The sequence below is a fragment of the Passer montanus genome, unplaced genomic scaffold (genome assembly GCF_014805655.1).
Source record: "Passer montanus isolate IOZ18808 unplaced genomic scaffold, ASM1480565v1 scaffold59, whole genome shotgun sequence".
NCBI lineage: Eukaryota > Metazoa > Chordata > Aves > Passeriformes > Passeridae > Passer > Passer montanus.
The window spans coordinates 1307016-1358264 of NW_024370926.1; the positions used below are offsets into that span (position 1 = coordinate 1307016).

Consider the following 51249-nt stretch of genomic DNA (forward strand, 5'->3'; position numbering starts at 1 on the left):
TTAATGATTCCTTAGGGACAGGAAAATGCTCCCTGAAAATTCCACTGTGAATTCCAGCCCGGTGTTGGAGTTTAACATTGCCAGAGGTCGATGTTCTCCAGCTCCACAAAATAAATGGAAAACCAGGGGGATGCTGGAGAGGAAACCCAGTCCTGAATAAATGATGAGGTTTTTGCTGTTCCATCCATGCAATCCCCTTTGGGATGGTTAAACAATCCCTTTGTCCCACACTTTTCTGCTTGGGGCAGGAATTTTTAATCAGGCAGAGCTGGCACAGAGTTAATGAGTAAAGCAGGGAAAATTAACTTCCAGAGGCTGGGATGCAGCAGGGACACAGCAGGGACAGGGTTCCCAGCCTGGCTTACCTGATCTCAATCCCAGGGTCAGGATTTGATGAAACATGAAGGAATATTGAAGGAGAAAAATCAGGAATAAACCGTGCCTAAAACACTCCTTGGTTGTTCTGCGTCTGGAAGCGGAACTGGGAGTTTGGAGAAGAGATTTTTCCATCTCTTGGTCTCCTCTGCCTGATACAGGCAGGGAAATGTACAGATTTCTCAGGAGTCTGAGGCAAAGACAAAAATCAGGATATGAAAGGAGTTGGTGATCCGAGTGGACCCCAGGATCATGGAATGGTTTGGGTAGGATGGAACCTTAAGGATGATCCAGTGCCACCCCCTGGATGAGCAGGGACACCTCCCAGTATTCCAGATTTCTCCAAGCTCCATCCACCCTGGTCCTGGACCCTTCCAGGGATACAGGGGCAGCCTCAGCTTCTCTGGGCACCCTTTTAAAAATTGTATTTAAACCCTTTATAAAACAGATTTAACATTTTCTTTTTTTTTATTTCATTTCTTCCCTCCTTTATTACAAGATGGTAAAAAAAGGACAATACATTTTAAATACACCCAACTTCACACCAAAATATTTTTTTTTTACTTCCATATATTTAAAAATCTGAAAGAAACAAATTTCTTATTAATTTAAGTGTTTTAATTTGTCCCAGCAAGACACTTTAAAGGATGGAATTGCAAAAGAATCATGGAATGGTTTGAGTTGGAAAAGATCCTAAAGCCCATGCAGTGCCACCCATGCCATGGGCAGGGACACCTCCCACTGTCCCAGGGTGATCCACCCTGGCCTTGGACCCTTCCAGAGATCCAGGGGCAGCCACAGCTGCTCTGGGAATTCCATCCCAGCCCCTCCCAGGGAGGAATTCCTCCCCAGTATCGCATCTAAACTTCCTCTCTGTCAGCCCGAGCCCATCCCTCTGTCCTGTCCCTCCAGCTCCTGAGGAAAATTCCCTCTCCAGTTTCCCTGGAGCCCCTTCAAACAGTGGAAGTTGCTCTGAGCTCTCCCTGGATCCTCCTCCTCTCCAGGATGAGCATTCCCTGCTCTCCCAGCTCCACAGGGAAGATACTCCAGTCCCTTTATCAACTCCGTGGCCTCCTCTGGACTCGCTCCAACATTCCCATGTCCTTCTCAAACTGGGATCCTTTACTGGGAGGCAGCTGCACACCAGCCCCTCCCAGCAGAGAGGGAATGGGGAACAGCTGGGAATGGCGCTGGATTCCCATTGGATCCAAACACAGCTGTGCCTGAAATCCCTTTGGGAAGCACTGCTGGGATCACCTGAACTCAGTTCTTATGGTGAGACTTCATTGTGTCAAACTCGGGTGCTGTGAGCCAGGTTTAGTTAGTCTGAGCTTAATTACACCCTGCTTCAGAATCATTTCAATCCACTGCTCCATAAACATCTTGGAATTCCCATCTGGGCCTTGATCAGCTCCATGGAGCAGGATGGATAAATTTATAATCAAAGCTCACAGGGTTCCTGAGAGCAGATGTGCAAATCTGGGACACTGAGATGTTTTTTGGGATCACTAGGGTGGCTTTGGGCTGCAACAAGGGATTTCAAATTGGATTTAGTGTGGGAAAAGCAGGATAAAGTGTGGATAACAGGGGTACAAGAGGAAAAAGAAAGTCCATATGTCTCCATTTCCTGTCAGGAATCCTCTCCAACCTGGATCCAGCAGTTGGATGTGGCAGGAGGTGTGGAAAAGGTCAGAACAATTGGGATACCTTGGAATAAATTTCCAACCTCACCATTTGCTCCTCAGGACATCCAAAATTCCCTGGATTTTCTCCTTCCCCACTTAATCTTCGATGACAAAACCAATCCCAAATATTACTAAAGAAAAGTTCTAATAAAACCATGGATTTTTTCCTTGGAGGAGGGAGGAGAAACCAGGATTGCATTTGGGTTTTCCACACCCAGGAGGGTGAGACTCCTCTTATCATCCTAGAGCAGCAGTGATTTGAGGGAAAATCCTGCAGGATGGGATTTTTCTGGATGTTTCTGCATCCTATAGGATCTGATCCTGATTTTTACAGATCATTCATGGATGAACTCCCTGACCTGGATTTGGGAATGGAACAGGCACAGCCACAGGCAAGTGGGAAGTGGAAGCTCAGGGATGAATCCTAAATTTCCAATCTTTTTCCTGCCAGGTCCGATCCTCCCCAGGTTCCTGAGCAACAGTTCCTGAGCCAGGGGGAAGAGCAGGAGGAGAATGAGGATATGGAATAGCAGTCCTGGTAAATCCAGGTTTGGGAATATGAACCATCACGTACTTCCAAGGGATTTTCCACCAGCAGGAGCAGGGATGAGATCAGAGCCTGCCTGGAGGCTGAGACAAGTGGGAATAGCAGGAGGTTTTTAGGGAATAACGAAAATATTTTGGGATTGGGTGATTGGGAAGGAGGAAGGGGTATCCAGCAGAAATGGAGAGGGAAGATCCCGAAGGAAGCTGGAGTGAAATCCGGAATCACACAAGGTGGCAGTGCAGATTGTCAGCAGGGCTTGGGGGCATTGGGAAAAGGCTAAAAATATCCCATGGGATCAGATGCAACAGGAGAATCCAGGCATTGGCTGCTGGAGGAATTCCAGACAGGAATTCTGCTTGGGCAACTCTGCTGCGTTCAAAGCCCACAGGACAGCACCCAGGTTAATTCCTAATTGTTCCCATGGATTAATGGACACCATTTCCTGATCCAGTTGGGTTCTACCTGGAATTTATCCGACTTTTCCATCGTCACTATTTGGACACCATCACTTGAACGGGGCTGAGGGCAGTTGGGACCTCAAGGAACACAGACAAATTCCAAAATCTCGGATCCTCACTTGGATCTGATAGCCAGGGACATATGGAATGAGCTCCATGCAGGAGAGGAACATCCAGGCGATTCCTGATAAATCTGGATACCATGGAATCCCAGAATCCCAGAATGGTTTGGGTTGGAAGGGATCATCTCCTTCCAGCTCCTGGATATTCCGATTGTGTTAGGTTGTGAGGAGTTTGGAGCTCAGCTGGGAATGTTCATCCTGGAGAAAAGGAACTCCAAGGGGACCTTCTGGGACAAAAGGGGGCAGCCAGAGGAAATTTGGATCTGCTCCCAGGGAATAGGAACAAGAGGGAATTGGCGTCTGCTGCCAGGGAATAGGAACAGGAGAAGAGGGAACGGCCTGAGGTTGTTCCAGGGAAGGGTTAAATTGGATATTTGGGATCATTTCTCCATGGAAAGCGTGGTGAGGCATTGAAACTGCACAGAAGGGTTTGGAGTCCCCACCCCTGGAGATGTCCAAGGAACTCCTGGATGTGGCACTCAGGGCTTTGGTGGGATCAGGCACAGTGGACTCGATGATCCCAGAGTTCTTTCCCAGCCTCAATGGTTTTGGATTCGCTGGATGCAAAAGCTGCTTTTCCCAGCTCCATTCCTCCTCCACACCCTCCAGCCCCTCCCTCAGCCCTGCCAAAACTCTCCAGATGAATTTAGGAACTCCAGAAGAGGATTTTCCAGGAGTTTAATCCCAAACTCCTCAGGATTTTTGGGAAGCAATTAACTCTCAGTTCCAGCATCTGAGGGTGGAGCAACTTCTGTAGGAACAAGGAGGAAGGAATTGTGGGCAGCTGGGAAAGGATTGGTGGGAATGACCTTGCAGGGACATGAAGAGATGCCCAAGCAGGAGATGTGTGAAAATCCAGCGGAAAACACTTGGAAAGCCAGACCCAGGAGAAGTTTCCAAGATCTTGGTAATTTTAATATTTATAATTTTAAGGCTCAGTTCCTACAGAGGGACCTAAAGGAAGATTTCTCCCTGAATGATCTTCCCATCTAATTCTCCAAAATTTTGGAATGCTGAACAAGGGAAGGATGATGGAAAAACAATGGTTGCAGAAGAAAATATAATAAATGGGAATGATGCCTTTCAGGCATGTGTCACTGATGCCATCACGGTGTCATGCTATGGGAATGGGATGCAGGAGAGCAGGGAAAAGTTTCTCCTTTTGGAATTAACAGCAGAACCTTCCGTGCTTCATACACAGCTCCAGAAATCCAGGAAAGACTTCAAAGAGGGAATAGAAACAAGAAAGAAAATCCAGAAAAAACACCTTTATTTCTTCCCAATTTTTTATTTTTTCTCAGCTTTGTCCCAGCTTTGGAATTCAACCCCCAGGAATTATTTCAGGGCTGTTTTCCTCCCATTCCCATTCCTGGCTCAGGATAAATCCCTAATTTGTTGAAATCTGGATGGACAAATTGGAGCAGCAGCAGCAGCAGCAGCAGCAGGCGCAAGTCAAGAGTTTTTGGGAGGAGCTTGGGAAAGCTCCAGCAACCCTGAGAGATTCCAATGTTTCTGCTCCACTTCTGGAAGTGGAACTTCACTTTTGGTTGCTCGCTCTGGATTTCGCTGCCAAAAAGCCACAAGGAAAATAATAAAGAAGCAAAACAACTCCGTGGGCTCGGATTTCTGGGTGGTGACGAGGCCAATTTGCGTAAAACGTTTTGATCCCGCGTCGTTCCTTGGGTTTGGGCCACGGTTTGTGCTCGGAGAGAGCTCCAAGCTCTGCTCCAGAAGCGTTCCCTCAAGGGCTGAGGTGGAGACAGCCCGGCACACAAAGGAAAGGGAATTTACAGGGAGAGCCGGCTGCTGGAAAGGAGGGAAAGAGCGTTTCAGGGAATTCTGAGGTGTTGCCAGAAAAAAGGGAGGTGGACATTAGCAAAACCAGGCTTAGGAGCTTTTTTACTGGCTGATACTGGACTAGAATAGGAAAAAAAATGGGATTAATTGGAATGAAATCAGAATTATTGAGCTTTTATCAGGGAATCAGCTCCAAGTGCTAAAATAGAATCGGGGTTTGTGGAGGAAGCTGCTCCTTCCAGTGGGATGTAGCACTGGGAAGTTGGAGGGAGGGAGGGATGGACAGAGGGATGGATGTATGGATATATGGATGTATGGATGGATGGATGGATGGATGGATGGATGGATGGATGAATCCATGGATGGATGATGGATGGATGGATGGATGGATGGATGGATGGATGGATGGATGGATGGATGAATCCATGGATGGATGGATGGATGAATCCATGGATGGATGGATGGATGAATCCATGGATGGATGGATGGATGAATCCATGGATGGATGGATGGATGAATCCATGGATGGATGGATGGATGAATCCATGGATGGATGGATGGATGAATCCATGGATGGATGATGGATGGATGGATGGATGGATGGATGGATGGATGGATGGATGGATGGATGGATGATGGATGGATGGATGGATGGATGGATGGATGGATGGATGGATGGATGAATCCATGGATGGATGGATGCATGGATGGATGCATGGATGGATGATGGATGGATGAATCCATGGATGGATGAATCCATGGATGGAGCAGGAGGGGTTTCTTTAAACCCGGAGTGGGAGATTTTCCCAGTGGCGTCTGAGCTGTCACATCCCAGGGCTGGGGATTTGCCAGGATCTGTAGGATACACTCTGGATGAAACCTCCTTGTGGTCAGGACACCTCCCACTATTTCAGGGGGATTCAGCCTGGCCTTGGACACTTCCAGGGATCCAGAGGCAGCCACAGATTTTCTGGGAATTCTATCCCAGACCCTCCCCACTCTCCCAGAGAAGGATTTTTCCTGATACAAAATTTCCTTGGTTAAGTCTTATTTTGCTGAATTTTCTCTCTTTGTCCTTTTTCTTTTTTTTCCCCTGTCACTTTTTTTTTTGTTCCACAGCTGTCCAAAAAGGAATCCCGTCACCTTGGGACTGGAGAGCCCCACAAACAGATTTATATCCAAAATGCCCAAACATCCGAGTTCTTCCATTTCCTTAAATGAAAAAAGAGTTGCAAGCAGCTCAAAGGATGTTCTGGGAGTTTTATAGGATTATCCTGTTCTCTCCAGGCAGGAGGAACATTCCCTTCTGCTGGCTTCATGTCCATTTTCCAATTTAATATTTAATTGCTGGGGAGCTCAGATAAGATCAGGTGAAACTGGGAGGGCTTGATTTTATGGGACTTTCCAATCCAGGACTCTTCTACTTCCAGGTTTGGAAGATAATGGATATTTCTGGACATTTCATTCTAATCCCTGGCGTTGCATGTACCTGGACAGGAGCACGTGGATTGGGAGATACCCTGCACACACTCAAAGGATTTCTCTGAGCATGGGAAAATGAAGGAATATTTTCCTCTGGCATCACTTTGGAGGAGACATTCCCAGAGCTGGGTCCCAGCTCGCCAGTACCCCATCCAGTCTCTTTTTTCCTGGTTTAGTCCTTTTCCCATGGATCCCATTGGTGGATGGGATTCTGGCAGTTTAGTTGTGATTTGGGAACAAAATATTTGGACAGCAAAGCTTACAAAAAGCAAAATTCCCTGTGCTCTTCATCATTCCCTGCTGCCATCCCAGGCTGAATTTCCCCATTCCTGAATTCTGACAAGGGCAAAGAACTTTCCAAGCATTTGGAATTTGAAAATTCTGACCATTATCCTCAAAGTAATTTATGGAAAGTTAATTAATTTATTTATTATTGATTTATAGAATATATAAAAATAATACAATATAATATAGTATATAATTATAATTAATTATAATATATTTTAATATAGATGTATGATTTTATGTTATTATTAATATAGATTTTGTTTGTTTGTAGAAATATTTAATATTTCCAAGGAATTATCCCTTTGGTTCATATCCATTTCCTACTTTTGACAAAAGAAAAACATTAATTCTGGAATGAACTGGAATCACTGAGGGGAATGGGGATGAGGGCAAAAGATTGGGGATCCAATCCCTCAATTCCAAAAACTGGCTAAAAAGTGCCTTTGAATTCCCTAAAAGTGGCCCTAGAGGAATATGAGGTTTTTCACTGATTATTAACAACTCAAACACTTGAGGATGAAAAATGAGGCTAGAAATCCATGGAAAACTCCCTGTTTCCAACTACATGTGGAAAACCATTCCAACTCCAGCTTTTTGTTGTCCCAAAAAGGGAATATTGCACTTTTCCACCTCATTCTGTGCAGGATTTTGGGAATGCTCAGTGGAACCATGCAGACACCTTCAAAAGTGATCCCAGAGTAACAATCAACTCCTCCTAATGGGATCTGCAGGAAGATGGGAAGGAAAAACCAGGGAAGGGCCAAACTCAGGTATTTTTCCCTTTCCCCCCCCCTCTTTTCCTTTTCTCCCTGTTTTTCTTTCTCCTCAGCATCAACGGTTGGTGCTGCTGAAGGGAAAACACTGAATTTAGGGAAATTTGATCCTGTTCTTCTCCAAGACCCAAAGCTCCATCCCTAGTCCAAGGTATCTCAAGGATTATTTGGAACAGTTACCCAGAGATCTTTGTGGATCAATCCCTAGAAATGTCCAAGGCCAGGCTGGACAGGGTTTGGAGCAACCTGGGATGGAGGGAGGTGTCCCTGCCCATGGGACTGGAATCTTTTAAGTCCCTTCCAACCCAAAATATTCTGGAATTCTCTGCTTTTCTGTATGTTCTTTAAAGGCTTTGTTGGAGAGTTTTCCCATATTCTTCGTGCTGATGGATCTGTCGTTGCTTCCAAACCCAAGGCAGAGTCTGCTGGAATGGTCTGCATCTCACAAATGGGATGGGACTCTGGTTGCAGACTCAGGATTTATTATCTGTCTGTATCATACAAGCAAAAAGCAAGAGACACAGGAAAATAACAACATCCATGCAAATCCAGATCAACGACAAGATGGCAGCTTATGCAAAGCCTTTTCCTACATATTCTTTGAACCAATAACATAAAAGTTGTAAAGTCATTATACTCGAACCCATAAGAAAAGGACCCACGTGGGCTTAACATTAACAAAAGGACTTCTATGAACCTCAAACAACACACAATAATTCATTGTTTAAGATTGAAACTTTTTCTGCCTTTGCAAAGCATATATCTGGAACTTCTCACATCTTGAACTATGTTCTTGTTCGTTCTTGTTCCTTATGATAAATATAAATGTATTCACTTGGTTTTTAACTTCCTAGCTTCCCATGAGAAGCCTTTTGCACTTTCTAAAATATTTTACCTTTTTATATTCCTACAGCAGAATCCTGGGACTCCCAAGTCTCAAGGAATTTTCCTTTGGCCAGGAGCTGCAGCGGGATGAAGCCAGTCAGGCTCTGTCCCTCCCATTCCAATCCCCCCTGCATAACCTGGGAAAAATCACTCTTTGGAAGTGTGAGATGGAGTTTGGAAGGTCACCTCTAGATTTCCGCACTTGTGGAGTCACAAGAAGGGACAAAACCCCTGTGTTAGACACCACAAATCTGTGGAAAAAGGAATTATCACCCTCAGGATCCTGCACATGCCATGGATAATTTCCCAGGTAAATTTCCAGTGCTTTCCATTTGCTGCTCCCTAATGGAATTTGGGCAGTTTCTTGCCTGCAAGCTCCTTAAGTGGATTCCCTCAATAGATTCAATGACAAAATATGCCATTAAAAAAGATAATTCCAAACATCCCTGTATTTATTCCCTGTATGTCCACACATTTTTTCTTTTACCTGCCCTGTAGCTCCATGGTGCCACTTGTCACCTGGGAGTCCTGCAGCCTCAGGATTTGTGGCTGGAAAAAAACAGGATCCAAACCAGGATTTAGGCAGGGAGGGAGAGAAAACAACTATTTAAGGAAATCTGGGATCTTGCAGAAGGAAAGGGAACTTCAGGATGTGTGGGCAGAGGAGAGGAGATACAGGAGGAAGGAAAAGAGAAGGAAAACTTATTCCAAGCCCAGGTAAAATATTTTCCCCCCTGGAACTCCTTGGAAGGAACAATGCTGGGCTGACTCCAGTTCCAAACCAGAAATAAAGGGATCAGTTAGGGATAAAAATAGAGGAATGTCGTCTGGAAAAGTCCGATGTGGCATTTCCCTGTGGATGCTCCAGGCTGACCAGGGCCAGGCTGGGTCCTGCAGGAGATGGATGCAGGGTGACAGCCCCACGTCCCTGCCAGCCACGCACACAGGGACACTCTGTGAATTCCTGGCAGCCCTGGAATGCCCTTGGGAATTGGTCTGGCCACTCCACTCTATTTAAATCCAGGCAATGGCCTGGTTTTCCGTACCCTCGTTGTTCCTGGTGTTTTCTTTCCATGCCTGGGCTGTTTACCAGGTTTGAGGGCTCGACCAGCACAGGGGGTGTTGGGCCAAGCAGGAGTTATTTTGGAGATCCACCCCGCTGGCTTCAGGAATCCAGAGGGAAATTCCATGATCTGGTTTTAACTCATCCCCAGGGATGGCTCCATTTGCAAAGGTGGGACATGGGATTTTGGGGAGCTCAGGGGGAAAACAGGGATCACCCACCCTGGGAGCACTGAGAGGCAGCAGCAGGGTCTGGGAATGTGCCTGATTCCTGGTTTTTATAAGGATTGGTATATTCCTTGTCCCTGTGGATCATGGAGGGGCAGTTAATGGGAGTGATCTCCTCAGGATCAGTGGGATCTCCTCAAGGATTGGGAGAGCAGGAACATCTCCAAACTTTGGTGTGATCCAGGCAAGATGGCTTTGGAGAGATCCATCATTTTTTTTCTCCACAACTTCTCACTCCTCTGAGGAGGAACAAGCCCTGCTGTACTTGGAAAGAAATTCCTCAGGATTCTGTAGGACGCAGGGACAGCTAAATCCATGCAGCCCCTGAACCCTGAGAGCTGGGAGATAAAAGATAAGAAAAGACATTGAAGATAGGAGTGGTTTGTGTGGCTTTGGATGAGCACAGATTTATGGAGTGTGGGGAAAAATTCCTGAAATCCCCTCTCCATTGGGACATTTTTATCTGGATTTGGACGGGGATGTTTTTATCTGGATTTGGATTGGGACATTTCCATTTAGATTTGGACAGGGACATTTTTATCTGGATTTGGATGGGGACATTTCAGTTTGGATTTGGATGGGGACGTTTCCATTTGGATTTGGATGAGGACACTTCTATTTGGATTGGGATCAGGACACTTCTACGTGGATTTGGATCAGGACATTTTTATCTGGATTTGGATGGGGACATTTCAGTTTGGATTTGGATGGGGACATTTCTATTTGGAGCTTGGGCCAGCCCAGGTAAAAATCCTTTTAATTCCCCTTTGTGTGATGGAATTTTTGAGACTCCCTGGCTGGGAAAAAAGAGAGGAGAGAGTTTACCCAAGGTGGAATGAGGAGGGAAGGCCCCAGGCTGGCTCCAAAGTCAGGTTCTGTTTCTTTCCCACTGCTGTTTCTGGAATGCCTTGGAAGAATCCTGGCTTGGGCCAAAATAATGTGTGAGCCTCAACTCCCCTGAGGCTGGGAGAAGGATTTGGGGGGGCCTGGAGAAAGGCAAGAAAATCCAACATAATCATCCTTGAAAAAAATAATCTTGAGTAGATTTGTGCATAATAAAGACATTTAAATATAACAAATAAAAATATTGGAAATATAGCATGAGAAGCCAATTAAAAAATAAATATAAATTTAGAATATAAATAATAAAAATTTAAATAATAGAGAATTCAAATTACAAAATACAAATACAAATACAAATGCAATTACAAATACAAAGACAAATTCAAATTCAAATACAAATAATTTAAAAAATTATAAATCTTGTAAAGGGGTTTTTTAGATGTCACTCCAAAGAATGTCCCTGCTTTATTTATGGCTGTCCAGCTGCCGGGACACAGAGCAGAGGATTTATCTGCTCTAAATTTAGCCCCACAAATGTTGGCCGGCCAGAATCCCAGCTATTCCAGGGATTAGCCTGGATAAATTGTGTTTGATATATGCTTGAGATAAGCAAAATATTCCCAGAGATAATTCCTCATCATAATGGAGGATCTGGAGGCTCAGACTTGACTTCAGAAGAGCAAAGGGAGGAAATAAATCCCTGTGGCAGAGAGTTCCTTAGCCCTGGATTCCTATCCAAGGGTCTGGGAAAGGAGTTTGTTCCATGCCTGGGTTCATTTCCCACCAACATTCCCAGACAGGCAACCAAAAAATGTCCTGGTTTTTCACTCCAAAAAGGGAGAAAACTTCCTGCTCTTTCCACCCAGGAGCAGAACAGGAAAGAAATCCTTGGATCAAAATTCAAAGCCTGAGGAACTGAAGTTGTGCAACCTTTGGTTGACATCTGTTGGAAAGGGTCTGGAAAATCCAGCTCCAACTGGGAATGTTGTCTGGTTAAACTGGGATGTGGCCACTGGTGATGGCAGGGAATTAACAGGGATCTGTTTTCTTTTCCAAGGGTCTCCACCCACATTGGGACAATCCCTGGAATCAGCATAACCAGAGGATGAAGGGATTGGGAAAAACCTCTGGAGATGGGCTGGGAGTGCTGGTGGGGGAGGGATGAACACACCCTGGCCTTGTGCTCCAGCAGCCCCGAAATCTGGAGGTGTCCTGGGCTGATCCCACAGTTTGGGAAGCAGGAAAAGGGAATTCTACTCCTCTGCCCCCTCAGGTGAGACCCCACCTGCAGAGCTGCTCCAGCCCTGGATCCCTGTGGATCACAAGGACCTGGAGCTGCTGGAGAGACCCAGAGGAGGTCCCGGAACTGCTCCAGGCTGGGAGAGCTGGGAATGTTCCCCTGGAGAGGAGAAGGCTCCAGGGAGAGCTCAGAGCCCCTGGCAGGGCCTGAAGGGGCTCCAGGAGAGCTGGAGAGGGACTGGGGACAAGGATGGAGGGACAGGACACAGGGAATGGCTCCCACTGCCAGAGGGCAGGGATGGATGGGAAATTGGGAATTGGGAATTCCTGGCTGGAAGGGGCTGGGGAGGGTCTGGGATGGAATTCCCAGAGCAGCTGTGGCTGCCCCTGGATCCTTGGAAGCATCCAAGGCCAGGTTGGATCACTCTGGGACAGTGGAAGGATCCCTAGGGAAGCATGGGAGATTCAATCCTGCTTTATGGACAGCACCTGGAATTTCACTTTTCCCATCTGGCTCTTGTTGTATCCATACCATGGAGGCCCCCCTTTAAGTTTTTTTATTTTCTTCCCTCTAGGAAAGCCCCAATTTCAAGAATTCTCTTTTCTTCTATGGAAGAATAGTCAATGAACAAAACTTTCCCACTTCCTCCCCATTTTCGTGGAGCTTGGATTCTTATTCCAACATTATCCATGCTCTCTCATCCTGATAATGCAAAAAAATTCCCAACTTTTAATTAAAATTGCTTAATTAAAGTCACCTCTTCTCCACAGATAGGAAAATGAGATGCTTTGGTCTTTATTAATGTATTATATTCCCAGGAAATGCGGAGGGAGGGAATCCTTCACCTTCCCACAAAGAATCCTGGATGGACTTAAGGAAAATATCTCCCATCCCATCATTCCCTTACAGACTGTGCAGGAAACTTGGAAATTCATGGGAATTCTCCGAGATTTTTTGGAAATCCAAATGGATTTCCCTGCATCCCCAGGTGTTTCCATCTTCATCCCTGTCCTCCACCCCACTGATTCCTTTTAGGGCTTCCTGGTTTGCATCACAAACAACGATCCATCCTTGCTTTTCCCAAAGTTTCTGTGAGGTTTGAGGGATCCCAAAGAAGGGAAGACAGGGGGGATCCAGGGATGGGAAGACGAGGAATTCAAGCATGGGAAGATGGGGGGAATTCAGGGAAAGGAAGATATAGGAGGGATCCAGGGAAGAGAATGTGGGAGAAATTCAGGGAAGGGAAAACAGGGGGGATTCAAGGATGGGAAGATGGAGGGAATTCAGGGAAAGGAAGATATAGGAGGGATCCAGGGAAGGGGATGTGGTGGAAATTCAGGGAAGGGAAGACAGGGGGGATTCAAGGATGGAAAGATGAGGGGAAATCAGGGAAGGGAAGATGGGGGGATCCAGGAAAGGGAAGATGGGGGAATTCAGGGAAGTGAATATGGAGGGAATTCAGGCCAGGGAATATGAGGGGAATTTAGGGGAGATTAGGGGCTGATCCCTCTGTTTCACACTTCCATTTCCCATTCCCAGGGCTTTATCCCGAGTTCGTTGATTATCAGGAGCCCATCCCAGGGAACATCCATCGGCTTCTCCCCTTGAGGCGAGGCACGGCTGAGCTTTGCTCCTTGACAGCTCAGCCTGGATTAAGGAGCCGTTAATCCTGAGGGGGGGATTTGTGAGCGGAGCCCCAGGATGTGATCCCTTGTAAACAGCTCATTAAGGACTTTACATCTCCCAGGTTTTTTTTCCCCTCTGGCTTTTCTCTCCCACACTCCCAGCCCGGGTAATTCCCTGCATCCCAGGCGTTGTAAGAGGATCCCGAGGGCATGCCCAGGATATTTTTAAGCCTCCACAGCTGCCAGCCCATTTTAAAGTCCCATTTTAAAGCGGGTTCATCCTTGGCCTTCATAACTTTGCATAACCCGTGGCTGGAATTCTCTGCTGTTCCCTCTGGGATATGAGAGAACTGATCCAAAGGCTGGAGCTTTTCTGCTCTGGAGCCAGGCTGGGAGAGCTGGGAATGTTCCCCTGGAGAGGAGAAGGCTCCAGGGAGAGCTCAGAGCCCCTGGCAGGGCCTGAAGGGGCTCCAGGAGAGCTGGAGAGGGACTGGGGACAAGGATGGAGGGACAGGACACAGGGAATGGCTCCCACTGCCAGAGGGCAGGGATGGATGGGATATTCCTGTCTGGGAGGGTTGGGAGGGGCTGGGATGGAGTTCTCAGGGAAGCTGTGGCTGCTCCTGGATCCCTGGAAGCATCCAAGGCCAGGCTGGATCACCCTGGGATAATGGGAGGTGTCCCTGTTTTTCTGATCCATGGTTGGAACCAGTTGACTTTTAACCTTCCAAGCCAAACCATTCCCTCATTCCACAATAAAATTCCACAATAAAATGGAAAATCCAGCAATTTTCACTCATTCCTGTATCACTCTGGTGTCACATCAGGGCTGGGAATTTTGTCCTTGCCCTGCTGGAGCTGCCTGGACTTTTCCATCCCTGGATTTTCCTCTCTCGGAAGGAGCTGCTGAGCTTTTCTAGGCACAACCAGGCTGCCTGCGGTGGGAATAACGTGTTTTATGGAAGTTAACTGCCTTAAATAAACACTCCCTGGGATCCAGGAGCTCCCAGCAGAGCCTCATTCCCAAAATCAGCTAAAACAACACTGAGGCAAAAAGAGAGCAGGAAACACTCTGGAAAAATGGGATAAACACTGTGAAAGTTGATTTTCCTCCTGTTTAATTGAGGGAATAAGTGGGGATATTGCCCAGCTCAAACTGCTTCCCATCCCTCCCCTCCATTTTTCTATGGCTGGGATTTCCTTCCACTGGATTCTGGGGAATTCCTGCTATGCTAAGTGCTCTCCTGGCAGGGAAAAGAGGAATTCCGGGGGGATTTTTGTTTGCAAACATCCCCTGGCTGTTGGAATAATGTTACAGTAATGGATTTCTGCCAGGTGGGAAAAATGCCTGTCACAGCTGGAATTCCATGTGGAACTCCACGTGTTTCTCCATGCTTTCGACTATTCCAGCAGAAGATGAAAGGATTATTTTTTTAATTTTTTTTTTTTTTCCCCCAGGAATGTCCTATGGAATAACAATCCAGGCTTTTCCCAGGAAATGTAACAGCTTTGCCTGGAGTAAGGAATGCCAATGTTATCCCTGCATCCAGGATGCAGGGATATGAACTTCAAACTGGGAGTAGAAACAGCTGGCTGCACTTTTATCCAGAGGAACAAGGCTGGGAAAGAATTCCAGTTCCACTGACAGCCAAACTCTCCCAGGACATGGTGAGTCTCCAGGGCTTCTTCTGGGTGGAACCCTGGCTACTGAGAATTTCAAACTTTCTGTGCTAAGAGACACTGACCCCAGGAAAACACTGCATTTAACTGAAAGCCGTAAAAAACCCTTCCAAAATTAAATAATAGAACTGATATTGTAAGTGCATAGTTTAAATAAAAGTATATAATATCGCATAGCAGAAAATGTAAAATTTAAAGATTTAGAATACAGTAATATATATAAAACAAGATAGAAGTTTTAAAACAGAAGCTAATCCTTCTTCTTCACCTTCTCCTTCACAAGTTTAAATAGTATTTTATCATTAAATTAAAAAGTCCACATTATGAACCACGACTAGTTATTTATTAAGTTAAAAGTAAAAATAATTGAAGTATCATTTCTTAATTAGATAATTTGTCTTTAAAAAAATTTATAAAGGAAAAGGTACAACTCAATTTTTTTAATTAGTTAAAGTACTATAGAACTTACAATTTGTAAAACTATAACATAAATAAAAACTAATAAAGTGTCTAAGTCCAAACAAAAAATACCAAAACCAGAACCAAAACACACATACTCTAAAAAAGCGGACCCAAAGAGAGGCCATGCAAAATAGTTCCTAAAATATGTAAACTAACCCGTAGAAAAATATGAATATACATAAGTCTATGAATATGCAACAAGATAATGTAATAAAAAAAGTATTTAAAGAGCATCTCCAAAGATAACAGCGTGCTCCTGACTGAATGCCAAGTACTCAGCCATTTTAACCCTTTCCTTTATTTCTGTCTCCTACTGTCTTTTCATTAAACTTAAATTTTACCAAGAAAATAAACCTCGTTTTTCACATTTGTATAATGTGAACAAAGCATCATGCAGGTCAATACCACTCCAAGACAGACACAAACGGGAAGCTCCTGTTGAGGAACTTCCCAAAAAGCACCGCAACACTGCCGCGTGAGGACACGAGCAGCGGCGGTAACTCAACCTCCCGAAATCTCTCCGAAGACAAAACACTCCAAGAAATTCAATCAGATCCCCTCACCCGAGCCCAGCTCGGTTTCAGGATCACCAGAACCTTAGGATCAGATGGCAGGAGTTGCTCCCACTGCATCCCAAACTCTGCCTCTCATCGGAGAAAAATGTCTGGAACTCTCCGTCCTTGTGCTCCACAGGGATGGGATTCCGCTGCAGGCATCCAATAAACCCGGACGTGTCACAGTCAAATTTTCTGGAAAAATCCCTTTGCCCAGGATTTTTCTCTTGGGAAGCTGAGAAGTCTCAGAGAAAAAAACCAATAATTATCTCATTGTTTCTCCTGTGTTTTGCTGCTTTGGAATGTGGTTGGAGATTGTTTACCCACAGGTGATTGTTTCATTGGTTTCATGTGAGTTATTTTGACTCAATGGCCAGCCAGTGCCAAGCTGTGTCGAGGCTCTGGAGAGAGTCACGAGTTTTCATTATTATCTTTTTAGCCTTCTGTCTGTATCCTTTCTGTACTCTTTAGTACAGTTTAGTTTAGTATTCTTTAATATAATATAGTATCATAAAATAATAAATTAGCCTTCTGAGAACATGGGGTCAAATTCATCATTCCTTCCTTCGCCTGGGAACCCCACAAATACAATATGGACGAATTTTGGCAGCTCCGCGGCCACTGCCAGAAATCTCTGCTCCAATTGCTTTTGGGATGGCTGCCTTGGGACAATCCTAATTAAACCCAGCTGGCCCTGACTACATTTAGGGGTATTTACTTGGAATTTGATGCTTTTTGGGTTTTTGTCCCTTCTGTTTCATCCATATGGTTGTGAGGAATTTCCAACAAAGAAGCAACAGGTGTGTTTGGTTCAGGTAATGGGAACAAGGGCTGGAAAAAGGGATAGAAAATCAATGGAAGGGGCTGAAATCCCAAAAAACTGACCAGGGCAATGTTGGGATTTATTTGTTGTAGGGCTGTGACTGGAAAGGAAAGCCCCAAATTTTCACAGCTGTGGGAATGTGAGGTGGGATTAGTTCTGATTCCTAGTGGGAATTTTAACATCCTGAGTGACCATCCAATCCCAAGGCAGGAATAACGACATCCCTGCTTTTCCTGACAGAAGTTTATGTAAACTCAGCTTAAAGCTTTCCAGCAGGCCCAAGTTTTCCATCAGACAGATTCCAGCAGCCGGGATTCATCCGAACACGGAGCTTTCCCAAACATTTCAGCAGGAAGATGAAGTGCAGGTTAAGCTCTTCTCACAACCACTGGGAACAGAGTTTTGTGTGCTTTGAGCCACAGAGAGGGAATTTTTATAAGGATAGGCAGTGATGAGATAGGTGGGAATGGCTGAGAGTGGGTTTGGATGGGTATTGGGAAGGAATTCCTTACTCTGAGGGTGGTGAGGCTCTGGCACAGTTTTCCAGAGAAGCTCTGATGCTCTCTCCCAGCCATCCACACTGTGCCAAATGATGGCATTTCAGTTTCCTCGGCAAAGCCAGAGGGGCAGGACTGGTGGATCAATTGGAAAAGAGCCCCAGGGATCATTGATTCCAGGTAAATCAGCAAACTCCATCCATCTGGGAATAAAAATGATGATTGTGGGGATGGGACAAGAGTCCTGGAATGTGTTTTCCAGGTGAGGGGTATCCATGCTGTCCTTGGGCCAAAGGAAAAGATTTAAATGATCCCAGGAGAGGGCAGTGATCCTCACTGGCTTCCCTGGGGAAAAGTGCGCATTAAGAATGGACTTAGAGAATTCCAGGATGGTTTGGGTTGGAAAAGAACTTAAGGATTATCCAATTCCATCCCCTACTATGGGCAGAGACACCTCCCACTATCCCAGACTGCTCCAAGCCCCATCCAACCTGGCCTTGGACACTTCCAGGGTGCATCCACAGCTGCTCTGGGAATTCCATCCCAGCCAGGAATTCCTTTCCAATAACCTGTTCATCCCTGCCTTCTGGCAGTGGGAGCCATTCCCTGTGTCCTGTCCCTCCACCCCTTGTCCCCAGTCCCTCTCCAGCTCTCCTGGAGCCCCTTCAGGCCCTGCCAGGGGCTCTGAGCTCTCCCTGGAGCCTTCTCCTCTCCAGGTGAACATTCCCAATTTTCCCAGCCTTTCCTCATGGGAAAGCTGCTCCATCCCTGGGATCCCCTGGTCAGACAGAACTGGCTCATGACAAGCAGCTTTCCAGCACCCATAAATCTCTGCCCTTCTTTTCCCAAATGAAATTCCATGGATGTTAAAGGTGGATCAGCTGAGCCCACAGGTGCCTCATGCGCTCCTCAGTCCTTGGATATGTATCCAAACCTTGTTCCACCTCCTGGACTGTGGAAGTGGGAAATTTCTCCTAGAAGAAAGAGGAAAGAGAGGGGAAAATCTGTTTAAAAAGGGGGAAAGGATGGATTATGAAGGACAGCAAAATTTTAATTGGATGTCGAGAATAAAATGCTGGGTTTGGTGAATGCCTTATTAAAAAAGGTCCCAAAATCTTTCAGAAATGAGGGAAAGAAAAGGAATAAGAGGATAAGGTGAGAATTGAGGTGGAGAAATAAAAAGTAACTTGAAGTCCAGCCTCGGACAAATTCTGGGTGTGAATTCCCAACCATGGGATCTTGTTCCCTGTTCATGGGCTGAACTGTGTCTGTCCCAGACAGATCCAGGAGCACCTTGGGATGTTCCCTTTGACCCCTAATCCTGTTCCAGAGCTCAGCTCTCTCACGCCTCCCAGGCTTCTCCAGCCCAGCCGGGTGGAGCATTCTGGGATTTCAGGAGTGCAGCTCTCAATCCTTGATCCCAGGACATTCCTGGCGTTCCTACGTGTCCATTGTTCCCAAGCTGGTGGCTCAGATTGGGTTACAGCCCCACAGGGAAGCGGGGGGGGGGGGGGGGGGGGGGGGAGCGGCAGAACCAGAGCCCAAATTCCACCCCATGAAAAAGGCAGGAGGGTATTTTGGGAAGTGACATCGATGTTCCACCTGTGGCATCCCAAAAAAAGGCTCCGTGTTCCCTTTGGATCTCCCCTCTCCTTGTTAAAGCACGGAAGAGCATCGACACAAGGGAATTAAGGAAATTCGCTTTTAAAACATTTCTGTGGAAGTTTTTCCCATCCCCTTTCCCTCCTCTTCCTACTTATATTTAGGCTTCATTTTGATGCTTTATTACTTTTTTCCCCCATAATTTGAAAATTCCCTTCCCCCCTGCCCCTCCCTGTGTCTAATTGTGATAAACGCTGGAATTGTTGTTCCTGCTGAAACCTGAAGGGAATCCTAGGATTCAAATCACAACTAAAAATGATGGCAAGGTGCAAATTCCTTGGATCACCACTTTGAAGAGATCCATGTTTATGGATACGGCTGGAATTTTAAATATCTCTGAGAAAAAACAGTAGGAGAACTGCGATAATTTTCCAAAGGGAACAAAAGTCTGTAATTAACAGAAATAGACTATTATGAAGTCTGCAGAAGTAATTGTTAATTAATCCTTTTAATGATTTAATTAATCCTTTTTTTCTTTCCCAAAACCCCTGAAGCATCCTGCTGATTTTTTTCCCAGGCTTTTGGAATTTTTTTACTGGCTTTGCAGCAATGGAATGCCAAAAACCAGATCCCTTCTGCTCCTTGTCCTGTGGTGCCTCCAAGGATCCATCAGAAACTCATTTTCCATTAAATCCCGCATGGCTTCGTGAGGAAGAGCACATTTTCCCTTGGATTTTGCTGTTTGGTATCTTTAACGTTCCATTTTCTACAGAACAGATACTTTTGATTCTAATTTTTGATCCTTCTTTTCTTGTCCCAGGGAGGAGCCAACATGTGTTGTCCTGATCCTACAAGTTGGGAAGGAATGGATCCTGCTCCATATCCACAGCTGGAATAAATCAGCATTTTTCCCTTGAAGTTTTGGAAGTGCCTGATTTAGAGCAGCTGAAGAGTTGGGCCAAAAGTGGGAGTTGGCTTTTTTTTGGGAGCTGGAATTCCTATAAGAAACTGGGACAATGCTGGGCAAGCACCCCATGGAATTCAGGAGCAGGAATTTTCATCCAGGTGGAAATTCCCATTTTTCCCTTTATTTCTGTGCCTCCCAGCAGCTTCTCAGGAGGCCAACCCCCTCTTATGGTCCCACCTAATCCCTTTTTCCACGTGGATCCAACACCTTCCCTTCTCCCTTCCCTTCCTGCTTTATCCACTCTGGTGTTGATGGAAAAACTGGGAAGACCTGGCAAAAAATCGGGAGACAAATTGAGATGTCCTCTAAATTCTCCATCTGGTTTTCTTTTTTGCTTTATTTTATTTTTTTATAGTTTTCCTTTTATTTTTAAACTGTTTTGTATTTTTCTTCCATAATTATCTTGGAAATGCCAAAGCCTTTTGGAGAGATTGGAATTTCTGTTTTTAATGGGTTCGCTAAAGGGTGAGGAGCAGATGTGGTTTGGAGCTGGTTTTCTTCATCCAACATCTGTCAAGAACATCTGGGCCTGAGAAGCCCCAAAAAACCCCTCATTTTTGGGTCGCAAATCTTCTAAAAATGTTTTTTTTATGCCCTCGGGGGAAGACCTCAAGCTGTGGCTATCTCCCAATTCCAAGGGCAGAATTCCTTAGTGGGAAAAGTTGCACAACAATTTTTGGTTGGAATGGGAACATCTTTGACGTGTCAAGCTCTCATTTAAAGATGTCTGGAGACCTTCCAGGGATGTTTTGGAAGTGAGAATTGGAGTTTAAAATCCCAAATTAATTTGATTTTTATTTTGAACAGAAATCCCAAAATGTTCCAGAGGGGGACAAATCAAACATCTGGAAACTGATAATTTTTTTTCCCCCCAAATAATTGAATTTTAATAGCCCACAACAATATTACATGGGAATTGGTCACTTCTCTCAGGTTTTTGTTTTCCTTTGAAAAAAGGTGTTCACATTCCCTCTCCAGTGTCCTTTACCTGAGGGGGAATGTGGCCAAATGCAGGAAAAGAAGGGAAATTGGGAGATAATTTCATCCAGGTCCCTTTTCCATGAAATGTGACTCCAGATGTTTTGAGGTCCCTTCAACCTGATTCCAGCAGACATTCCAGCATTCCATTCCCTAGGACAGCCAGACTTATCAAGGATCATGAGGCACTGTGGCAGCATTCCCAAATTTCAGTGATCCAGATTTTGGCTGGAATGTTTTGTTTTCACTTCAATCCTAATTTTCCAGTCCTTAAATCCAGTTGGTTTTGGGTTTTGTGGGAAATGTCTGGCTGAGTCCTGGAGAAACTTACCCTACCCTGAGGATCCAGGGAATTTTAGACAGTTCCCATCTATCCCAGGTTCTCTTGTGGGATTCTGGAATAACTTCTTGGCACAGAAAAGTTGAGGAGGAATCTCCACCCTCTGCCCCAAATCCATTCACAGGAAAAGGGATTTTTGGGCAGGTTTGGGGTTTTTTGGGAGCTGCCTGGATTCCAGGGATCTTCCTGGAAGAGATGGATGAGGGATTTAGGAAAAGATTGGGCTGTTGGCAGAAGGACTTGCCGGGCATTGGAATATCTTGAATCCATGGAGTTGGTCCAAACAGAGGTTTGGTGCCTGCAGGGATTAAAAATCCATCAGGTGCTTCCTTGCTTTGGGTGAATTTTGGATAGTTAAGTAAAAATGAACTTAAGAAATCTTGGAATCCTGGAATGGTTTGGCTTGGAAAAGGCTATTGGACCATCCTCTTTCAATCCATGGGCTCCAAGCCTTGTCCAGCATGGCCTTGGACACTTCCAGGGATCCAGGGACAGCCACAGCTTCTCTGGGAATTCCATCCCAGCCCCTCTCCATGCTCCCAGGGAAGGATTTATTCCTAAATCCCATCTATCCCTGCCTTCTGACTGTTTCCTGTTAAGTCCACCTGATCTGCTCAGGGATTTGGCCGTCCACAGATCATCACCAATGAACTCCCCAAAAATCCATGGATTTACCCTGGGTTTAGAGGAGGAACAGACAGGAGGAAACAGAATCAAATCCCAAAGGATTTAAGTGGGATTTTAATCCAGAATTTTCCAATCCAAGCAGAAGTGACTTCCCATAAAATGTCAGGAAATGAGAACTTTTTGATGTTCACAGAAGTGCAAAGGATCATTCCTGAATATTCTTCATCATAAATATATAAAAATATTATGGAGAAAATCTCGGATAATCCAGAATTTTTCCTGAAAATCCAATTGAGGTCATCTTCAGCCCTTTTTCCTGACCATTTTTCCTATTATTTATTTTCAGTAGGAAGAAAGCTGAGGTCAAAAAATAAAATAAAAAAATCCCAAAAAATCAGCACACGTCCCAAGTGTGGCAGATTTGTGGGATTTGGGAGAGAAGGGAAATCTGATTTGTGGGATTTGGTAGAGAAGGCAAATCCGTCTTTCCTGTTTTTTCTGGGCTCTTCTTATCTGGCAGAGGTGGAGGTGACGATCCCAAGCTGCTGCTGAGATCCTGCTGGCATCTTAATGGCCTGATATTTTCCAGGGCTGTTTTCCATTTGGGAATGCAGCCTGGTGGTTTTTTAAATGTGTAATACCTGTCCCTGTGGCTGTAGCTGATCCCAGATCCCAAATTGAGATTTTTCACTGGAATTTTGCTGCTCTAAGTCAGCAGGATCCAAATTTCCCTGGATTGGTGCTGATCCCAGAAATGTGGATTGAGGAATTTATAGTGAACATGGTGAAATAAATCCTTGGGATTTCTTGGGATCTGTGAAAGCTCCCCCAGTTGTCCAGCCACAACTCATTCCAATGCAGGAATTAAAGAGGGAAAAACTTTTCCAGGACATGAAAACAAGGAATGACTCCTGTTATTTCTGTTATTTTTCCCAATCTCTGGGACTTTCCAGGCCAGGCTGGAATACCCTGGTCTAATGGAAGGTGTCCATTAGATAAATGGGATAAATGGGATAAATGATCTTCCAGGTCCTTCCAACCCAAACCATTCCATGGATTCAGTGATCCCATGGTTCTGTTTCTTCCCAGGGATATCTCCAGCGTGCAGAGTTTGCAGGGATCCCTTCTGATCCCAGAAACCTTCCTGTCCTAATTCCTGTTGGGACAGAAAATGGGAAATTTGGGAAAGAAAAACCTGCAGGAAAACTTTTCCAGTGGGGCTTTGCCATCTGAAGGAAATCTGGGAAGAGGGGGGGATCCAGGAAAAGCAGATGGAAGGATTGTGTTTGGATTGTGGATATCCAGGATGACATCAACAGGAACTCCAAGAGATTTATGATTCAACTGATATTTATTGGAATTCCAGCCTGGATCCCCTCACAAGTACACTGTGATTTGGTGGGTGGCTGCTTTGTCCCAGGTTTTTGGGAAAATACAAATAATCCAAGGAATGTGCAAGTGCCCCCATGTCAAAGGATCCTCCTGGTAAAGAAAAATGACCTGGAAATGGAAAACATCCTGGAAAAATGACATAAATCTGGGAATGATTCCCTGCATTTTGCTTCGAGGGGAGGGGTTATCCAATCCAAGTGAGTCTGGGATGAGGAAAGCTCCAAATGGACGCTCTTATCTCAGTCCTTGGGACAGGAATTTGGCACTCGAGTCCCTAAAAAGGCCTGGAAAATCTCAGCCCTGAGGGTGCACTTCCAGCGCCGTCCCTTCCCTGTGGGGCTGTGTTCTCCCTGCTCCTGGATGCATTTTCCTCAAAGCCATCCTGGTTTCTGGGCCCCTTCCCAGGAAAAGGGCAGCGTGTGATCCGAGACGGGAATTCTCCCTGTGCCAGCTGACACCGCGTGGATGCTTGAGCTTCCCTAAAGCCGCATCCTCAGCTCTAAATATAAACCTGGGCTTATCTTTGCGTGACAAAGGCCAGGGGGGCCATCCAGCCTGGAAAAGTGAGCTGGGAATGTCACTCAGGAGCTGGGAATGTCACTTGGGATGGCCCTGGCAAGGACCAAAGCCATCAGGGCACCTGGATCGTAACCCAGCCTCCCCCTTGTCCCTGCACAGCAAAAATGTTTGAGCCGGCGCCAGGCTCGGCCTAAACCCCCCAAAATCTCTTTTCCATGGAAGTGTTAATTGGGAACAATGCCGGATCCAAGGGCAGGATCCAAAATAGCCGGGGCCAGTCTTGTCCTTTTATAGATGTGGCCCCATTGTGAGCGGTGGCATGTGACAGGTCTGGGAGGGACAATGTGGCACTTCCAGAGGGGATAAAGACCCACTCCAGCCCGGGATTTTTCCTGCAGCAGCTCCTCTTTCCTGCCTTTCCGACCCTCTCCGTCTCCTTCCCAAATCAGCCATGGCTCCCAAGAAGCCCGAGCCTAAGAAGGCCGAGCCTAAGAAGGAAGAGCCCAAACCAGCGCCAAAACCAGCGGAACCAGAGCCCAAAAAAGAAGTGGAATTTAACCCAGCTTCAGTCAAAGTAGGTGGATTGATCCTTTGGTGGAGTTGGAGCTGATGGAGGAGTTGGATACTGGGAATTGATATCCTCAAAAATTAGCTGGGAATTGGGTTTGTGCTGAAATGTGAATGTCCCACGAGGGACAAACACTGCAAGGCACAGGAGGATTTCTTTGTGAGGGCACAAAGACATTTGTGAATGTGCTTTGGGGATTGTCCTTTGGGGAAAAGGATTGACCTTTGGGAAAGGGCATTGCCTTTGGGAATTGTCCTTTGGGGGAAAGGATTGTCCTAAGGGAATGGTCTTTTGGGAAAGGACATTGCCTTTGGAAAAAGAAGAGGAGCTTTGCAGGATCTCTTTTAGTGGGGATTTGGAGCAGACAATCACAGAATCAGGGAATCCCAAAATCCTGGAATGGTTTGGATTAGGACAGACCTTCAATCCCATCCCATTACATAGGCAGGGACCTTCCACTCCTCCAGGTTGCTCCAAGCACCAATGTCCAGCCTGGTCTGGGACACTTCCAGGGATCCAGGGGCAGCCACAGCTGCTCTGGAATTCCATCCCAGCCAGGAATTCCCAATTCCCAATCTCCCATCCATCCCTGCCCTCTGGCAGTGGGAGCCATTCCCTGTGTCCTGTCCCTCCATCCTTGTCCCCAGTCCCTCTCCAGCTCTCCTGGAGCCCCTTCAGGCCCTGCCAAGGCTCTGAGCTCTCCCTGGAGCCTTCTCCTCTCCAGGGGAACATTCCCAACCCATAAATATCCCTGTATCCTCAAAAAGCAGTTTCCCCTCAGGAAAACCTGGGAATTATGTGAGAAAGATAATAAGTTGCTTTGTCTCCTCATTGATTAAATCCTTCTCCTCTTCCACATGGGACCAAGTCGCGCAGCTCAGGATTTGGGACCAGTCCTGGAAGGGATTTGTTTTCCTGCCTTGAATCCCAAATTCCCTGTAAATCTTTATATATTGGTGAAAAAAAGCAGTGATTTGTAACATATCAAGGAATCAAGTCCCAAGGAATTCACTTTGGGGGAAGTTTTGAAGGGAATAACTCCAGAGTTGGTGCCATGTCCCAGAACAATTCCATGACCTTGGGAAAGAGGTTTGTGATGGGATCCAGCTCTCTCCAACAGCTCCGTGCTCAACATTCCAGCGCTGCAAAAAGGACAGGGACAAAGGGAATTATTTACCTTGGAGGTACAGGGAACTCCAGCCAGGACACCGTGACTTTGTGGGAATATCCACTGGGATTCTGGGACATTGTGAGATCAAGGGCAGCAGGGATGAGTTGTCATTAAAAAAACCCCAAACCCAAATTGGCATCGCTCAAAAAAAAATTTCTTTATTTTTTAATCAAAACAATTCCGTGCTCCACACATTTATTTTTATATTGGAAAAAAAATAATTCCTGCATTTTTAAAAATTACTCTGCACAAGTGTTTGGGAAAATTCTTCTTTTTCATGGAAATGTTTATTTTTCACTTTGGCACAATTTGGAATTTTGAAGGTTACATATATTACAAATATTATATAAATTATAGAGTTCTTTTCCCACTTTGAAGGTGCTAAAAGTTTGTCTGGAATTCCCAAATAATAAACAAATCCCAATCCCTGTAGGGAATATCCCATTCCCAAATACCGGCTCAGGGAATTTGGGAAATACAGAGTTGGAGTCTGGGGCATTTTTTTCCCAACCTCATAGAAAAGGGAAGGGATATTTCCTAGAGAAGTTTTCCTGGGAATTCTTTAATTTGATCAGGAATGCCCTTGTCTGTTTGTGCAAATTCCTGCTCCATAAATCCAGCTCTGCTAGAGCCCAGAATCCCTTCCCAATGTTTGGAAAAATGCTTTAATGGAGGTTGGAATTCTCCAAATATCCCAATTTCTGCACTGCAGGATGAAATCCATTCTCATTTCCACAAACTGTGGATAAAAAAAGTTGGAAAAACAACCTTGTGTCCAAACAAAATGTTCAAAATTAATCCTTTTATGGGAATGTCTCAAATTATTTCTATTTATTTTTTCCTAGATTTTACTGGTTGTGTTTGGAATTTTGAGACTTTTTTTTTTTTAATCACTAAAAAGTCTCAAAATCAGAATATTCCTGTAGTAGGGAAAGGCCTTCCTTGTTGGAATTTTCCCACCTCTCCCAGTCCTGATAATGATCCCAGGATTTTATTTGGCACCTGGAATTATATCAGATTTTTCCCTTTTTTTCCTTTTACCTTTGGATGCTCCTGGTCTGATGGTTTTTTTTTTTGTGTGTGTTGGGATGCCAGTTTCAGGGGTCTAAATTTGGGATCTATCCCTTACCTAAAGACATCACCTTTGGATGCTCCTGGTCTGATGGGTTTTTTTTGTGTGTGTTGGGATGCCAGTTTCAGGGGTCTAAATTTGGGATCTATCCCTTACCTAAAGACATTATCCCAATTTTTTGGAGTTTCTCTCATGCACATTCCCACTGTATTTGAGGCAATGCTCCAAAATTTTCAATGTTCCAAATATTTCCCAAATTTCCAAGAGTGGGTGCAATTGGATGCTGTTTGCAGCTCATCCAAAAGAGGTTCTGGGGGATTTATTTTCCAGAAGAGTTAAGCTCATTCCCTGGAAAATATTTTTTAAGGAAGTATTTTTCTAGGATGATCTCTGTACTTTTTATTTTGAGGAATAAATTGTCCTTAAAAAGATTTGGTAGCAAACAAATTGTCTTTTCCTTACATTTAATTCATTCCCACCTGGAAGCTTTTTAATAGGGAGGTGCATTTTCCAGGAATATAATTTTCTTCCATGAAAAATAATCTAAAAATGGGATTACTAAATGATTTTTGAGGACACAGAAAGTGGGAATGGCTCCTAGAGCTTTAACCATGGGAAAATGAATTATTGGATTTAAATCCCCAATAATGAACAGGGAGAAAATCTCTGGAAGTTCATCCCTTGGGATGGTGCCCAATTCCTATATCTGGGTGGGCTGAGTCACCCTTGGGAGACGCTGAGCTGGGATAAAGGGGGATGAGATGGGAATTTGGGAATTTGGGTGCCGGCATTTCAGTGGCTAAAGTTGGATGAGGTGACGTTGCTCCAGGTCGGGTGACTGGGATCAAAATCCACGTGGAGACAGCTGGGATACGTGAGGACCTGGAAGGGACACAGTTTTCCATAGAGAGTTTTCCATGTTTTCCACGTTTTCCACATTTTCCTGGGGAAAAAGCAGCCAGGAATTATTTTTGGTGGGTACTGGGATCTCAAGGCTCTGTGGAATCTGTTGTCCCTGCAAAGCCCTGCTGGGATACTGGAATGGAAAAGCTTCTTCCCTTTTTCTGCATGGAAAGATGGAAAAGCATCCAAGGTAGGATCAGCCACCCACGGAAAACAGGGATGGTGCAGGACCAGGAATGGTGAATCCTGCTGGATTTGCCTGTTTGGCTCCAGAGCTTGGAGCATTCCACAGGCAGAAGGGCTGCACGTGAGGCTGGGAAAAGGGAAGCTTCTCTTGGGATGAAGGGGTTGATTTTGGGAGAGATGGATTGAACTGTTCAGTTTAATCCCTCCCCAGGGAAGGGAAAATTCCAACTGCTAGTTAAGTGCTCTCCATCCTTGGGCACTTCCAGCTCCTTAAAAATCCACCTCCAAGAGCTGGATGTCTTCAAAATGTCCCTGGAACTGTTCTGAAAAATAAACAGGAATGAGTTGCCCAAGAGGCACCAGGATAATGGGATAATAGGATAATGTGGTGACAGGAGAGCTCTGCTTTTGTTTCCAACTCTGGCAGGCATGGCATTCCCAAAATAATCTCTCACTAACCCAGCCCCACTTCCAAAGGGGCCAAAAACTTCCCTGAGGAAAATGTTAGAATCCCAGAAGTTTTGGGTTGGAAGGCACCTTAGGGATCATCCCATTCCACCCCTGCCATGGCAGGGACACCTCCCACTGCCCCAGGCTGCTCCAATCCCCATCCAGCCTGGCCTTGGGCACTGCCAGGGATCCAGAGGCAACCACAGCAGCTCTGGGAAATCCTTTCCAGTCCCTCCCCACCCTTCCAGCCAGAAATTCCTTCCAAATCTCCCATCTATCCCTGCCCTTTGGAATTCTAAGAGCAGACAGAAAATGAGGAATAATTTTGTGGGGTTTTTATGCAGCAGCAACCTCTGCATGACCTTGACAAAGATTCTGCTTCATATTCCTATTCCTGAAGTATTTTGCTTTGGAATTAAAGCTGGAATTAAGGGTTGATTTCTGGTTTTACTTCCCTTTCCTTTGGAAGGCTGGAGCTGTTTGGAGACTGGATCAATGCTCATCCCAGGGCACTGGAGGAGTTTATATCCATCATAATTACAGTGGAAAGTGATGGGAGAGAGGATGATGGGAATGTTGTGTATTAACAGGATTAAAAAGGTTTTAGTGGAAGAAAAAGCCCCACATGATGGTGAAATCCAAATGTAACCTCAACCCCAGGATCCTGATCCTGATGGTTTTCCTGGCCTCTTTCCAGCTCCTGCATTTCTGCCTCCTGAAGCAGTGTCCCAAGGGAACAGTAAAAAAAAACCCCAAAACAACAACAACAAAAATCCCAAACAAACAACTACCCGTCAAAAAATGCCACAAAAAAGCCCAACCCCCTAAAAACCCAACAAAATAAAAGAAAAAAAACCCCTAAAATCCAACCTCCTCTTCCTCCCAAACTATCCCTGCCGTGGCCGAGTGAAAATCCTGCCATTCATCCCCAGATTCCTCGGTGTCCTATGAAAAACCAGGAATGTTGTTTCTCTCTTGGAAGGGCTCCATTGTCTAAATGCTTCCCCCGGCTCAGCTCCTGACTGCTGGGTGACAACAGATTTATTCATAGGACTGATGTCAGGCTTAGCTATTGGGATTGATAAAAATTCCAAGAGATTGGAAGCTGTGAATGACGTCAGCAGGGCCAAGGGTGGAGTTAATCCCTCCTGGAGCCTCCAGGACAAAACCAGGGAAAGAATCCAGCGGCATCAGGATCCAGCTGATGCCATCAGGTGATGAATCCCTAAAGCCAGATTGCTGGAGATGAGGAAAGCTGGAATCACGCTGGTGGAGAGGTTTGGATTTGGAGGTTTGATATCCTCACAGAATGTGTAGCCTTGTCTATAGGTCAGGGCAGGACAAAAATGGGATTTTCTCTGTCTGCCATATGGATTTGGACCAAATCTCAGCACTGGGAGCCTTGGGGAGAGGGAGGCTTGGATAGGAATGTCCTGGCTTTAAAAACCTCCATTGCCAATGAAAAAAATACCAGGGAAAACTCAGTTCTGAAGAAGAAGATCCCTTTTGCCAGGACAATTCCCACAAGCAAAATCCCAAGGGAAACCATCCTGTGTCCTTCCAAGGAAAAGGGGAATGAGTCACGGACTCATTTAGGGTGGAAAAGTCCTCAAAGATCATCAGATCCAACAATTAATCCGGCACTGCCAAGGCCATTATTGTGCCCAAGTGCCACATCCACATGGATCTTAAATCCCTCCAGGAATGGGGCCTCCAGCTCTGTCTTGGGCAGCTGTGCCACGCCTGGACAGCCTTTTCTGGGAAGATTTTTTTTCTCAATATCCAACCTCAACCTCCCCTGTGACCAAGTGTCCAAGGCCAGGCTTGGAGCAACCTGGGGTAATGGGAGGTGAATCCTCCCAACCCCCGGGATCATAAAGCTGAGACTAAACCAATTTCTTCTTATCTGAGTAATTTTTCCCCTTCTTATCAGTTTTCTTATCTTGTTTTTGTCTCGTCCAGGTGGAATTCAGCCCTGACCAGATCGAAGGTGAGGAAGATTTTTCTCTTCTGGGCTCAGTAAATCCATCCCTGGGAAGTGCTGGGATGAGCAGGGCTGGGATATTGGAACAACTTTGGGAAGGCTGAGCTTTAATTCCTGGTTTTTCTTCCTTTCCTCCTCTAAATCCTTCCCTCCAAAAGGAAAGCAGGGAATTAATGTTCCATTTCCAGGAGTTACACCCCCAAAACAGCCCAAATACAGGTTTTTCTTTAGGAAAAAACACCAGTATCAATATTTTCAAAGGAAAACCCTCAACTCTGCCTCAGAGAATTTTTCCTGCCTTCCATCAGAACTTAATGTGTTCCAGCTCTCTCGGATCCAGCAAATAACACCAGGCATGGAATTTCTTTATCCTTTCAAAGCCAAACATCAGCATCAATTTCCAAACCCTTTGTCCCAGCTCAAGAAACTGATCCCAAAACCTCCTGCCTGAAGTCCTGGGAATGCTGGGACTTCAGCTGTCCCCTTTCTCCTCAAAAATCAGCCTGGGTTTTATGGGATAATTGATGGATGGAATCAAACATCTGGCAGGATTTGCCTTTGGTCTTTAAACCCTTGGGAGAGCCCCTAAAAGATGGGATCAGGGAAGGGGTTAATTAGAGCAGGGGAAAAAATCAATCAGAGAGATGTTTAATTATCACCTCCCTTTGTCATTCCCTGCTGACCCAGGAGGATCCAGGGGTCTCAGGAAGATTGCATGTTTCCCAATTTGCCAGCTGATCCCAAAGCTGACAAATTCCTTTGGAATTCCCAAAGGAATTCCATCCTCTGGGTTGGATATCCCTGGTCTATCACCATCGATTTGGGTTCTGGTAGCTGACTCCAAACTGAGGTGGTGGAGGAGAAACAGAAGCTGCAGCACCTCAAGTGCTTTTAAAACTCCCCAAATTCCTTCTTTTTGCTAAGGAAAAGGTTGTGTGGAACAAAGGATTCCCTGAAAGGATTAATGGGCGCTTTGGTCCCCAAAATGTAGAGAAGAATTGATGGTGTGGGGTGAAGCTTTGTGGAAAAATCCCATTTTTGGGGGTGTCCTGCTCCTCAGCCACGAGTGAAAACCATCCCTGGTGGCAATGTCTGCTTTGAACCCTGGGTTTGGGCCTCTTCAGCTCCCAGAATTGATGGAAAAGGGGGAGAAGGAGCTGTTCCACATGGGCAGAGAGGCAGTAATTAGAAATCTGAAAATACCCAGAGGGTTCCTGGCCAGAGGGAGGGCAAAGGACATCGAGGTGGTTTTGGTGCTTGGATGGGAATTTCATTGAGTCAGCAAATGCAACTGAAAAGATTAAAATAGTAAGGGAGGAAAAAAACCACCCCAAACCAACAAAAAACAGCAGCACAAAGCCTTGGAAATCTGAACTGTCAGGAATTTTGCTGGATTGGGAATCTTCAGGAGGTGGTGCTCAGCATTTGGTCCCAGGGAGTCGGAGAGTGGTGATGAATGAGGAGCTGAGGGAGGTGGGAATCGCCCCCATTTTTCTTCACCCACCTCGGATGTGAGACCCCCGGGAAAGGAGCTGGGAAGGGGTCTCTGCCCCCATTCCACTGTCAGCAAGGAGCCCAGGAAAATCCACGATTGCCCTCTGCTGGAATGAGGGGCTGGAAAGGGATCGGGGCTCTGCCCGGGGACAGGAGGGAAAATCAGGAGAGAGGCAGGGAGAGGAGGAAGGAGAGGAAAGTGGAAAGAGGGAAACAAGGGAATGTTAATTAGTCCCAAATGGGAAAGTTCAGTGTTGTTCAGAAGTGTTGTTTGGAAGAAGGAATTGAAGAAAATTGGAGTGGAATGATCAAAATGGAAAAGGAGGGATAAAGGAGAAGAGGAAAATCCAGCAAAAGTCAAAGAAGGACAGAAAGAAAGAAACAAAGGAAAAGAAAGAAAAAAGGGGGAGATGGAATGAAGAGAAGGAATTGGGGAGGATGGAGAAAATCTGGGGTGCAGAGTGTGTGGCTGAATGGTTGAATGGATCAGGATTTAGGGAAAAGAGGATAATTTTCTGGAGTTTGGAAACGTGGGAGGGAAATAAAGGTGGAAAAGTAACAGCAGCACGAGGGCCAGATCCAGGGATTTAAAGCCAAAGGGATTTTTGGGATCAGTTGTGGATGGTGCACTGGGAAGTCAAGGATAACAGTGAAGTTAAAGGATTAAGGATAAAGTTAAAGGATAAAGGATGACGTTAAAGGATAAAGGAAAAACTTAAAGGATAAAGGATGAAGTTAAAGGATAAAGGATGAAGTTAAAGGATAACAGTAAAGGATAACAGCTTGTTTCTGCTGCTCCCTGGGATCCTCCTCTGACCCTGCAATTCCAGCAGGGAAAGGAGTGCCTGAGGAACTGGAGTGTCTGGGGCAGTGTGTGCTGGATCCTGCATGAGAATCATGGAATAATTCCATTTGGAAAAGACCCTTAAAACCATTGATCCCAACCTTGACCCCAACACTGCCAATGCCCTCAAGTACCACATCCACATGAAATCATGGAAAGGGGAACCTCTCCCATGGGAATGCTCTTACCAGGATCCTGCTCTTCACAGTAGTGAGGGATTCCATTTAGGGAGAAAGGAAACCTCTCAACCTTGCAGGAGATCCATCGTGTTACTGGTTTCTGAGGGAATAGCAAACCCTGTTCCCTAGATCCTCTCCTGGGGGCACCTCTGGGGTGCTGTGTCCAGCTCTGGATCCTCAGCACAGCAGGGACAGGAGCTCCTGGAGCTGAGCAAGGGCCTGGAGCATCTCAGTGCCCAGGAGAGGCTGAGGGAGCTGGGGCTGCTCAGCCCTGGGTGTCCCTGGGTGTCCTTTTGTGTCTCTGGGTATCTCTGGGTGTTTCTGACTGTGCCTTTGTGTCCCTGAGTGTCCCTGGGTGTCCCTGTGTGCAGGGAGGTCAGAGCAGTCCCAGGATCTGGCTCCGGGGACCCAGCGATGGCACAGAGGAATGGGCAGGGACTGATCCCAGGAATTCCCCCGGTGCAGGAGGCAGAACTTCTGCCCTGGGCATTGCCCAGCCCTGAGCAGAGCCCAGAGAGGCTGTGGGATCTCCCTCACTGGGGATATTCCAGAACCGTCAGGATGTAATCCTGCGTCCTGTGCTCTGGGATGGCCCTGCTGGAGCAGGGAGGTGCCACCAACTGTCCCACTCTGGTCTCTTCCAACCCAACCCATTCTGGAATTCTGGTATAAGGTTTCCCATACGCCTTCACCCTCCCCCAGCAATACACAGCTTGTTGGGTGATAATCCCAGTATTTTTTCCTGGCATAGCTCATTTCCAGCTCCTAGAGGTGCTCCTGGAGCTCCGGGCCATGCTGGGTCAGTGCTCTCAAAATATCCAATGTTTAATCCAAGATCCGGCTCTCCCATCAGCAGAGCTGCTGTTGAATGTGGGCCTTCCTGAGTGCTCCTGAGCAGCTGGAAAGCTCCCAAGGCCAATGGTTTCTCCTGTTTTCCACACTTTCTGATGTTAACTGAGACGGAAATACCACGGGAGAAGCATTTGACCTCTCCGATTCCATTCTGCAGTGGAACCGGAAAATGCAGGGAAGGAGGAGCACAAACATTGGAGATAACAAAGCTCATCCAAATTTTTCCCAAACCACAAAATGAAATGGTCAGGCAGCAAGGGAAACATTTAGATTTGGTTTATCTTTTATCTGAGGGAGCACGGAATGAAATTCTCCTGACCTTTCTCCCTTCCAGAATTTAAGGAAGCGTTTTCCCTTTTCGACCGGACCCCCAAGTCGGAGATGAAAATCACCTACGCCCAGTGTGGAGACGTCCTGAGGGCTTTGGGGCAGAACCCGACCCAGGCTGAGGTCATGAAATTGCTTGGCAGACCCAAACCTGAAGGTTGGTGGCCTCCTCTGTTTGTTTTGGGAAAGGGCACTCCCAGAATTATTCCTGGAGAAGGTGAGGTCTCCGTTTTCTAAGTGCAGAGTAACTTAGGATATGGAGCAGCCTCTGAAATTGCCAGCAGAAAGGGAGGAGAAATTGGTCTGGAAGTCAAGATAATTGTCCCAAATTGAGGGGAATTAATTAATTTAACAGACCTGGGCAACAATATGTTTTAAAATGACAATGTTTTTGCCTTTTAAAATCATATTTATGGAGGAATTCACATGTTTTTTCTAAAAACATGGATATATCCAACACATCCAGAGAAACAAAGGGATAACCTGGATGTAAGGACACGGATTGTTCCACAAAAGATGGGTGGGAAGGCCTCTAATGATTGCAGTGATATCCTTCTGTATTCCATATTTCCATTCTCTCCCTTTTATCCAATGTTTATTCCCACATTTCTGCGCTCATGCTGGATATCCCATGGTTATTCCTAACTCTCCCAGCATCCTACCAAATTTCCATTTCCATTCTCTTTTCTCCTTTTATCCAACATTTATCCCCACAGTTCAGCCCTCACAGTGGATATTCCGTGGTTAATTCCCAACTTTCCCAGAATCCAAAGCTTCCATTTCCACACTCTTCTCTCCTTTTATCCAGCATTTATCACCACAGATCTTCCACCCCATGGTGGGTATCCCATTGTTATTCCCAGAATCCCCCCAAACTTCCATTTCCCCTGGGTTTTCCAGAGATGAATTCCAAGATGATCGACTTTGAGACCTTCCTGCCCATGCTCCAGCACATTGCCAAGACCAAGGACACGGGAACCTATGAGGATTTTGTGGAAGGGCTCCGGGTGTTCGACAAGGAGGGGAACGGGACCGTCATGGGAGCTGAGCTCCGCCATGTCCTGGCCACGCTGGGTGAGGAAAACCTTTCCTTGGGAGACTTTCTCCTTCCCTCTTTTGCCTTCATGTTTTAGTTCTCCTATAAATATCTCATTCCCATCACCATAAAATTATCCCAAAATTTCCAACCCCACCTATTCCCTTGCCTTGTCCCCATTTTTCTGCGCTTCCAAGAGGCACTTCCATGCCTCCCTTCTCCTTTCCCTTCCTCCTTCCTGATGTGTTGGATTTCTCCAATAAATATTGAATTCCCATAAATCATCCCAACATTGCCAATCCCAACAATTCCCTTGGTTTGTCTCCGTTCTGCTTCACCAAAATGAAGACTTACAAACCAATAGGCACCAAATATTTAAATCATAAAATTAAATTTAATTAAATCCATCACTGATCCATACCAAAGATCCCGAATTTGACCTTGGAATCTTCTGGAACCTCAAACTCAGAGGGGAACTGAGTTTTCACTGAGAGTTTTTTTTCATCAGAACTTGGTTAAAACTGACCCAAACCTTCAAGATTCAGCACTTAGACCAAGCTTATTCTTAGGAAAATGAGTTGTGCCCATAATATCCTGTGGGTTTCCATATTTATCCTGTCTTTCTGGATTTTGGATCAAATTTACTCTCAAATTTGGATCCAGATTTGGGTCAAGTTTGGAATGTGGATCAAGTTTGCAACTCCAAAATGAGCTTTGGATCAAGTTTGCAACTCCAAATTCCCCACAGGAGAAATGTCCCCCTCTTCTCTCTCATTCCCATTTGTCTTCTTCAGGAGCTTCCTAAATTCCTAGATGGGGGATTTTGATCCAGGGATTTTGTTTTCCATGCAGGGGAGAGGCTGACTGAGGAGGAAGTGGATAAACTGATGGCTGGGCAGGAAGATGCCAACGGCTGCATCAACTACGAAGGTGGGTGGGGACCCCTGGAAGCTTTCTTCAAATATTCCCAAGAAAGTTTAAATCCATGGAAAATCTGGGCAAAATTTCCAAATTTTAGACAATTCTGAGTCCGTAACTGTTCTGATAAATGCCATCTATGAAAGGTTAATTGTGTTTTCCATAGGATAACTGATCCTTTTTCCCCTCTTTTTTTCCAGCTTTTGTGAAACACATCATGGCTAACTGAGCCCAGGTGAGTCTCCTCTGCCCTTCTCCTGGATTTCCAAGTCCTTATTCCTTTAGGATTGACTGGAAACTTCCAAAAAAAATTTTCCACATGAATTTACAAATCCCTGCTCCCAAACTCCTCAAAAAGCAAGGAAATAGAATTGAGCTAACAAGAGAGGGGTGAAAAACTAAAAGGAAAAGAGATAAGAAGGAATCAGGAATGTTTGCACCCCTGGCAGTATAATTAGTGGTTTTTCATAAATCTGGCTCCCACCATCTCCCGACAATGGATTGGTTTTCCAGGAAAAGACCGGAGCTTTGTCCAACACATCCAAACCACAGCACCACCAAGGGCATCTCTGTCTCACCCTCACAAAGGAGCTGGGCTTTGTTTCCAGGATTTCCTGGGCAAGGTTTATCCCAGTTTTACTGGAAAAGGTGCCCGCTGCCTTCCGTGGCGTTCTTTGGGTTCTCTCCCCGCTCAGCTCTTGGGGAAGGGTTTGACCAATCCATCTATTCTGATATCCTGGGAAAAGCTGTACTCAGATTTGGTCTGCATGTTTTGGGTTTGCTTTGTTTGTTTTTAGTCTTCTGGTTTATTTTTAGGCCTGGCTTTGGTTTGGTTTTGGAGCTGACCTGGCTGTGCTGTGGTGACTTTTGTTTCTGGGTTAAGTAGGAGTCACATCCAGGTTATTTGGGAATTTTGTTCCAAGATACAACTTAACAAAATATAAACAAGCTAAAAAAAACCCAACTATATTTGGTTTGGGTTTTTTCCCCCTTTATTTCTATTTTTTCCCTATTAGAATCCATTTTTTTTTCCTTAAGGCATTTATTTACCTTTGAACTTGGACTTGTACAACTGGTTTCCAATTTTTAATACCAAAGATCAGGAGCCCTGGTGAAATCCCAATCCATGGTCCCTGCCTGTTGTTCAGGGATGTTTCCAATCCTTAGTCCAAACCCACTGCCATGGGAAATTCCCATTCCAATGGGAACCAACGTCAGCCACCAGAGAAGACAAGTGAGCATGGAAAGCTGGGAAGCCGGAAAACTGGAACAGAATTGGGAAGCAATTCTGAGGGTCTTTGATAGGTTTGGAAAGGGGGTTGGGAGCTTGTGATTCCCAGGAAACCAACATTCTTGGGATTTGCTGGTGAGCCTCGGTGGTGTCATCCAGTGGTGGCCGTCCCACCCCTGCTGTGGGACTCTTGGAATGTTTAAGGAAAGCCAAATGGAATTGATGCCTTGAGAAGGCTGACCTAGAACAGAGGCTGGACAGAGCTAAAGAATAAAGCAGGGATTTATTCAAAGGATCTCCTCCATGGATCCACCTGGGGCAGCACAAGAGCCCAGCCAGGGCTGCACCCAAGATGAACCCAAATGGTCCCAAAATGCACGAGCGCTGCCGGGGTCTCTCCCTGGGCTCAGCTCTGCTCCATGTGCACATTGCAGTTCAGTGTCCAACCCCAGCTGCAGCCCCTGCAGTCCCATCCTGCTTGTTTTTCTCTCTGCAGCCCACGGGGTTTGTGCTCCTGGGCTGAGATTTGGATCATTTGTCCTTGGTGCCCAGCTGGAGCAGGAATTGTTTTGTCTCCCTGCTCTGTGCAGAGCTCACCATGCCCTGATGTGAAGCCCAGACCCACACACTAAAGCAGCACAGAATCTGAAAATATAAAAGCTGAAACCTGAGGCATCAGAATATCTGCCCTGGAAGGAGTGAAGGTCCTTTGCCACAGGATCTGAACTCGGTGGGAATCTGGAGCTGAGCCCAAAAATTCAGGAACGGCTCCATCTCTTGGCCATTCCCATGGGATGCAGGGAAGATAAAGCTGCACCTCCGTATCAGCATGAAACTGGGCCTTTCCTTTCCTTTTCTCCTATTTCCTGAGGGATTTGGGAAAATTTTATGTGGAATTTTCTTACCTGGATCAGCTCCAGGTGTTAGGGACTGCTTCCCATGTTTGTTTGATCCTTCTTTTTTCCTCTAATTCTTAAAAAATATCTTTATCTTTCAGGACAAGATAAGCACCGAGAATTCCGGATACCAGCCTTAGATTTCCATGTGCTGGAATTTCTCCTTGTTTTGCAGCCCAGATTCCCATTCCAGAGCTCCAAAATGTGCCTAAATCCCTAAAGATATTTGGATATTTTTGTTTAGTTTGCCTTGTTCCTCCATGGGAAGAGGGTGGATCCTGTGGAGATCCAACGGAAGAAACTGGAATGTGAACCATGAATCCCTGGGAATTTCTTTAGGAGGAAGGATATAGACAGAAATACAAAATTGAGGAAAAGGGAGGAATTCTTTTCATGAATAAATCGATCAAAAAATGATTGATTCCTTTTCCATCCCAAACTCCACCTTTTCCCTGTGCTTATGGGACACCAGCGTAAATCCCAGGAATATCCTTCAGCCTTAGGGAAAAACTGTGGAATTCCCAGAAATTAGCGACAAACAGAACCTTGCTGATGCTTTTTCCTCTGCTTTGAATGCTGGAAAATTAAGGATATAAAAGGAAAAAACCCCAAATTAAAGCAAGGTTTGCTAAAATCCATCTTTTCTCCACGAGGATTCCTTCCCATTCCAATAATTTCCCTAGAAAACAAGGAAAATTCTTCCCCAAAGGAAAACTGGAAGTCGTTCTAATAAACAGACCTTGGTCCTGAGTTTTTGCAGTAAAAAATGGGATTTAACATGTCTTTGTTTCCTCATTGTTTCTGTGTCTGTGTGAGGGAAGGGGAAAAGGGAAAGAAATCCTGAGAAAAACCTCACCAGAGGCCAAGGAAAGTTGAGAAGCATGGAAAATCACATGGATTAGGAGAGCTCCTTTTCTGGGGAATAATAATTGAAAAAATAAGGGGAAAAAAAAATCCTCTGGGGCTGGAAAAAGGAGAGGCCAGGAGCTGGTAGAGTTTTTTAGGGAATGCCAAAGAACCTGGATATGCAAAAGTCCTGAAGCAGAAGGAGTTGTTAAAACAGGGAAATTCCGAGTTTAATGGAGGAAAGATCAGTGGAGCATCAGAATTCTGGGATACAAATGGATGCGAATGACAGAGCCGGTCAAGTCATTCCCAGAGACGATGGAAAAGAGAGCACAGACTGTCCCAGGATGTGCCAGGGAATAACCAGAAAGGAAAATCAGCAAGGAGAGCAAATAGAAATAAAGAAGAAATTTCCCTTCCCTTCCCTTCCCTTCCCTTCCCTTCCCTTCTTAATTAATCAACCTGCGTCTCCTTGAAATTTAATATTTTAACTTTTCCAATAGTTTCCTCTGACAGCAGAATTTTTATTAATTACTTTTTAAAAATTTTGTTGCCAAAACTGCCCCTGATTTTAACCCCAAATTTTCTCCTAAAGAATCTGCAGATTTTTTCCCCAGCACTGATCCCAGGATAATTTTTTCTCAGCTGATCTATTCCATTTTCCATGTTTTTTTATTCAGGGGTTAATCGCCCCTTAGAATCCCTGTTTTTCCCTCCACTGTGGATAAAAAAGCCCAAACAACTTCTTCAGAAATCTGCGATTTGAGCTCAATTCCAGTTTTATTTAACACAGAAATTCCAGGAGTTCCCTGAAGTTCCTTATGCAGCTCTGTCCACCTCTTCTGCTTTAAAGGAAAGTGGCAAAAAGAACTTGCCTGTATCCTGTAAAATCCCATAAAATCCCATAAAATCCCATCTATCCCAGGAACTGCTGTGGGATAACGGGGTGCTGGAATTTTCCAAGGAGCTGCATTGTGGAGCAGGGAACCCCAGGCTGGCTTTTCCTCCCTTCCCTCCCCTTCTGCTGACTCCAGCAAGCCCCAATTCCCTGGCGGAGCTTCAATTCCGACACAGATAATCCATAAATTACCCCAAAACCTCGCAAGGACAGGAAGAGTCTGGAGCCAGGGCAGCACAGCCAAGGAAAACAGCTCCTGAAGATCCCAAAAATGCTTCTCCAGCCTGTCCCCAGTGCCACCAGCAGGGCCAGGTTGGCTCCGGTTGGGCTGGGAATTGTTGCTAGAGGGGAACGTGCTCAGCCCATCCCAACCTTCCCAGGATAAACACAGGACAGATCCTTTTCCCTGTGACTCCCCACAAATCCCTCCAGGGGCAAAAGGAACAGCAAACAACATGGATAAAAAAAGGAAAAACCCGTGGGGATGTGGCCAGACGGACGAGCACAGAGTGTCCCCAAGGCTGGATAAATATTCCAGACTTGGAGGGAATTTTTGCAATCTCATTTTACCTCTGGCCTTCTTTTTAACCAAGAGATCCCAAAAAACCCCTCTGGAAGCCCCTGCTGGGCAGGGTTCCGGTGGGATAAACAGAATCAGGAATTTCTGGTTTTGTTTGTAGCTCCTACAGACAATTCCTTATTCCAGGTTTCCTAAAAAACCTCAACAAAATCCAGGAGTGACAGTCCCAGCACAATATCCCAAAATACCCTGGCAGGTTCGGCTCCTGCCTTTCCCACCTTTAGAACCTCACGGTCCTGCCTCTCCATATCCATGGATTCCAAGGATCGGGTGCAGCTCCTGGGCTGGAGGAGCTCTGAGGTTTCCAAGGATCCATTTCCATGTAGTTGGCTCCATCTCCCAGCCGCCCTTGACAAGCCAGAGATTCCCAGAATTGTTTGGATTGGAAGGGAGCCTAAGGATCCGGGAATTCAGTCACCAGGGTGTCCCTCAGGGCTCTGGTGCCTGGGCCAGTTCTGTTCAATGTCTTTATTGGTGACATGGATGAGGGATTGAGTCTGTCATCAGTAAATCTGCAGATGACACCAAGCTGGGAGCTGTGTCCAGCTGTGGGAAGGGAGGAGGGCTCTGTAGGGAGACCTGGAATGGTTGGATGGATGGACAGAGTCTAACAAGGTGAAGTTTAATAAATCCAAGTGCCCAGTGCTGCATTTTGGCCACAATAACCGCTGCAGTGCTCTGGGCTGGGGCCGGTGTGGCTGCACAGTGCCCAGGCAGAAAGGGACATGAGGGACAGCAGGGTGGATGAATTCCAGCATCTGAGGGACACCTGCCACAATCCCAGGTTGCTCCCAGCCCTGTCCAGCCTGGACACTTCCAGGGATAAAGGCTGAGCTCCAGTCTGGGAATGACCCCAGGACGGAGATGTTTGTGTATATTCCCATAAAACCCCAGCTGGAATCTGTCAATGGATTCCTGCAGGATTCAGCCAATCCTTCCCACATCAACAATTCCCAGAAATCCTGCAGCATCCCAAGGAGATACTTTTCCACTCTACCTCCCTGAATCTGGGACGATTCCCAGCACTGAATTCCACGGCACTGACAGAGCCCCCAGTGCAGTGGCTCAGGTGACTTTTTTTGGGATTCTGCATTTCCTTCCCATGGATCAGCTGCAGAACAGAACTGGACTCCAAATTTGGATATTTGCAATCCCATGGATGTGTTGAGGATTCTTTTCCTGCATCATTTGGATCCCCCCAAGACTAAATTTAGAGCCTGAGCTGCATCCCTGAAATCCAGCTCCCGTTTTTAGGGATTCAGTTGAACCACCCTGATTCCCCCTTCACAGCTGAGGGAGTTTTATGTCCTCTCCCAGCGTTTTTCCACATTCCCCTCCTCCTATTTTTTTTTCCTAGTGGAAAATCGCTCTTAAAGTGCCCTGAGAGTAAAAGCCATCAATTAAACCCCCCTCAATACCAAGAGTGGAACTCCACAGCCTAGAGTTTGCAGCTGGAGAGGAGAAAAAAAAAGGGATTTTTGAATTCCTTGGTTTTGAAATTCCAGGGTGATCCAGCTCCCAGGTTGCTCCATCCTTAACGGGCCATTAAAAGCAATGTTCAAAAAACAAAGGACATCATCCCGTCAGGAAAGTTAATGGAGCAGAACGTTCAGCTCCGAGTTTTCCTCGTGTCTGCCCCGGGAATGTTTGTTTGGAGAGGCTTTTAATGGAGAACAGGTGCTAGAGGCAGAAATTTGGGAATAAATGGAGTGGAAAAAAGGGCCAAAATAGAGCAGGCAGAAAGCAGGTTGCAAATTACAGGGAATATTAATGCCATTGCTTGGATTTGAGGGAGAAATGGTGTTTTTGTGATTTCCTGAGGTTTTGAAGCTCCTGGGGTTAGGCTGGGATTGGGCATGAGCATAATTCCCTGGAATCAATGTGTTTTTTTTCCTTACAAACAGCTCAAAAAATGAAAATGTTCTTTCCAAAGGGAGTATTTCAGTGTTATGTGTTCATATCCTTATTTCTCTTTTTGGTCTCAAGAACAAATGGAATTTTCTTTCCCAGTATTTTCTCCTTTCCCCACGTTTCTTAACTCCAGTGCCAGCAAAAGAAACCAGTAGCAAGAAAGCTGGAAAAAGACAAAAGGAGGAATATATTTTTAAAATCTGTTATTAGATTAATCAGAACTGATAGGGCAGCATCAGAAATTGTTAAGGAATTATAAAAAATGAAAAATCTTCTTTATTCTGGGAAAATCCTCCATAGGATGAAATTCTGGGTAGAGCTGGAGGAAGACCAAGGACAGTAAAGTAAAAAAGCTGCAGATTTTGGCCCAAAAATCCCCTCTTGTTGCAAAAGTATCACCAAGGGATGGATCCTGCCTGGATCCAGAGGATCCAGACTAGTTTATTCCAGGAATTTGAGGAGCAAAGATCAGAGCACTTCTTGGAATATCTTTTTTTTCCCGACTCATTAACAGTTTGCAGACAAATTTGGGATGGTGAGAGGGCAGGGACGAGAGACTTTGGCAAAGCAAAGCATTGTGGATTATCTGGGATCTCTTTGGAACTTGGCTCTTTCCTGGAATATTATTAAGGATCAAATTATTTGGAATTTAAACCAAAAAATGAAGACAAGAATTAGAAATAATTTTAATTTTCCAGAGTTTTTGCCATTTCTACTCACAGGGAAGAATTACCATCAGTTTGGGATGCACATTCTGACTTCTCCCAGAAAACATTGTTTTTTTGGGAATACAAAACCCCTCGGCTGTGGCGTTAATTCCCTACTCCAACCCTAAACCTTGGGAACAACACCAATTTTCCAAGTGTCTGGAAGGAGGAGTTTGGAGCAGAGGTTCTGGCACAGCCTCATAAATCTCAGCCTGGGAAAGAACCACAGCTCATTCCCTGAGCTCATCCCGGCCCTCCTGAATTCCAAGTGTCCGTGGGTGACGTCAGCTCCGTGTGCTCGGATCCAGTTTGGCTCCTGGAGCTGCCCTGGCCCAGCAGCACCTTGGCTCCTTGGGGAATTTTCACACTTCCATGCACTTGACCTTTGCGTTGCAACACTTGGCCCCAAATCTTTTGTTTTTCCTTTTTTTTTTTTTTTTTTTTGATTTTGCTCATTGAAGGAAAAAAAAAATCCCAATGTCAGAAAGCTGCCAGGGAAAGGATTGGGAAAAAATAAAATCAATATATAAAACATACTTGTGATGAGCTGTTGACATTCCTGGGAACTCCAGAGGTTCCTCCTGTGTTGGGAAGCAGAAGTTTCTCAACAGAAAACACAAGGATGTCCAAATCCCAGGAAAAGAGGGGGAGGTTGCAGAAACAAGGAGTGAGGAGTAGGAAAAGCAATTCCCGATGAGAAGGTTTCCAGCTTGGCTCTGGAATTGTGCTGAAGGCTGTGATGGTTCTCCTTGGATTCCCCGTCCCTGGAAGTGTCCAAGGCCAGGCTGGATGGGATTTGGAGCAACCTGGGACAGTGGGAGGTGTCCCTGCCCATGGGGTTGGAATGGATGGATCCTGATTATTTGGGGGATTGAGAACTGATGGAAACAGGAGCTGTTAATTGGAATAAGAACGGGATACTCATCATGAGGATCTACACAAGAGAGGTGGAATTAGGGAAGGCAAATTCCAAGTAATTCCACCCTGGGGTAGTAGAAGGTATCCCTGCCATGGCAGGGGTGGAATGGATGATCCTTAAAACCCTTCAATCCAGCCCATTCCAGAATTCCCTGCCCCAGGCTCAGGAGAGGTCATTTATCTCCAGGGATCACAAGGAGCCCTCCCATTTTCCAGCCACACCCTTCCCTCGTGTGCTGACACCACAATTCCAGGCACAACTCCCCGCTCTCCCTGCAATTCCAGGTGCAATTCCAGGTGCAATTCCCCGCTCTCCCTGCAAATCCAGGTGCAATTCCCTGCTTTCTCTGTTTGCCCCACAATTCCAGGTGGAATTCCAGGTGCAATTCCCCATTCTCCCAGCTGGCTGTTCCTTCCCTCAGACAGCTGACTCAGCTAAAAATTCCTACAGGGATCAGCCAAGGGAAAATGGCCTCAACCCATGATGGGATGCCAAAGGAACAGTTTTAATTTCTTCCTTTTTTTTTTTTTTTTTTAATTTTTCCATCCCCCGAATTGACAGCAATGGATTTTCCAACCATTCCCACTCCTTTCCATTTCCTGGATGATCCTAACAGGTTATTCCTGCTTCCAAAATAACCAGAGTGGGGATAATGGTCCCACTTCCTTCATTCCCAAAAAACACACACACAAAACTGGGGGTTTGCTTTGGGCTTGCTGTTTTTTCCCAATAAAAAAGTTTGGAATGTACTTTTCCATTATTCCTGGTGGAAATAAGAGCATAAATGAAGAATCCATAGGGAGAAGCTTGGAATATGGAGAGGAAAACATTCCCAGAACTTGCTTTGTGCAGCTCCAACAGCTGCACCAAAGGTGGAGGTGGTGACATCAAAACTCTTTGGAAGTGGGACCTGGGATTTGAGCTTCCTGCAGGTAAAATTTCATCTATTCTGAGAATCCTGGAATGGTTTGGGTGGGAAAGGACCTTGGAAGAACTCCAAGGGGGCAGGGACACCTCCCACTATCCCAGGCTGCGCCAAGCCCTGTCCAGCCTGGCTTTGGGACACTGCCAGGGATCCAGGGGCAGCATATTCTGGGAATTCTAGAATGGTTTGGGTGGGAAAGGACCTTGGAAGAACTCAAGGGGGCAGGGACACCTCCCACTATCCCAGGCTGCTCCAAGCCCTGTCCAGCCTGGCTTTGGGACACTGCCAGGGATCCAGGGGCAGGCACAGTTTCTCTGGGAATCGATCTCAGCCTCTCCTCACTCTCCCAAGAAAGAATTTCTTCCAATAACCCATGGAAATTTCCCCTCTTCTAGTTTAAATCCATTTCCCTCATTCATTTAAATCCATTTCGATCTCAGCCCCTCATCACTCTCCCAAGAAAGAATTTCTTCCAATAACCCATGGAAATTTCCCCTCTTCTAGTTTAAATCCATTTCCCTCATTCATTTAAATCCATTTCCTCTCATTCTCTTCCCATATAAAAACCCACCCTCTCTCCTTAAACCCTGGAATTCAGGATGTTTTCCACCTCCCAAACCCTCCCTTTCTGCAGTGACTGTTTGGAACCTGTGGCAAACACAGGAATTCCAAAGTGCCCCTAAGTCAGGAGTCTGGGACCAGCAGCTGCTGTTACGAGTGAAGAACATCAGTTGCTCCTTAAAAAATCCCTTTGGGAACGCTGAGGAGGAACAGGGATCAGCCTGAACTCCTCCTTCCCGAGCTGGCCGGAACAGCCAAGAACTGGCTGCCCTCGATCCCTTTAATCTGTCCTATCTTGTGTTCTTGGCTGCAGCACAGGCCTAAAATAATCCCAAAATTGACTTCCTGAGCGCCATAAAAACGTCGTTCCCAAACGCACGATGGAAAAGGACCAAAGTTATTTATTCCTCCCAAATATTCCTGCAATTCTTCTGTTTCTGGGCTGAGGGAGAAGTGTCACGCAGGAGAAAAATGATGGGGAATTCAAAATTTAACGCCTGAAGGTTTAAACCCCGGTGGGATATTCCAAACATTCCCTGGGGTGCTACAAACATTTTGGGATGAGGGATTTGTTTAAAAAAAAGGGTCATGGAATATTCCAGCCCCGGGATTCTCCCACTTCAAACCACTTTTCTTAAATCCAGGAGAAGTCTGATCCAAAATGTGCTGCCAAGAAAAGAATTCTTGATTGATCCTGAACGGTCTCTGGGGTCAAATTTGGGTTCCTACAGAAAAAGTGATTTAAATAAATTTATTTCAGTCAGATAGGAATGGGATCCCACAATTTCCAGGGAATAAAGCTCCCCTGCGCAGGAGGAAAAATCTTGTTTCTGTCCTGCCTAGGAAATATTTTAAGAATATAATTAAAGAAATTAAATAGAATTAAATAAATAGTAAATATTTGAATGGGTAGAAATAATTAATTAAATAGTAAATGTGTGAATGGATAGAAATAATAAATTAAATATAAATAAAGAAGCATTAAATATTTTAATAAATACAAATAATAACTTAAATCTAATGAAAGAAATAGTAATTATTTTCATGAATATAATCTAATCAGACAAATTTCCAGCTTGGAGCAGTTCTAAGTAGCCTTGATCCAGAGGGAGGGAAGAATTCCTTACCCTGGTGAGAAATGAAGGAAAAGGAGAAGAAACTTTCTAGGAGTTGAGACATTTCCAATGACTCCAAACAAGGGGTCTGTGCTTGGAAGCTCCCAGGGAATTCCTGTTTTCTCTCTAAAACTCTGGAAAATTGAGTTTTCCAGGAAAGCCAGGCTGGTGCCACAGCTCCTGACTGGTGGCTGGGATTCATCCAAAGTTTTGGAATGGGGAAGTCTCCACAGGAGGGGAGTTCTGGGAGCATCTTCTGGGGTAATTTGTTGGAACCCTGGCTGCTGAGAATTCCAGACTTTCTGTGCTGCCAGGCACTGACCCCCAAGAGAACACTGCATTGACCTGAGGCCGTGGAGAAGCTTCCAAAATGGAATGACAGAACTGGGATTGTGGGTGTGGAGTTTGGATAGAAGTGTGTGATATCACAGGGTGGGAAACTCAGAGTTTAAGGGTTTAGAATACAGTAATATAGATAAAGCAAGACGGAGGGTTTAGGATAGAGGCTTCTTCTTCTTCTTCTTCTTCTTCTTCTTCTTCTTCTTCTTCTTCTTCTTCTTCTTCTTCTTCTTCTTCTTCTTCTCCTTCTTCTTCTTCTTCTTCTTCTTCTTCTTCTTCTTCTTCTTCTTCTTCTTCTTCTTCTTCTTCTTCTTCTTCTTCTTCTTCTTCTTCTTCTTCTTCTTCTTCTTCTTCTTCTTCTTCTTCTTCTTCTTCTTCTTCTTCTTCTTCTTCTTCTTCTTCTTCTTCTTCTTCTTCTTCTTCTTCTTCTTCTTCTTCTTCTTCTTCTTCTTCTTCTTCTTCTTCTCACACATTTAATCCTGACCTTGGCAGAAAAAGAAACAAAGAATCTGCAGTAATTTAGCAAGGAAGAGGGAGCAGAGCTGTATTCCCACGTCCTGAAATTCAGGTGGAGTAACAGCCAATGGCCTGGTAGGCTGAGGATCCATGGATTGTCCAGGGATATCCAGACAGCCTTGAATCCCAGGATGGATTGGGTTGGAAGGGATTTTTAGGATCATCCCATTTCCACCCCTGCCATTTCCTCTTATCCCAGTCTGCTCCAAGCCCCATCCAACATTTGTACACTTCCAAGGATCCAGGACCATTAGCACATTTTGGGGGAATAACCCCTGAAGTGGGATTGGTTGCAAACTTCCCATTATTTCTGCTGGTTCTGTGGATGAGGGAGGAGAATAAAATGGGAATTTCCATCCCAAACATGCCTGGGCACCTCCTGCTCTGGCAGACACTCAGCTGAGGGGACGTGGCACTGAATTCCCAAGTATTTGTGTGGATCCTGGTGTCCAGAAATGACCTCCCATGGGATTGTACCACGGCAGAGAGCCTGGGGCTCCGGGACATCATTCCAGGTGCTGCTTCCAGCAGCCTCATGGAAACAAAACTGCTCTTGAGAGGAGCAGGTTTTCCTTGGCTCTGTCTGGCCTAAGGCATCCCAGGAGCCAGGCTTGGCTTAGCCATCCTTATGGGAATGCTGGGGCTGATCCAGAGACTCCCAAGTCAAAGGGAATCTCTCCATTGCTCTGGCAAGGCTTGGATCTGACCCACCCATGCAGGAGCACCCTTGTCCCCATTGGAAAACTGTTTTCCTTGAATTCCTCCGTGTAGAACAATTCCAAAGTTCCTGCTTTTTAATTTCTCCCTCCCCTCCACTTTCTAAATTTTTCTCCTTGTTTTTTCTCTCTCCTTTGGCAGCAGCTGCTCTGGAAAAGTCACAGGAGAAACATGATCAGGATGTTTTCCTCACTCGTGGCTGCCCTTGGCGTTATCCCGAGGAACTGGGCTGCTCCCTCTTATCCATCATTCCCTATTTCATGTGGAATTGTTATCTGGAGCTCCAGATCCATCAGGAACAGGTTTTGATTGGATTGCTGGGATTTATTTCCCTTTTAAAGCCACCTGGGATTGAAATCCACTCCCAAATCACTGCAGTATTCCACAGAATTCCATAGCTGGAGGCATCCAGGAGTTGTTACGGATAAACACGGGGTGGATTCCATCAGCATCCAGCAAGTGCTCAACGAGCCCTCCTTGGTTCCACATTCCTCACCATTCCAACAAGGAATGTGAAGCCTAGGAGGTGTTTTCTCCCTAGATCCCCCTGGGAATTAAGAGGGATTGGGAAGGGAGATCGAACCCCCTTTGGATGCTGGGCTCGGCCCCATTATCTGTGAAAAGTTGTTAAAGCAATTCCGGTGGGGAGTGGCCTCTTCTCCACAGGTCTTTGGGAATTCTGTGGTATTCCAGGCGGGATTTAGGATCTGGGCTAAATAAATAAATAAATAAATAAATAAATAATAAAACTTCCAAGCTGTCTTGCACCTATTCAATCCAAAAATCCACTTATCCATCAGATTTCTTGGAAATCCTTGATAATTAATGGAGCAAGGGAATTAATTTATGGCAATTAAACAACACCCCCAACCTCCTCTCCCTGGAACGACCTTTGAGTAGTTTCTGAAAATCAAAGATGGTTCCTTATCAAATTCTTATCCCACTGGAGGAATATACCCGGATAAATTCAGGCTCTGGAAAGAAAAAATAAATGGGTCATTCTTATCTATCTCAGGGAGGGTCCCCAATTCTCAGCTCTGCAAAGAGGAATCCTGACAACTTTTAGGATTCACTTCTTCTTTGTTATAATATTCTCCCTGAAGAAAAGAATAGTAATAATAATTGAATATACCTGGATAAATTCAGGCTCTGGAAAGAAAAAAATAAATGGGTCATTCGTATCTATCTCAGGGAGGGTCCCAAATTCTCAGCTCTGCAAAGAGGAATCCTGACAACTTTTAGGATTCACTTCTTCTTTGTTATAATATTCTCCCTGAAGAAAAGAATAGTAATAATAATAATAATAATAATAATAATAATAATAATAATAACAACAACAACAACTGTGTTGTATAGAATTCCTGGAGGATTTGGCTGGGAAGGGATCTTAAGGATGATCCCATTCCCCCCACTCTATCCCAGCTTGCTTCAAGCCCCATCCAACCTGGTCTTGGACACTTCCAGGGATCCAGGGATGCTGAAAACTTCACAGGGAAGAATTCCTCCCCTATTTCCCATCTAAACCCACCCTCCTTCAGCTTAAAGCCATTCCCACTTTGAGTCCATGTTTACATTACAAATATTTATGGGGGAAAAGAATCCAGCCCAACTCCCATCTTTACCAATCATTTCCTGGGACGTTTGGTGGCATCAGACAGCTCCTTTCTGTTGGAAAAGGCAACAAAATGGTCCTTCCATTGTTCAGCGGGAATGGTGTGAATCCCTAGGGATGAATCCATTCCAGCCCATGGGTCATTTTGCATTATTGTCATTTTGTGATTTCTGCAGCAGAGATTTGGAAATTTCCATCCTCTCTTTGCTCGGAGCCACGACCATCCCAAAACATCGAGTCTTTGCCATGTTTTTTTGTGGGATAGAAACCGTGAGGAATTCCACTGAAAAATCTCCCACTGTTTTGTGTCCATAATTCACTGGAGGAGGAACATTTTAACCTCCCTGAAATTAAAATGTTCTACTTTGACTTGTTGAAATAGGGCTTTGTTTGGCGTTTTTTCCTCATCAAACTCTGGTTCTCTGATGTGGTGTGGGAGAGCCGGAGCCTCCACAGGGTTTGGAATCTTGTTTCTTTTGTAGGATGAAAGTTTTATAGCCAAATTACACCTCTTGTCATGCCCCGAATCAATCCCTGTGAAAGAATCCGTGCCTTAGAATGAGCACATGGAGAGCAAAGGCTTCCAGGGCACTCATCCCACAGGATTTCCACTACAATTCCCATAAAGCCGTGAATTCATAGGACAATGCTATGGAACAGACTGGGAATTAAATCCCTCACACCAGAGGAGCAAAGTGAAATGTTTAGGATGTGATTTATCAATTAGACATTGATCATTTCCCTCGCTCCCCAGGGTAATTCAACTTTACAGGAATTTTCAGCACAGAAATAATTTAGGTAGCAAAATCCTGAGCACTCCTATCCATTGATCCTTTGGAGCACTGAGCTCTCAGGAAAACTGTCAGTGCAGGAATTACATCCAGAAATTTATAGAACCAATGGTTCTATACTGTATATTATATATACAGAATATTATATATACAGTATATTATATATACATACAGTATATTATATATACATTATATATACATTATATAATATACTGTATATATACAGTATATTACATATACAGTATATTATATATACAGTATATTATATATACATTGGATTATCAAGGAATCCTGGAATGGTTTGGGATGGATGGGACCTTAAAGCTCATCCAGTGCCACCCCTGCCATGGGCAGGGACACCTCCCACTATCCCAGGGTTCTCCAAGCTCCATCCAACCTGGCCTTGGACACTTCCAGGCATCCACCATTTCTCTGGACAATGAAATCTGTATGTTTGTGTTGCACCTGGCATGAGGAGATCACAATCCTGAGTGGAAGCCACAAAAATTCCAGTGAAAAAAACCCAAAAACTGAATATTTGGAAAACCCAACTCCTTCCCCTTTATGGCCAAGAAGTTGCTCCTTATCCAATGAATTTGCCTTTGCACCACGACTGGGGGTGCTTAGGCAGAAAAGATTTGCCTGGGCATGGAGGGATTTGAAGGTTGGACTTTGGAGGTCTTTCCCAAGTTTAAAGATTCCAGGATGGAATCCCAGATCTCTGGGATCACCAAGAGCACTGAATGCCATGTCCAGGAATTCCTAGGACACTTCCAGGAGTGGGAACTCCAAACCTCCCTGGGCAGTTCTAAAGCCTGAGCACCCTTTCCATGGAGAAGTTCCTCCCCGT

General features: G+C 45.3%; 1 protein-coding gene across 1 annotated transcript; it reads left to right on the top strand.

The window, feature by feature from the left end:
* The first annotated feature begins 24228 nt into the window (after window positions 1-24228).
* Window positions 24229-38744, top strand: MYL3 (myosin light chain 3). The gene is made up of 7 exons (XM_039726567.1): window positions 24229-24425; window positions 30164-30191; window positions 33889-34038; window positions 34782-34955; window positions 35770-35847; window positions 36036-36070; window positions 38064-38744. Exons 1-6 carry the CDS (start codon window positions 24303-24305, stop codon window positions 36062-36064), a joined length of 582 nt encoding a protein of 193 aa, XP_039582501.1. The 5' UTR covers window positions 24229-24302; the 3' UTR covers window positions 36065-36070; window positions 38064-38744.
* Window positions 38745-51249: the final 12505 nt, after the last annotated feature.

Excerpts from the sequence above, each read along its gene's own strand:
- MYL3 (XM_039726567.1), top strand. The coding sequence starts at position 24,303 with ATGGCTCCCAAGAAGCCCGAGCCTAAGAAGGCCGAGCCTAAGAAGGAA. Across the intron at positions 34,956-35,769 it reads CCATGTCCTGGCCACGCTGG|GGGAGAGGCTGACTGAGGAG; the intron begins GTGAGGAAAACC and ends TTTTCCATGCAG. Across the intron at positions 35,848-36,035 it reads CGGCTGCATCAACTACGAAG|CTTTTGTGAAACACATCATG; the intron begins GTGGGTGGGGAC and ends CTTTTTTTCCAG.